Genomic DNA, 70,992 nt, shown 5'->3' with positions numbered 1-70,992 from the left:
ACACTCACAACACACACACTGCAGTGACACACATTCTCACAGCACACACACTGCGGGACACACATTCTCACAGCACACACACTGCAGTGACACACATTCTCACAGCACACACACTGCAGTGACACACATTCTCACAGCACACACACTGCAGTGACACACATTCTCACAGCACACACACTGCAGTGACACGCTCTCACACTCACAACACACACACTGCAGTGACACACATTCTCACAGCACACACACTGCGGGACACACATTCTCACAGCACACACACTGCAGTGACACACTCTCACACTCACAACACACACACTGCAGTGACACCCATTCTCACAGCACACACACTGCGGGACACACATTCTCACAGCACACACACTGCGGGACACACATTCTCACAGCACACACACTGCAGTGACAAATATTCTCACAGCACACACACTGCAGTGACACACATTCTCACAGCACACACACTGCAGTGACACACATTCTCACAGCACACACACTGCAGTGACACGCTCTCACACTCACAACACACACACTGCAGTGACACACATTCTCACAGCACACACACTGCGGGACACACATTCTCACAGCACACACACTGCGGGACACACATTCTCACAGCACACACACTGCAGTGACACACATTCTCACAGCACACACACTGCAGTGACACACATTCTCACAGCACACACACTGCAGTGACACACATTCTCACAGCACACACACTGCAGTGACACGCTCTCACACTCACAACACACACACTGCAGTGACACACATTCTCACAGCACACACACTGCGGGACACACATTCTCACAGCACACACACTGCAGTGACAAATATTCTCACAGCACACACACTGCAGTGACACACATTCTCACAGCACACACACTACAGTGACACACATTCTCACAGCACACACACTGCAGTGACACACATTCTCACAGCACACACACTGCAGTGACACGCTCTCACACTCACAACACACACACTGCAGTGACACACATTCTCACAGCACACACACTGCAGTGACACACATTCTCACAGCAGCATTATCCAAACATATCTGTGTACAACAGGGAGCTATTGCTTGGGAAGTGGTGATGTTGCATTCGCCTCCTCTGAATTCACCCATGGAAAACACACCCAGCACTGCTGTTACGCTGGACTCTCTAACCCCTACACCAAAGCCTGACGAGCCATACTTAAAACCTTCAAGAAACAAGGGGATAGTAATAGATACATTACATTATACAGGTTTAAACCTGGGCAGTGATTTTCAAAGGGCAGAATTTAACTGTGCTTTTATGTCTGTAGTACAGTTCAAGGCACTTTAAAATTCAGTTAATGACTGGTATATGAAACTAATAAATCATTTGTGTGCATTTGTAAATATTTAAAGAGAAATCATTCTTCAGCAAGCTGTAAAAAGATTTTTACAGATCCAGTTTAGTCTTATTTAATTTAGATATTTAGTTTAGACAGAAAAAACTATACAAGAAATGTGTGTGTGTGTGTGTGTGTATTTCCAGTCTCACTATAGTTTACTGCAGTGACGTTAAGCTGTTCCTTCTGTTCTAGCTCTAGAACATACTGCTGTGTTTCTCACTCTTCTAACAGGCCCTGGAGAAACGTGCACACTGGTGTCTCTCACCAGCAGCATCCCCAGCGTATGAACCTGATTCTGACGGACTGACTAACAAGCAGCAAAAGAAACACATTTTAAAAACAGAGGACCGATCTGTTTTAATGAGGCTATGAATTGCTTTCATGATAAACCGCCTTCAGCACACGCATGTCTGCCACTCTGAGCAGCACTGTGGTAGATCGAGAGGAAGCTTGCCATTGGTTCTGGATGAATCTGTGCCTTTCCTGGTTCCAAACTGTCTGGGCAGACCCTGAATGTATTTGGTTTGTCTCCAAATTAAGAAACAACTGAGCAGTTCTTGCTCAGAAGGGACAGTATTTGTTGGGTTTTCATCTCCCTACACTAACCTCTAGGGTGTTTGATGTTGTAGAACTGCCAGTGTGAGAGCACACACACACACACACACACACACACACACACACACACACACACACACACACACACAAACCCCTAAGCGCTGATTCAGCCACTGTCACACCATGTTCCTCCAAGCATGTACCAGCGGGCTCTTCTGCTCCACAGACAACATCACTTGCTTCGTTTCCAGCAACTGCGCTCGTCAGACGTTCCATGTGCTCGCCGCTTGTCTGGGGGTGGACGGTTTCCATGCCGACCGCTCCGTCTGTCTGTAGTCAACCCAGTAGGCGGGGTCACCCGAAAAACCTGCAGGCCTCAGCTTCCAAGTCGCTGTCTGCCACTCCGTAGGCTGAGGTGTGGACACGCAAATTATTTAGACCTGCTCTGGCAACACTGTCAAATTATTTAGACCTGCTCTGGCAACACTGTAATAAGGCAACATGCTGTAATAAGTGTGTAATGATCTTGCGACACCCATCGCTTTATGTGATCTCAATAAATTGTCCTTCTCAGACAGGGTGGCAAAGATCCCCGAGAGGCCCACGTCCCAAATGAAAAATACCAAATCTATATTAGAATCCTCACTCTGCGCTTCGTGATTCGCTCATTCAGTTTGGAGATGCCGTTGGGGTATGAAGGAAATCAGGCCGATGTCCAATGTTGGACGGGCTGTAGGAAAAGAGTGAGAGGAACAGTGGGAGAATATGGCACAAAGAGGTAGACGTCAGTGAAACGTACATGTACCATTTACATTAACCAGTTTTCATTTCACATTACACTTCTCATGTAGTTAATAATTTGGTACGAACATCGCAGAATCACAGGAGGTCTGGGTGGCACCTGGACAGGTCTAGAGCAGGGACACACATAACTCTGCACGTAAAGACACATCTCTAAAAATACTAACACTATACTAGTAAAGTTTCAGTACTATTGTCAACACGTCCATCAGCAGATACTGCGGTTCAGCCTGTGTGACACAGGAAGAGCTAATGTATCATTCACCTCTCGGCTCGTCTAGGTTATCTGACTGCATCTTCACTGATACCGTTCACATTTTCTGCTATTGATGTTTGTGTTTCAAACCCATTAACCCTTTCATTTTTTAAAATTTTTGCTAAAGTCTTGCTGAGAGATCTGCTATATAGCAGGTGTGCATCTGAACTTGTCTTGCATGGTCTACAGCTGCCCCACCCAACATTGTTCAACGTTTCATTCAGGTCCCAAGCTGCTACAAAACGCCATTTCCCCCCACCTGATGGTGAATAAGATGTATTAAAATGAAATCTGCAGTATAGGACTGCATGGGCTGAAATATCCTCAAGTGCGTATTGAAATGATTCGAATTGGAAGCTATATAATATGTCTACGCGGAATGAAGCAGGATTGTACGGCCACTTCAGCACTGCGCTCGAGCACTGACTCACTTCTGTGGGTGAGTATACCTCCTCTCTCGATTAATCAGGTCTGGAAATAGTCCTGACGGGCGAGCGACCCTGACAAGAGCAATTTAGTCTCTGCCCCTCAACAGTGATCAATTTTCAGTGGCGGATGAAAAAAAATAAACGATATGGATACAATTCAATGAAGCTGGCATTCATCAGAATTCAATACTCGGTCTCTCCGGACTTCCACAGAACATAACTCTTGCCTTCACAATAACAGACCGAAGATTTTATGCTCTTTCTCTCTCTTTAAAAAAAACCCTCCCCTCTGCCGTTTTGTATAAGTAATATTTAGCCATAATCTGCGATGTCTGCAAGGTTCACAGATATAAATAGCATAAATGCCGGGTGTTGTTATTAGAGACAACTTATTTATCCCACGCAAATTTGTGCGTGGAACAAAAGATCCGCCGCACGGACGAGTCATCTTCTGGAAGAGAGAGACACGCAGTGATTATCTCCGTCTGCGAAACTGCGCTATTAAGATAATGGGGCTGTGGGATGTTGGTTAGATCGTTAGCACGAGGACCAAGAACAGCCCGTGCACTCGAGACCACAGTACTGCTGTACGTAGTCTTGGGTAGTATGTTTTCAAAATGCACTGTATTGTAATGTTGACTTTCTTTTGCATATCCATTGGGCGCCATTTTATCTTCAAATACTCCTGCTCTAGGAGTACTTTAGGCCTCAGTACCGGGCCGTTCAGGTAATGCACGAGGCTCCTTGGCCTCTTTCCTTTAATCATCTTGCTGTAACACACAAGTTCAAACAATATATACTGCAAAAAAATTAAGGGAACACTTAAACAACACAGTAAATCCAAGACAACCACACTTATGTGAAATGAACTTGTTCAGTTAGGAATCAACACAGATTGTGAATCAGTTTCACCTGCTGTTGTGCAAATGGAACAGACAACAGGTATAAATTAGGCAATTAGCAAGACACCCCGTATAAAGGAGTGATTCTTCTGCAGGTCGTGACCACAGATCTTTTCTCTGTTCTCATCCTTTCTGGCTGATGTTTTGGTCACTTTGGCATTTTGTCAGTTCTCTCACCATAGAGGTATCATGAGGCAGTGTCTACAACCCACAGAAGTGGCTCAGGTAGTGCAGCTCATCCAGGATGGCACATCAATGCGAGCTGTGGCAAGAAGGTTTGCTGTGTCTGTCAGCACAGTGTCCAGAGCATGGAGCAGATACCAGGAGACAGGCCAGTACACCAGGAGACGTGGAGGGGGCCGTATGAGGGCAACAACCCTTTAGCAGGACCACTAGCTCCTCCTTTGTGCAAGGAGGAACAGGAGGAGCAGTGCCAGAGCCCTGGAAAATGACCTCCAGCAGGCCACTAATATCCATGTTTCTGCTCAAACTGTCAGAAACAGACTCCTTGAGGTTGGTATAAGGGCCCGACGTCCACAAATTGACACCATGCAGGGTGATTGGCATTTGTCAAGGAACACCAAGATTGGCAGATGGCACCCTGTGCTCTTCACGGATGAGAGCAGGTTCATACTGAGCATGTAACAGATATGACAGAGTCTGGAGACGCCGTGGAGAGCGATCTGCTGCCTGCAACATCCTCCAGCATGACCGGTTTGGCAGTGGGTCAGTAATGGTGTGGGAAGGCATTTCTTTGGCGGGCCCCACAGACCTCCATGTGCTAGCCAGAGGTACCCTGACTGCCATTAGGTACCAGGATGAGATCCTCAGACCCATTGTGAGACCATATGCTGGTGCAGTGGGCCCTGGGTTCCTCCTAATGCGGGACAATGCTAGACCTCATGTGGCTGGAGTGTGTCAGCAGTTCCTGCATGATGAAGGAATTGATGCTACGGACTGACCTGTCTGTTCCTCAGACCTGATTCCAATTAAGCACATCTGGGACATCATCCACCAACGCCATGCTTTAATCCAGGTCTGGGAGAAGATTCCTCAGGAGAACATCTGTCGCCTCATCAGGAGCATGCCCAGGCGTTGTAGGGAGGTCATACAGACACGTGGAGGCCACACACACTACTGAGCTTCATTTGAACTTGTCTTGAGGATCAGCCTGTCATTTGATTTTTCACTTTGATTTTGAGTATGATTCCAAATCCAGACTTCCATGGGATAATACTATTGATTTACATTGATCTTTTTAATGTTACTTTGTTCTCATCGCATTCCACTATGTAATAAATAAAGATTTTCAACTGTAATGTTTTATTAATTGAGATCTAGGATGTGTTATTTTAGTGTTCCCTTTCTTTTTTGAGCAGTGTATATACAAATTACAATGAAATAAATGTAATCGATTTGAAAAAAATTTTGGGTGAGTTGAATTGATTTCAGCCTTGGTTCTGGAAACCAGCTTTAAAATCGTCCCCCCTTCCTAGACAATTCCGCATGAATAGATGGACGTGCCCTCTCCAGAAAGGCCACGGCAATTAAGAAGCTGTTCAGAAAAGTGCAGGTGATGGGGCGATGGTTAATACTGTTGAGATGCATGAAGTCCCCTAACCACAAGTAGATAATCAGACCGACGTAGCAGTCAGGCGAGAGAGCCCGATAATGAAAAGCTATTTCATGTTATATTATAGTTTCATTTACCAAGCCTGGTGCAATCGGCTCATCTGGGCGTTTGTAAAGAGGCTTTTGAAAGGATCCCGCTGAAGTCTAGATTTAATGCTCCACTGGACGACCCGATGCTGCAGAGGACTCGTCCGAACGTTGCACGTTAGAGTATTTCACGATTGTTCAAATGGGACAGGACAATGACGGAGGCTCCCACGATAATACTGTCAGTCACGCTGGCTGATAAGTCCGTGCGTTCAGATTCACAGTCTTCATGTCCTCTTAACACACCTCTTTCCAGAGGTGGATTTCCGGCTCCGACGATTATCTGAATTGCGCTATTCAGATAAAGCGAGGGCGAGGGCGAGGGACCGTTTTTAGCCGCGGTGCTCCGTGGCCCCGCTGCGTCCGTGACCCGCCGCTCATCACACTCCCGTGTTTTTCCTGCTCCGTCTGATTACCTCTGATTGGTAATTGCACAGCGGTGACTCCACGGTGACTCAGACCTGCGGGTACTGCTTGACTGTTGTCGGCGGGCCGAACCCCAGTGGAGGCGATGTGAGGGACTTATAGCCAGACAGAACAGAACTGGGGTGACGACGTCCAGCGACGGCTGACTGCACGCTGAATCCACAGTGGAGGGGAGACAAGTTGTGGGGAGGTAAATGACCATGCTGTAAAAGAAAGAAAGAAACTGTAGAATTTAAGTGTGTGTGTGGGTGTGTGTGTGTACGCGCAAACATCTCACATAAACTAGACTATAAAACTGACAGCTGTCCTGAAAAGTTCAAATTCATCATTTTTTTAAAATTATAGACTACTGTTTAGTGTTACTGTAAGCGTATGTCAGGTGATGTTAATTGAACTGTTCTTTATCTCAGCAGTTACAGGTCATCTGCTACCTTCTCTTTAAGCCAACCCAATGCATCCTTTTATAATTAGTACATTGTTTCATCATCATTCCTGACATGTATATATTAAATCACTTGTCTTTGTTCTGGAAGGTTGATGCACTGGCTGCTTTGTAGCCACAGGGAACCTGCAGCTATTAAAACCTGCAGCTACTATTAAAACCCACAATTAAATGAGCTTTGAATAAGGCTGTAGTAGTGCAGAGCAGGTGGAGACATACAGTCAGGTGGAGACACACAGTCAGGTGGAGACATACAGTCAGGTGGAGACATACAGTCAGGTGGAGACATACAGCCAGGTGGAGACACACAGTCAGGTGGAGACACACAGCCAGGTGGAGACATACAGTCAGGTGGAGACATACAGTCAGGTGGAGACACACAGCCAGGTGGAGACATACAGCCAGGTGAAGACATACAGTCAGGTGGAGACACACAGTCAGGTGGAGACATACAGTCAGGTGGAGACACACAGCCAGGTGGAGACATACAGCCAGGTGGAGACATACAGTCAGATGGAGACATACAGCCAGGTAGAGACACACAGTCAGGTGGAGACACACAGCCAGGTGGAGACACACAGTCAGGTGGAGATACACAGTCAGGTGGAGACATACAGCCAGGTGGAGACACACAGTTAGGTGGAGACACACAGTCAGGTGGAGACATACAGCCAGGTGGAGACACACAGTCAGGTGGAGACATACAGCCAGGTGGAGACACACAGTCAGGTGGAGACACACAGTCAGGTGGAGACATACAGCCAGGTGGAGACACACAGTCAGGTGGAGACATACAGTCAGGTGGAGACACACAGTCAGGTGGAGACATACAGTCACTGCATCTCTCTAATTGTACTAGCACATCTTACAAAATGTGACATCTGTTTATAGACTTTGTTTCCAGGTTATGTCCCACTGCACACCCGTAGAGATGTTTGAAATCAGTGATGCCGCGTCTAAAAAGAACTTTGACTTTATTGATCAAAAATAAGTGGACACACACACACACACACACACACACACACACACACACACACACACACACACACACACACACACACTCTCTCTCTCTCTCCATCTGCTCGTTTACTCTGTCCTTCAGCTCTCTCCTGATTGGTCTCTGTTCTCTCTCCTGATTGGCCCCACTTACCCCAAAAGCTACTTTATCATCTTTCATTCTGTTTTGAATGTCTAAAACAGTGCCAGGACGACCCAGAAGTATCTGTGCGCTCATTGTATGCTGGCCAATAATTAGGTTTGCATCCCCAATAAATTGTCATTTGCTGTATGGTAAAGGTTTCTGATTCAATTGCCTTCACATCGAGTGGTCTAGGGTTGGAGGATCATCTGACTGTTGCTTTCAAGGGGAACCAGTGCATTGAGAATAGCAAGCTGTCCTGAACGAACAGCATGCATTAGCTAAGTGGCTCCGAGTTAAAGCAGGAGAGATACGCCAAATTAATACGTATGTAGAGAGAGAGAGCGAGTGCGTGAGAGACTCCCTCTCCTTTCATCCTCTCCATGTAAATGACCCATAACGAACCACCATTATGTTTTATCCTCTTGCTTCTCCACTGCTGGTTTCCAGAGAAGGTTTTCAGAGGAGCTCTGTTCATTAGTGCAGGAAAATAGAACGTCAGGCTGTGGTCCATCCCTGCAGTATTGTAATCAGACACGAAGAACAATACTCTCGTAATAATAATAATAATAACAACAATAATACTAAGAGAAATAATAAGAATAATACTCTTATAACATCCATCCCATTTTTGTTTCTCTGTCTGTATTGAAAGTGCACTTGTATAGAGGGAAAGTTGAGAGCCCTTAAAAGTGTACTTGGCTATTTAGAAATGACATTCATTATTCAGAAAGGACCAGGTACAAGTTCTCACACAAGGCTGTGGCCACTGATGCATCATGGACTGTAGGTGCTGAAGGTCTGGATACAGAACAAGATGGAGATCTGGACATGTTCAGCTCTGAGCGGAGGCTTTAGGGTTCTGATCTTCACTGAGCTTCTGTGGTATTGCTGCAAACATGGCCACACTTCTCTCACAGAGGCAGACTCTTACGATACTGATGTTAATGCACAGAGAACAGTGCTAAATGAAGCAGGTGGTAGTTGTTTGCTAACAGGATACTCAGATGAATTTCATTTTCATACGAGTATTTCTCAAACAAGTTCAAATGTTACAATGGTACAATTCTTGGTATGCTATAGTGAATCAAACTTTTAGTCACTAATCTATGTCAAATGTTGAAATTCCATCAGTCGTGTAACCACTAGCTGAGCCACTGCATGTATTTGCTTCTTGCGTGACATTTGAACTTGAATGATGTCGCGTTTCAAAAGGGCCTTAAACCTTGGAGGGCCCGCCACCTGTACTGAAGCGACATTTGATGACATTTCACTTGCACCATATTGTGGAGCAATAAACAATAACCAGGCGTCAGTCCATCAGACTGAGTCTCCTCCCAGGGAGCTGCTCTTGTGTTACATCGTTTAGCACATTTCTGTGACGCTATACATGGAAATCTGATTGCAATACTAATTAACCTCTTAATCCATGCTAGTGAAAGTCGAAGATTTTTCTTAAGAGAATTTCAGCAGTAGGATAAGATGTTAATGGTCTGTATCAGGTCACTAACACCATCTATTACTGTAATATTATTGTGTTGCTATTTGAAAGAAATATGTGGCGTCAGAAATATTGTTATCCAACTATAAGGTAGGAAAACTATTCAATGAATAAAAAACAAACAACAACTACAAAAAACAACCAATGTATCAACTGAACATTACTTTTTGATCATTTTTGGACCTGATTAGATTTCAGTCAGGCAGCTAACTTTACCCAGAAGTGCATTGCTTTCAGTAACGTTTTGTGGCATTTTGGAACATTTTGGAGAGATAGAGAGAATCTGTAGCAGTCCCTGCTGAGATGAATGTGGAGTTATCAGACCATGGTGCAGAACGGAGGAATTGAGCAATCCATCATTCTGCAATATGTCAGGGGTTCCATCACTGTGTTCATTCAGCATCTTCAGACACTGCATGTAAGGAATGTAGGATTGAGGGTATAGCCATGATGTTCTGGGAATCTCTATGGGAACCCATTTGAAAATGAAGAGAAGAACGTAATTGCACTAGCAATTTGTGTGTGTGTGTGTGTGTGTGATTACATGGGTGTGTGTGTGTGTGTGACAGAGTGTGTGTGTGATTACATGTGAGTATGTGTGTGTGTGTGTGTCTGTGTGTGTGTGTGTGTGTGAGAGTTGGGGTTGGTATATAAGGTAGAAAGAGACTGGGGTACAAACTGAGTGCACACACTGCCCCTTGCAAAAGCTTTGGTCTCTAGTTTAATGTAGCTGACACTGGTAAGCGTCACATTGCTAAACAGCTCATATCACTCTGAATCCGCCTCAGCAAGGAACACAATGTGATGAACAAACAGTGATCATCTGCTTTGCATTACATAATAAATATACACTGAAAAAAATAAAGCACTGGCTCAATGTAATAAAATTGAATTAATCAATCACACAATTTTTTTTCATTGAATCAATCCAAAAAACTAAATTCATTTTTCAAGTTTTTTGGATTGAGTCAATGAAAAAAAATTCGTGTGATTGATTAATTCAATTTTATTACATTGAGCCAGTGCTTTATTTTTTTCAGTGTATCTTGGTACTGAAGTTGTCAGAATAAATGTGCACCACTATTGTTTTTTAATCACAAAAACAACAAACTGTAAGTGGCAACACAATGCCAGAATTTTTCAAGTTTTGTAGGAACATTTTGTCACCCAACCCCCCATGTTCACATATTGCTCTTGATGAGACGAGGTCTCTCTTTCTTTTAAGGTCTCAACTGAAGTAAAACCAAATATCAAAATCATGATGTCAGAACAGAATAACAATAAGGAATGCCAATAAGAGACAGAACAACCCTGATGTAGTGGGAGTCCTCTGAACACACGAGTCTACGTCCCTGTACACACACTGGTGCTGTGTGATGAATCCTCCCAGTGGCCGCATGCCCAGACAGCACCTGGATGGCATTTGCTACCTCAGGCAGGAGCACCAATCACCAGACAGCATCGGAGGTATAATGTCCAATCACCAGACAGCATCGGAGGTATAATGTCCAATCACCACACAGCACTGGCCTTCCAGCTCCTTCCATCTGCCCACTTGGCTCAGAGCAAAAGCAGCTCTATGAATGATGCACATCTGTGAAAAAGAACTCAGTGTTTCCAAAAGTGTGTTTATGCAAGCAGAAGATGGATGGATGGATGGATGGATGGATGGATGGATGGATGGATGGATGGATGGATGGATGGATGGATGGATGGATGATCAACAAAATGAAAAATAAAGAATGTTTATCATTTGTGGAGTCTGTTACTGGGAGCAGAAGCCCCAAAATTAATTTCATGGATATTTTGCGCCCATCACCACAAAACATTATATGATATATATATTTATAAATGTAGAAAGCTCTTACAGATCTCATTGCAAACACCTGAATCAGACAACAACTTCTCTGCAGTTATAATGTTCACCAAAAACAGAACACAACTGAACACAGAAACACAGAAACTGAAATACTGATTATACCTCCGATTCAGTCAGTTACTCATCTGAAGACAATGGCGCTTAATATAGGTGGAGTGTTGTAGGTGAGGCATGACTGAAACTGTGGTGAAGCTGTTTTGTAGTTGTGATGCAGCTGTGGTGAAGTTGTGGTGAAGCTGTGGTGAAGTTGTGATGCAGCTGTGGTGAAGCTGTGGTGCAGCTGTGGTGTAGCTGTTTGAAGCTGTGGTGAAGCTGTGTTGAAGCTGTGCTGAAGCTATTTAGAAGCTGTGTTGAAGCTGTGTTGAAGCTATTTAGAAGCTGTGTTGAAGCTGTGATGCAGCTGTGGTGAAGCTGTTGTGCAGCTGTGTTGAAGCTGTTCTGAAGTTGTGTTGCAGCTGTTTTGAAACTGGTGAAGCTGTTTAGAAGTTGTGATGCAGCTGTGTTGAAGCTGTGGTGAAGCTGTGTTGAAGCTGTGGTGCAGCTGTGGTGAAGCTGTGTTGAAGCTGTGGTGAAGCTGTGTTGAAGCTGTGGTCCTCAGCTGACAGTCTGTTCACATCTCCTGGTCTGCAGCAAGGCCTGCCGTTCCATCTGGCTCTGGACAGATCGATGTTTTCACACAGATGACCCGAATTCAACCGCATGTTCGCTTAACAACCAAAGAACCCATATCGATTCCCTCCAGTAGTTCCCTTGGGATTGTTGGATCTATTCCGTATGAGCTTAGTATGGCTTCAGTCAAACCACTGTGAGACTCACCATCCATTCAGAAGGAACGAGGGGTTTCCAATGCCCAGAGGTGGAGAAAGCACTGTGTGATCCACAATGTGAAGATGATTCCCACTGCGTCTGACACGCCCCGACCTCTCCCTCATGTCCCGACCTCTCCCTCCTGTCCCGACCTCTCCCTCCCTCCATCTGTGTGAAAACATCGATCTGATCCAGATGGAACGGCAGGCCTTGCTGCAGACCAGGAGATGTGAACAGACCCTCAGCTGAGGACCACAGCACCACAGCTTCAACTCAGCTTCAAAACAGCTTCAACACAGCTGCACCACAGCTTCAACACAGCTTCAACACAGCTTCAACTCAGCTTCAACAAAGCTTCATCACAGCTTCACCACAGTTTCTCCACAGCTTTACCACAGCTTCAACACAGCTCTTCTGCTCAGTGTAAGAGGGAAACACTTTTCACCATCTGTCAGAGTCAGAGTCATGGCCTGGTGGTTAGGGAACTGGTCTTGTGACCGGAGGGTCGTGGGTTCGATTCCCAGACCTGAGGCCATGACTGAGGTGGCCTTGAGCAAGGCACCTAACCCCAACTGCTCCCTGGGCGCTGGGCTAGGACTGCCCACCGCTCTGGGCACTTGTGATCCACATCCCCCTAGTAATCACTAGTGTGTTTGTGTTCTAACTGCACATATGGGTAAAAAGCGGAGGACAAATTTAGATTGCGGTGAAAAATCACAATTGACAAAATATGGCACATTTACAGAGCCGGCGTGCTGGTTTCAAAGTTGTCCACGTTTGAACCTCCTCCTCCACCATGACATTTTAACGACCTCGATCCCAGTTCAACAACAAAAACCACCTAGATTGGTCAATATAGTCCCAAAAGATATTATAAGGAATTTACGAGGTATGTGCTTATGAAAGCACATAAGCCCAGTTCAGACATACTTGTAACATCAACGTATTGCTTGTTTTCACTGATGGCACTTATTGTATTTGCCTCTAGGTTGAATCCAACACAAAGAGGCTAAAAGTGAAGATTCACTTTCGTTCTCCACAGTTAGGCAGGTACGCACTGCACAGACTGTTGTGCCCGAGCTGCGATATTGTGTTACAACAGACTGAGTGCCACTCAAGGTGTCCTGATAACTGGAGTTATTGAGGCATTATTGGGACTGATAACTGTGACACCTCTGACCTTTGCAAATGTGTATAAACTCTGGTTGTTAAAGCCTCTTCAGGCCTTCGTCAGACTTTATGTCCTTTGACATGATCCCACTTGAGCAGTGTAAATAATCACTGGGAGACACCGAGATAGCAAATCCACTTACGGTTCCGCCCCGTGCGACGTCTCCAGATGTTGCAACCGGATGACTTCGGAGCCAGGACAGCCTACTCTTCTCAACACTCATTTATTACAAGCGCATGAGGTCGTGACCTGTCCGTGCGCTGAGATTCTCACAGTGTCTCTGCTTGGGTATGTTAGCACGCCTCATGCCAAGCTCCTCACACAAGCGGCATGGTGTCCCCTCGGAAACTAACAATGTCCTCTCCCCAGACACCGAGACGACCTTTCGTTTGAACACACTGCTGCCTTATTCCCCTCTGATCTGCCCCAAGTTTGCCCGGTCATCGGCTTCTTTGTTCTGACTGATGCGTTATAAATAGAATGGTGAGGGATGGCTGGCTTTTTGTATGCATGTGTGTGTGTGTGTGTGTGTGTGTGTGTGTGTGTGTGTGTGTGTGTGTGTGTGTGTGTGTGTGTGTGTGCTACACAGGAGGAAGGTGCTGTAGAAGTATCCAGCATTCCTGTCAGTGAGGAGAGTAAAGGTTGACTGCAGGAATGACACTCTGTCCTCTCCAGACAGTTTTTCTCTCCAGCACGTCTTCTCTGGTCCGGAGCTCTGGACCAGGCTCACATTACTAGCATTCTCCAGGTGTTGTTGTTGCGCTCTCTGCTACTAGATTGATCTCACTGGGACACAGACAGCACAGCGGTGAGGAAATCCCTGCTGCGTCTCCCTGAGCCGGGTTCTGTCTGTCCTCCTCAGAGTTCTTCTCTCATCGTCTGACTTTCATAAGCCAACGCACATGCAGTACATGACCGGAGAACTCAGGAAGGAGTGCAGAACGTCCTCTGACCTCCTTCAGGCTGCAGCCGAGCGGTACAGACGCTTACGGTCAAGTGTGGGCTATTAAAAACACCTGAACACGCGGCCAAGTGGTCAGCTCCACCGTGGTTAACTGGCGCTAACTATACTGTTATGATTCATGAGCCTCCTGCTACAGTCCTGCTTCTCAGTGGTGCGGGGAGATGGAGGAGTCTTCTGAGTCTACCCCCCCCCCCCCCCCCCCCCCCCCCCGTGACCTCCGTCCTAACCCTGACCCAGGGAGAGAGGCTTCTGGTTCCAGTAGGCTTGGTCCTCACGGGCCTCCACCTGGATGTCTGATGCTTTGTGACAATGTCCGTTATTTAAAGAACAATACAAATAAATCTGATCAGTTTAATACTTGGGCTAAACTTTTAATCCTGTTTCAGGTTTTTCTTTGGAACATTTCTGCACTTTAATGTTATGTTTAAAAACTCGATAGTGGTTCTACCGGGAATGCTTATTGAATCAAGAAAAGGTATGCCAGGCCATAGTTTCTTGTTTGCTAGAGAACTGTCAAAAATGATTTGAGCTGGAATAGGTCATTGCTTTCTGCTAGTGTGGTTAGACAGAAGAACAGTAGGTCCAGTGTTCTGCTCGCAAAATGGTATTGATCTTTCTCCCACTGACACCAGTGCATTACAAGTACAATTACCTCTTGTACTTAGATCTATTCTAAGTGCATTTGTTTTTTGCTTAATGTGGCATAATTAAGTGATTACAGTGTGAATTATCAAGAAAACAAACTAAAGATAGCAAGGTCTTGGACGCAGAGAGGGAAACATCACAAAAAATGATATAGTGCACCTTTCCCACACCAATTCCATGTAAGTAAGCTTTACAGACAGTATACGGACACGTTTCATCCTAATCTGTTTAATGTCTAATCCTTCTTTTCAGCACTATACTGAGTTACTCATTGAAATGACCCCAAATACTGAAATTTTGTGATACTTATACTAAAATGACCCCATTTAGTCCTGCAGGGAACTTGTGCTCCCATGTTATAGGTAATAGCAGATACAGTACAGACCTACTCCAGACCTGCAGTAGACATACAGTAGACCTACTGTAGACCTACAATAGATCTACAGAGGACACTGTAGCTTGACCCTTTTAGCTACCGTATTCTTCCTGCCCTGCGCATGGCTGTTCTCTGGTGAGGGAGCTTGAGAAAGTGGTCAGCTGGCACCACTCTACCAACTCCATCCCGTGGGACGAGGGTGGGGCACGTGTGAAATCGCCCACGCTCCCCATGAGAGGACTGAGGTTCATGCAAGCTTCAGATTCAGCTTCAGAGTCATTTACATTTGTGGGATACAGTGCAGCCTAACATGAAGATTTTGCTTTGACCTATGACCTCCGCTGGGGATTCCCTACACAGCAGATAACCCATGAGACGATGTTAGTTTAGGCTCCTGTTTATTTTCTATTCAGAGTGATTACGCTGACAAAACCCTTGGTGCATTTAAGCCTGTGGAAGAGTCTGATCTGAAAATATAAGAAAACGTATGTTAGTCACAGGACACACTGTGCAGGATGCAGTGTGAAAAGAAATAAGAACACTGTTCTGTTCTCCGTCAAATAATTTCTCTTCTGCTCAGATACTGTAGATGATCAGGGGTGGGTTTCCCGAAACGTTCGTAGCGCTAAGTACTTCTTAACCTCGTACGTTTCATACGAGGTTACGAAGTACTTAGCGCTACGAATGTTTCGGGAAACCCACCCCAGTACTGTAAAAGCCTTTGAGCACCTTTAACAGGGCCATAACGCAGCTTTAAACTAGCATTCACTGAGCCTGTGAAATGCAGCTGTACCATTGCTCAAAGCCATATTGAACCATGTTACATCAGGGCTTACTGACTTCCACATCCGTTGAGCGAAATTGACAAAGGAACCAAAAATGTCCCTTCTTAATGATGAGAAGGGACAGAGAGACAGGGACAGCTGTGGCCAAATCCAGTCAATCAATGGAACAGAGCAGATCACCAGTGAACAGGCTGTTCATTTGACCACTTAGGACAGCTCTTCAAATGAAGATAGATTGTTCCGGAAGAAGCAGCGTGTGTCTGATGGGCCCTCCGAATGTTTTGGGTCTTTGATGGTTGTTATACAAAACCTGGATGAGATTTTCTCTTTTTGACTGCAACATTTATTTTTCCGTTTCTGGTCTTTATTCACACCTGTCCTTGAGAATGATTTTTCACTCAAAGAAAAAATGAAAGAGCTAAAGAACAAGAATGTGTGTTGTAGAAAGTATTCGGTGAAAAGCTAAAGAATTACACTCGGAGACAAACGAAAAGAAACTCCATTAATATGCTAAAACTGCTATGAAATGACAACACTGAGAGTGACCTCAGAGTAGTGTAAACCAGGATTGACAGAATACATTATGGATTTCAGTAGGCAATTTTGTGAAATGATAATGTTTTAGATGTCTATGAACTGAAGTGCCTATGAACATAAAAACCTTTCCTGTGCCTTTTTAAAATGAAAACACACAGATGAAGTCGCCTACATCGGTTTTAAAGAGAAATTCTGCCTGCTGTTTTACGTACTGAACTAGGCTAGGTTGAATATATGCCTGTAGTCACATTTGGTGTTAGCAACACATTAAATGTACTTTGAAAACAACTAGTTTTCAATATAAATATGGACTACTGTTTAATTAGTTTTAATGATAAGTTTGGAAACGCTTGTGTAGTACTGCTAATAAAAGGATATCTAGGCTGTTTTCTAGTCTTTATTTCCACATGAAATGACGTGACACGTTACTATAATCAAACATATTATAGGCACTTCGCTTCCAAACCTACATAACAGAGTAAACTATTAGGTCTTATTTGAATAAATTTATATATATATATATATATATATATATATATATATATATATATATATATATATATATATATATATATATATATATATATATATTTATTCACGGACTTTCACTAAATACGGATATGGGGCTGAATATTGTCACACATGTTCAAAAGGAGAGGCGACGCCTTCGTGAAGGCTTCGAGAGAGGAGATGAGCTCCACCTCAGACGCCGCGGGAGCTCCTCTCTCTAACTGCTCCATGTCAGTCAGGCACCTCCTACCTGCGTGCAGGACTGGGTTGATAAAAGCCCTCCTTCAGACCTTTACTCCTTCAGACCTCCTTCAGACCTTCTCCCAGCGCCGGAGTGCACGTTACTTCAACACCCAGCGCGGCATTGCAGACAGAAGACACAGGAATATTTACTGGAGAAGTACATGGTAAGACATCAAGACTCATCATTTATATGCGTAGCTATATGCGCGATCTGAGGAGTTATTTTTGTCGTATTTATTATTGATAGGAAAATATTTTAACGCGTAGCATATTGGTTAGATATCGATCGTGGAAACTGAATATATTTAAGAAATACTTTTGTGTTTTCGTGTGTAGTTGTCTAAGTCTGTAGATTTTGGTTATAGGTTTAACAGTGAGTGGTGTGGTAAATGACCTGGTGAACACGTGCAGAAATCAACAAAAAGCACAAATTAAATGTTAGTAAATTTTATTTTGTGTGCAAATGCTGCAGTTCCGCGATTAATTATTTTATCTTTTTATCTACCTCTTATAATAGCTATTAATATTCACAACAGCATAACAAAATAAACAAAGCAAGTTTCCACTAATTGTCCTTCAAGATCATATAAACAGAGACGTCATTACAGTCAGGACTTAGAATCACAGCTATGATATAATTACTCTTCTATACTATACTTCCATGCTATATATATATTTCTTTTTATTTATTCTGTAAAGCACTTTGAGTTGCATGTATGTATGAAAGGTGCTATACAAATAAAGATTATTATTATTATTATTATTATTATTATTATTATTATTATATACATATACAGGCAATATATACATATTATTGCCTGTGGTTTTGTCCACCACACACACACACACACACACACACACACACACACACATATATATGTATATATATATATATATATATATATATATATATATATATATATATATATATATATATATATATACTGTATATATACACACATACTCCCACATTCCTTATATCTGCCAATTTTCCTTCATTCCTTTTTTCCCTTCTCCACCAAGAATCTATTTTTCTTGCTCTGCACTGCACATCTCTAACAGTGCGAGATATCAAAGTGGGACTGAGAACTTTGAGGCGTCAGAAATCCCGGCACAGGCTTTAATTCACATGCAGCGCCTTCACACGTCCTTCTGGAGAAGGTGAGAGGGACAGTTTTTGACAGGAGCATTATTTCACACAGCATCTCCGCTCATTATCAACAGCCTAGCAAAGACGGAAACAAGACCAAATCACATCTTACGCAACGACACACTAAATCTGCATATCCTTCACCAGTTAACCATCTGTGAATATTTTCCAGCCTTCTGAGGAAGAAGAAACTATGTGAAACAAATTTTACAAAAATCTGCTCAAAGGGTGTTAGCTTTGTTGTGTTTAAGTGGTGGCACTAATGTTTTGTTTGAATCATATATCTAACCACCCTAATAAAGTATTTCTATGTATCCTCTTTGTATAACTAACGTGCTTTTAAGGTTTGTTTGAACTGGCTCTTTGTATCACACATTAACAGGTGTGGACATTTTAGCTGGTCTCAGATGTTAGAATTGCATCTTTTATCTAGAGGTGTCAATTCCAGGTTCAGAGATTAAAAGTCCTCACCAGGATTTTGCTCAGGCTTCCTGGATTGTGTTGATTCCACTAATTTTACTTGGATTGCTAATTAGAAAACCTAGCAAGCTTGAGCAAAATCCTGGTGAGAATTTTTAATCTCTGAACCTGGAATTGACACCACTATCCATATGTGTGTATACTCTGATGCAGTAATTACTCAAAAACAGTGAGATCTTTTCTCTGCTCTGAGATGGATCAGCATGTGGTGCAGCTTCACTAGGTCCTGCAGGGCTGCTGAGGGTGCAGCCTTCTACACGTTTGGTCTGGTTTCTCCAGGCAACAATTAAGCACAGAATACAACTAATTTAGGTTTTCAGTATTTTCATTTTCTCTCTTGGTAGTGGTGGTGGTGTGTGTGTGTTTGTGTGGTGGTGGTGGTGGTGGGGGGGTTGTCTTTTTATACATCTCTTTTTGGTCTAAAAGTTTGATGTTCTCAGAACAGGGTCTTGTAACTGCTCAACTTTAAAGCAAATCTGAAATTTGCTCTGACAGTCAAGGCAGTTATGTCTGACTCAGAGGTTGACAGCATGATTGCAGGAATTACATTCACCCAGACACTAGATTAGCTGTCACTTGTCAGATTTAAGGAGTGTCAAAGTGTACTCTCACCACTTCCATTTTGTACGGTCTAACGGATATTAGAAGAATAAGGATCGAGCTTTTGTCTGTCATGGAATAGTCTTGGTGAGGCCCACAAAGATGTCTGAACCTGAGTAGGGTTTGTTTTGAACAGCGTGAAGCTGCTTCGTCGTGCACCACACGAACGGTGCACAAGCGTGTGACCGATGGTGACCGTGAACACTGGCATTTTCTCAGGACTGCTCCGTTTGTTCTAAATCGATGATGGAGAGAAAGTGTTTGCCTTGTCAAAGCGAGACTCCTGTAAGACGGGTATGAATACGTCTGTGCGTTCCTCTGCTCCTGGGTGCTGAGGTGAGCGTGGTGGCACATGTCGATTCAAGGCCATGTCAGAAGTGTATGGCTTTGTAGCTCTCCTTTCTCCAAATGACCTCGGACCAGTTATCTGGGCTTTTCATGTGTGATGACATGTATCTATAAAATCACTCACTGCATTTAAAGGCCCTGAGGAGATTTATAAGAAGTGTGACTCCTTGTTCTTAAAAGTCACAAGAAACATGGCTGAAATGGATACCGAAGACTTGAAAAACTGCTCATTCATTTAATTTGAATTTGTATTAAATCAGTCAGGTCTCACATAATGTACCTTTATCATAAATCTTAGTTGACCTGTACACTGGCCCTCCTTGGTACTCGGCACTCATTTGAACTGTCTCTGTTTTACTGTGATGATCACAAGCTCCCAACATACACACAAACTTGTATTGCTATCTTTGTGGGGTATTTTCGCTCGGCCACTTCTCAGTGTAGGTAGGTATTTTGGCGTACACAGGTGAACCTACACAGCTGTATTACAGAATGTAAAAAAATCAGTAGCTTCATTTTCCTTGAGGGGTCCAGTCACTATTTCCCCACAGTGTTTACATTTAATTTTTGATAAAATTTTTTAATCATCATGGACATTTGGTTCTTAGAATATCAAAATTAATCTCTTCTACAATTACATCTAGGTTTATCAGAGCAAACGCAGTCACTGAAAAACATTCCTGTCTTTCTGCAGAGCAGTGGTCAACAGAGACTACTGTCTTCCTGAGGGGTTTCCTCTGCTGTCAGTATGCTACCAAAGATAACAGTCTCCATCAGTTCAGGGACTTTGTGTTCTATTTCAACAGTAAAGATAATCACACGTGAATGTTCCTCACATTTATTACCTGAGGTGACACCTGTCACCGTACCTTCACCTGACAGACCTTATGGATAGCCCATTGATTCTGTCTCAGCCTTAACGGCTGTTATGTGTAATGAACAGCGCGTTGTGCAGTCTGTTCTCCACACTGGGCAATACATCCTTACTCCTTCACACTGCACAGTTCTGCTGATACACAGCTTTTCAAAGTCAAAAACCTTGGTTGAAGAATAACACACCTCCTTTAGAGGAGGTGGAGATGATGATGATGATGGGGAAGATCTGACTGGTGGGTCTCCTGTTTCCTGAAGGTGTAGATATGACCTCTGGGCTGCGTGGCCCTGAATGGGGTCGACAGTCTCGGAGAGATTGCTGGCATTTGGTGGCATTATTCCTCACCATCTGAATGGGTCGTCATACACTGCAGCCTTTATCCACGGAAATGGTTGTTTACATCAGAATATTTAAGTTTTTATGTGGACATCTAAAGAGTTTGTGATTGCTAGTGCTTAGTAAAGGTACTGCAAAAACACAATGGAACATTCTTTCAGTAAGTTAGTATATGTTTGGAAATGCAAATAACTGCATTGAACAATGAAGCATATAGAGGCAAATTTGTGCTACACAAACAGATTCTTTCTTTTCTTTCCATTGATTATTTCTGATGTTTTATCATACACACACACACACACACACACAGTCTTTCTTTTATACATTTTAGATTCTGAAAGGATGCTAATTGTTATTTGTTACGTTATCGAACATTATTTTGGCAGCTAAAACCCCACTGTGACTTCGGTATTCCACACTTCAGCCCTTTGTGACATTACCAACAGCTCATTCTTTGCTCAGGGAATGAGAGCCCAAATCCTGAGCAATCATTGAGAAAAAAAAAACAAAACAAAACATACACAGCTTTGGGAGAAGAGAAGCTCTCGTTAACACCAGATTTTCCAACCTCTTATCCAGATGGGTCAGAGCAAGCAGATCACTGATAGCGCCCGACTAGGGACACAATTAGAGTTTCAGCCAGCATAGACCCGTAGGCCAAGACCACAGAGCAGGTCATACATCAGCCAGTCACGCTGACCCACCGTGCTGTCGGTGCAATGGGAAAGACTCTCATGTCCAAAGCTGCCAGCCCTCTTCGCTATGGGGAGTAGGCACTAGGACTTTATTAGAGACTTTAAGCTTAATAGGACTCGGAAGGAAAGGAAAGAAACAGCATGTTGCATTCAATAGATTTTCTATTGTACCAGCATTTCCAGGACAGGGGGATGTCTCAAAGTTCTAGATATGTCCTCTTCTGGATAACCTCTTCTGGAAAAGGTTACAGATCTGATGGGGAAAGTAAGAGTAGATTAGAGTTGGAGGAATTACATGAACCCTGTCACTTATCATGAAATCAGAGGCTGATGTACACCAACTATTGGGTGTGTTAGGCTAGGTTGGAATTTTAGCTCGACTTTTGCAGCTATCAGATATGCAGAGAGGGGAAGATTATAGCTTAAAGTAAAACTGCATCCATTCTAATGGTATGGGTTCGTGCTGCCTTTATTGAACATTTTTTTATAAAATATTTATGTGTTTGCAATTTTCAGGCCAGATAATTATTTTATAAAATTATCTTGAACACAATGAACACACACACAAATAATCTCAATCATTTCAACTTACAAAACAGTAAAATAAATGCGAAAAATGGTTTTACTTCAGGCAAAAAGAAATTCATAATAGTAGTTGGTGATGCATTTTGAATTGTTGATTTTGTTGATTGTTGAAACCATCAACTTTGACAGCTGTGGTTCATAAATCACTGGATGATCATCACCGCTAGAGTTTTTTTCATCACATGCAAGTATACTGCAGTAGTCAGATGTATGAAACCGTTTGCGGATAGAGCTGTAACAATACATCAGGGCCCAACAAAAATCTAACAGTGTGCGTGGAGGGGAAGTGCAATTATAGCTGTATTTCTTGATTATTCATTTTTATTATAGTTTTTAAGACATGCAAAGTACACAGTTTTGAATTGTGTCCCAGAAATATTTTCCAGTTATCATTTTATCATTCAAATGTTGCTGTAGATAGCTTAAGTAGGTCAAGTTGTAATATCCACTATTGTGAATAACAAGTGTTCTAACAGGAGAACAAACTGAATCTTCTATATATCCTCGTTATATGAGTGTTACATCTGATTGGTGTGTTTTCAGTGTTTGCTTTGTGCATTTATCATTTCAGTGACAGTCATAGTTGAAGTTACTGATTACTTGTTACCTGGGAGTGTTAAAAGGCCTGGCCACACCTCTCTCCGGGCCACCAGTCTCCATCTCCTGCAGCCATCACATTTTCTATCACACGTTTTCTATTCACGTTGCGTTTTTCGAGACGGGTTTGTATTGACTGCTTGTCGACTGCTCTCTCTTGGATGGAGTTGGTGGTGGGGGGTTCCTTCACACCGGTGAGTACTGTCGGGGGCTGGTTGTTCTCCAGTGAGGTGTGGGCTTTCACTGTCATTTTTATAGTTGCAGATGTTTGCATTAAAGGTGCCGTGTACCTGATACCTGCCTCAGGTGAACAGGCTGTAAAGTGCAGTATATGTAATGTTAGGTGAGTGTGCTAACTATTAGCCATTTTTGTAGTGGGTGTATGATTAGGCCTTTTGTGTGATTGTTGGGCTCTGTGTTCTGATCAGCTACTAGATTTAGTTGCGTTGTTTTTTTATTACTGGAAGGCTGCTGTCAGTTATTGGGTTGTTTGTCTTGGGAAAGTAATCCGTTGTGTGCTATTCTGGCAACATGATGGGTGTGGTGTAGGTCTGTTTTTGTCATTATGGTTTCATGGCTGTTCGCTAGAGAGAGTTTTGTTGTGCTGAGATTGGTGGACATTTTTGTGATGTTGGTGGGAATTTGTTTTTTTTGAGTTATTTGTAGGCTAATGTGGGCTACAACTATCTTTGTACATATTAGAATTGTGTGGTGTATTGGTGTGTATCTGCGTCTGTGATGACGTTTGAGGATTTCGTTAAGGGACCTTTTGAAGAGCTTCGGCTTTTTACTAATAAGCTTTTTCTATTCTTATGTGAAACACTTTTGATTGAACCTGCTAACCTGTGTCAACCTGATAGGCAGAGTCAAGTTGTTTCCTATCTCATTGTTTCCTATGAAATATTTGATTTATTTGCCATCTGACCCTAAAATAAAGCAACCTGTTACTATATACATGTTTTCCATATATGTATGTATATTCAGGATTCTTCAGGACATTCTGTCTGTGTAAGCTGTGGGTTCTGAATCTCTCATTAAAGCGTTTGGTGAAGGGCTTTTGTCTTTGTATAACATTTGTCTTTGGCCGGATTTGGTTTCTAGTGAGGTTGCACTTGTTCCCAGATTCCTATAGAAGGAGTGTAATTTAGTCTTGGTAATGATTTAACGGGAGTCTTGGCCACTTCTCAGGTGACTTCTACCCCTGAGGTGGTAAAAGTCCCAAATGCCCTTGAATAGGCATAACCCGATACCTTCCCTGTGTGAACTGTTACCTGTGCTATGTCTAAGACAGAGCAACACAAGACTAAGGGTTCGGATAATTACTCTGATATTATGCTTTCTGATACGAGTCTCCCAGCGTTCCTGGCTGAGATGATGCGTTCGAGCAACCCTTTTAAGCCTGGAGGTGTTGCCCATTATGGGTGTGTTCTGCGGTCTTCCTTTGTGTCTGCACAGTTATTATCTTGGCAATTTCTGATTGCTGGCACTTGTGGGGCAGCGTTTAAAGGCATGGCCACGCCCCTCTCTCTCTCTCTCTCGAGGACTCCGCCTTCTCCATCTCCTACTACTGCACTGTCTCCAGCCTCTACAATTTCCATTATACTCACGGTAATAAATGCGTCTTTGGGTTTGTATCTTTACTTGTTAGAGTCCCACTTGTGTTGCTTCCCTAGAGCCGTGAATGTAATAATGGAGGAATTTAGAGACACTGTGTAGTTCTTCGGTGACTTGACTTCACCCCCTTTTGGTTCATATTAAAAACCCTAATTATCTTCCAAGGTAAAAAGAAGGAAATATATTCGTAATATCTTTTCATAGTCTTGTCTAGGAGTTAAACAGATTTTTGCTTGAGGCGGTAATAAGTGGCAGGGTAAGGTGCAGACCAAGCTAGACCTCTCTACAACTGGCTTTATGTTTTCAGTCAATATTACTCAGTAATGAGATCAACTTTATGGAGTCTGTGCCTATTTTAGAATAGATAGTGTACAAGTTCTAACATGTTCATGCTGTGGCATTAGCATCTCCTAACAACATATGCAGTGACTCATTTGCAAGGTGAAAACAGCTGAAAATTGTTAGCCATTACATTTTATATGGAGATCAAACGCGAGTCTATAAAAATTGTGAGAGAATCTCAGAGGTTTGGTGCCACATATCAAGTGAAATGATGGTGTGGTTGCTGCAGGGTGTGGCCTCAATGACCGACAAAATGGAGAAAGGTTTGAAAGACTGATGTTTCTCTCTGGCTGTGCTGATAAACACAAAAATACATTGAGCTGCACTTCACATTTAGCGTCTTTTACCTGACTATGTTTTGTTTTGCTACCGCATACGTGCTGGTTTTCACTTCATGATTTGTTCACATTGATTGTGTCTCCAACCCAGTTGATATGCTACCATGCCCCCAATCTATTAGCTACATCTACTATGTAGGAACCTGTCAGGTAGAGCTATGGAGCAGGTGGGCGGAAGGAGGTAATCACGCCGTCTATGTTAAAAATAGCAATAATTTTAGTTAAACCTGCCATAAAAAAATAAATATATAAATGATCAGAAGCAAGACCACTTCACTAACGTATGTAACGTCAGAAAGTGCTATGCAGAGCTTTTTTAAACCAGACCCTGGACGGTGAGCTTAGAGGTGCATTGTGTATGCGTCATGTGTTATGTGGAAGATGAATTATTCATGTAAACTGTGACAAAATGGCTTAAGTTGAATAAGAGTGAAATTGTACAGCCATTATGCCCATGGAAATTGGTGTACAGTCTCAGCCAACTGAAATGAGTTCTGTTAGAGATTTTGTAGATTTTGTAATGCAAATTCCATGCTTCCTCTCCTCAGATTGATTTAGTCATGTTTAGTAGCATTTAGTCACGATGACATCATGCCCTTGCTTTGGAATTTAAGAGTTAATATTTGAAATAGTTTTAAGCAAGAAAATACATTGACAGCAGAGAAGGAGTTCTTCATAGATCTTCATTGTCTGCTTTGCAAAATGCTCCTAAATTGAGAGAATTTGGTATCAAAAGCTATTAGAGTGTGAGAGAGAGGGAGAGAGACAGAGTGATAGAGATAGATACAGAAAGAGAATTTGAAAAGGAGAGAATAGAAATAAATAGAAATAAAAAAATAGAGAGAATAGAAAGATGAAAGGAAAGGATGAAAGGAGGAAAGGAAAGATGAGGAGTTGAGCAGAACAGTCTCCATGTCCTGTGAGGGCCTCATTCAGAATCGTCTCCATGTCCTGTGAGGGCCTCATTCAGAATCGTCTCCATGTCCTGTGAGGGCCTCATTCAGAATCGTCTCCATATCCTGTGAGGGCTTCATTCAGAACAGTCTCCATGTCCTGTGAGGGCCTCATTCAGAACAGTCTCCATGTCCTGTGAGGGCTTCATTCAGAACATTCTCCATGTCCTGTGAGGGCCTCATTCAGAACCGTCTCCATGTCCTGTGAGGGCTTAATTCAGAACCGTCTCCATATCCTGTGAGGGCTTCATTCTCTTTCCGTTTAATGTCCTGGCACAATGCTGAGCCCATGCTACAGATTTCTAGCCAGTTAATAACATTGTTCCCTCATTAATAATCTCGTTCCCTCGTTAATAACCTTGTTTTCTCTTTATTAATGTTGTTCCCCCGTTAATAGCCTTGCTCTCTCATTCCTGAACAGCATCCTTTGTGAGCGAGACTTCACGTGTCACAGATCCCCGTTTAGCTGCGAGCGCTAATCTTTGTGTTCTCGCTCTATTACAGATATCACCGAGCAGCGCTGTTCTCTCACGTGTCAAGGGAGAAATAAAAATGAGACGTCGTGAGAACTGAGAGAGAAGCAGGCCTGAGCTGAACTGCGTGTTGGTGGTATTTTTGGCTCCGAGCGCGGAGTGTGTGAGAATGCCGATGGAGGGCCCAAGCCTTAACAACACCACCCAGCTGCCATACTCACTCTGGCACAGTACCGAAGTGTGTCCCACCTCCATCAGCGGCACCACCTTCCTCATCGTGGCCTACAGCGCCATGCTGGCGGTGGGCCTGGTCGGCAACGCCTGCCTGGTTCTGGTCATCCTGCGTCAGAAGGAGATGCGCAACGTGACCGACGTCTTCATCGCCAGCCTGTCGTGCTCCGACATCCTCATGTGCTTGGTGTGTCTGCCCTCCACCATCACCTACACCCTGATGGACAGGTGGATCCTCGGCGAGGCCTTCTGCAAGTTCTCGCCGTTCGTGCAGTGCCTGTCCGTCACCGTGTCCATCTCCACCATGGTCCTCATTGCCCTGGAGAGGCACCAGCTCATCATCCACCCCACGGGCTGGAAGCCGGCCGTCGGCCACTCCTACCTGGCGGTGGGCGTCACCTGGGCGGTGGCGTGCTTCATCTCTGTGCCCTTCTTCTCCTTCAGTGTCCTGGCGAAGCTGGAAGACCTCCCCCTGCCCGACGACCCCTCCGCCGCCCACCTGGTGTGCATGGAGAGGTGGCCGTTGGCTGGGTACCGCCTGGCCTACACCACCTCGCTGCTGGTGTTCCAGTATTGCCTCCCGCTGCTCCTCATCGCCGCCTGCTACTTCCGTATCTTCCTGCGCCTGAGCCGACGGAGAGACATGATCGAGAGGACGCGGGACGCCCAGCAGCGCAAGGCGCAACACGCCCACCGCGTCAACGTCATGCTGGCCACCATCGTGGCGGTGTTCGCCGTCTGCTGGCTGCCGTTGACCGTCTTTAACGCCATCTTCGACTGGCACCACCAGGCTCTCCCGCTGTGCCACGACGTCGTCTTCTCGGCGTGCCACCTCGCCGCCATGGTCTCCACGTTCGTCAACCCCATCATCTACGGCTTCCTCAACAGCAACTTCCAGAAGGAGCTGAAGGGCCTGTTGTACCAGTGCCGCTGCTGGGGGGCGCCAGAGAGCTACGAGAGCTTCCCCCTGTCCACCGTCAGCACGGATGCTACCAAGTGCTCTGTCCTCAGCAACGGCTCTGTCAGTGTCTTGCAGCAGCGGGACAAAGAGAGTTTGTAAATAAATCTATGACAAGCGTTCATTAGATTGAGATGCAGTCGCTAGGTTCATGACCGTGTTTATGTAAACTGACTCGTAATTGAATGATTCAAAGCAGTTTCATGTCATTTGAATGGCGGCCTTCACAGAAGCACTCACTATGACCCACACGTAGTCATCAGATTAATGCTCTCCTATTGGCCTGCTTGACTGACTGGCCAATCAGTGGTGGGAACTGGTGGCACGCGTGGAGGGAGGAAGATGAGCTTGTGGTGAAGAGGGAAAGTATTTGTTCACTATACGCCTCCTCGTGGTTTGTGACCTTCGTGTGAAGAAGGTGTTTTCCTTTATCAGAATACCAAACTCCATTTGGCCCCTGGTGGACTGAGGAAGATGAAGACCATCTGCATGTTCCTTGCTAGCGGTCTCGTGTGACACACTGACCTGTCCTGTAGATATACTGATGTACTGTATATGCTGGAACTAGCGGCATATATAAATATATATATAAAATGTCCTTCATAAATGAGTTTGTGTAAATACTAATCCCTGTCTACATTTGTATTTTAGAGTATTTTGATATTCTGTGCTAATCCTAGACAAAATAATGATTATGTCCTATTGTTTTTGGATGCCAAAATAAGAGTTCTGTCATGGTTTTGTCAGTAATAAGAAATGAGTTCGATCTTAAAAGACCTGACGTGTTCAAATATGTTTTTCCTGAAGAAATGTTGAAGGATAGACACACGTGTGAAGTATTTTCAGGTATCGAAAAGCAAGGCCAAGGAAATGACATTTTTACTTAAGGGTTTAAAATAGGACTACAAACAAGGACTGCCCAGTAATGTTGAATGTAAAAATGTAACGTACACTGCAATGAAGTCATTGCTTCCGCTTGGTAGGACTCCGGTGAGCTGCACAATTATGGTCTCACTTGTGCTTTTTGTCAAAGTCACCTGGGACACTTACGCATATTTAGAGAGCTCAAATAAAGCTAGATTTTATATAAGACTGACCTGCTTCTTTGTCAAAGTATGTGCATGTAATTGCCACAGTATAGATACCAAAACACTAGAGTCCTGTGCTAGAGTTCTGTGTTAGCGTCCTGTGTTAGCATCCTGTGTTAGAGTCCTGTGTTAGAGTCCTGTGTTAAAATCCAATGCTAGAATATGTAGGGGCTTTTTTTTTTTTACAATTTTGAATACGTTTTTTGCATAACTGTTTCTATTCCATATGCAGTAGCATAACTTGGCTGTCAGTTCTATGAGATTTATTGAATGTAATGGGAAGTTTTCAGTTACACTGGAGCTGTATGTAAATCCATATGGATGTTGGAAGGTGGAACAGGTCTTTTTATCATGTGAGACACTCCCTCATATCACTTAATTCATTCTGAATTCTATATTCATAGGTCATTTAGCAGTCGTGAAATGGTAGCAGCTGCAGACTGACCTGATCCTATTTCACCTCCACATAATGTGTAGGTCTCGTTCACCAGAGGTGATATGTCATTTAAATTCTTCAGTTTGTGCCAAATGGCTTTAAAGTATAGTGACCTCTCTTAGTCCACTAACAAGGACTGTTTTTATTTCACAATTCATAATAAATGTAATATGAATGTTTACCTCACGGAGAGTATTTTATTTCAAGCTGACATTTTGTTTGACAGATGTTTGTATGAAATGAAAATGTACCTGAACATCTGTTGGGACACTCTTTGGTGCGTTTTAAAGACTTCGTAACGTAAGAGTGCTCTCAGCTCAGCGATGTCTCCTCACACACGTAATGGCTACATCAGCTGAGCTGCATTATTATTTTACTCTTCTAGAATTTGATCTTAGAAGGACTGTTTAATGAAAGAATTTCAGAGAAACTGTCCCATCACCAAATTCCTCAGCTTTTGTTAGTGGGCTCAGACTTAACTATGTGTGTGTGTGTGTGTGTGTGTGTGTGTGCATGAACACTTATAGCCTCATGTCAGCTCTAGGCACATTGCAAACTAGAAAGACATAAAAATGCACACTAAATATACACTAACACAAAAACACATTTGTACAACAAAGTCTGTGTTTATCATGTGTTCATCATATGTCAATATTGTGTTTATTATGTGTTTAGCATGTCTTTTTCTGTGTTTATCATGCCATTTCCATGATCGTGTATCATGGACATTCTAAGAATTCCAAGATTATTCATGTACTACTTAGTGAGTTTTCATACAAGCCACGTGAAAGTAAGAGATTTATAGCTCATAACCATAGAAACGGATGCAGAGTTTGCACAAACATAGATCTGTTTATGTAATGGTGTGTATGCTGTTCTCACTTTTGTGTGCATTTATTGACTCGTATTCGACATCAGAATAAAACCAGTACTTTGTTTAGATCTCCTATTAATCGGGTTTATCTTTGTGTGTCCACTTGTGGTAAAAATTTGGATTTCTGCATGCTGAGTCAACACATTTAGTAACACATTTCACAGCATGACACTGGGTATGATACACGGAGTTGTTGACACTTCGTTTAGGCTAAAATGGTTGCCTATTGACAGAAATTGATTTTTTAAATCACTTTGTCAAACAAGACGGTTAGGAAGGGTTTATTGTGCAGGTCTCATTGTTTAAACTATTAAACATTCCTGTTGTAACAAAAGACAAATTTTACAGTATTGTGTTTTGTGTCAATGGTTTTGATTTTTGAATGTGTTGTGAACATTAAAATGATTTAATCGCTGACTGTGGTTTCTACATGTGCTTACACCTCGCTGAAGCACCAGCTGCCTCTACTGCTGGTTCTGAGGGTGGAGTACTGTGGTACCTCCATTGCTGGGTTCTGAGGGCGGAGTACTGTGGTACCTCCATTGCTGGGTTCTGAGGGCGGAGTACTGTGGTACCTCCACTGCTGGTTCTGAGGGTGGAGTACTGTGGTACCTCCACTGCTGGTTCTGAGGGCGGAATATTGTGGTACCTACACTGCTGGTTCTGAGGGTGGAGTACTGTGGTACCTACACTGCTGGGTTCTGAGGGTGGAGTACTGTGGTACCTCCACTGCTGGGTTCTGAGGGCGGAGTACTGTGGTACCTCCACTGATGGGTTCTGAGGGTGGAGTACTGTGGTACCTCCACTGCTGGTTCTGAGGGTGGAGTACTGTGGTACCTCCACTGCTGGTTCTGAGGGTGGAGTACTGTGGTACCTCCACTGCTGGGTTCTGAGGGCGGAGTACTGTGGTACCTCCACTGATGGGTTCTGAGGGTGGAGTACTGTGGTACCTCCACTGATGGGTTCTGAGGGTGGAGTACTGTGGTACCTCCACTGCTGGTTCTGAGGGTGGAGTACTGTGGTACCTCCACTGCTGGTTCTGAGGGTGGAGTACTGTGGTACCTCCACTGATGGGTTCTGAGGGTGGAGTACTGTGGTACCTCCACTGCTGGGTTCTGAGGGTGGAGTACTGTGTTAGGGTTAGGTCACAGAAACACCCTGTGCTTCTCACTGTCCGTCACTGTACATGAAGGCGTGTCTTTATTGAATGGAAATTACTCGATATAAGAAACACATGAGTGTTCTGTAGTGACCATGACATACACCCAGTGCTCAATTTGTATATTTCCCATCAGCCTTGGTGGGTGGGGTGGGGCAATAGATGTTGCTGCCTCTGTGTCTCACAGCTTGTACCATACTGTGTGGCTAGGTTGTTTGGGATATCACTTCTCTCCGGGGCTTCTGCAGGTTCTACAGCCTTACTTAAGACAGGAGGGCATGAAGCACGTGTTGCAATCACGCCATTAAAGGTGCAGTGTTTTGCATCCTCTTGTTCACAAAGCCTGACGTAACAATGCCAGACTGACTGAAGTTCTCTTTATAATACAGCCCCCTTAATCTCGACACGACGGTACATTTCAAGAGATCAGGGATCTCACACTACAACTGCTAACTCAGAGTCATTCTCTGCAGGAGCAGCAAACAGAGGAAACAGAGTGGCCGTCATTCTGTAGGTGTGGAATAATTACAGCCAAGAATGATGGAGTGTGCAAGAGAGAGAGAGAGAGAGAGAGAGAGAGAGAGAGAGAGAGAGAGTCAGGAAGGAAAGAGTGGGTTGAGATGACACACAGCTTGCTGTGTTAGTCCTGATTTGTGAAGCACCTGCTGGGATTCAGATCTGCTGTAAGCTGCAGGAGCTGCACATGTCCGCCACATCAATCACGCATTTCCAACCTGGCAAAGGGGAAAATGAGTAACACCTCCTCTGCACACACACACACACACACACACACACACACACACAAACACACCTTTATGTCCATGCATAAGAAAACACCTGCACACACACACATGCAAACAAACATGTGTACACAAACATATAGGTGTTTACCCTTCTTCTTGACAAGGGCGTTTGCATCATTGCAATGCAATTCCTGAGATAACACACACACACACACACACACACTCTGCAAACCTCTGCTAAGGCTCACAGCAGTAATCTGATGGATTCAAGAGATAAAACTGAGATATATCGACGTGGAGATGGTTGAGTTAGTGACGTTTCATGTTGTACTGCCCCTCATCTCTTCCTTTCTCTCTGTTTCTGTCTCCTCTTCGTCCCTATTACATCCCCTTTGGGACTTTAGGTGTCTGTATTATTCATACTTGTCACATTCCCCTCTGCCGTTCTGTTACAGTCATACGCTGATTCACAGATGGCAGGATTCAGTATAACTCAAACACGTGATATAAATGATGTGAAGTGCACACCGTGCTATGATGATGGAAAACGGAACGCACTGGAATTGGTTGTTTATGTGCAGTTATTTACAGCCTCTTTACACTTTTTCTTGTCATTGGGCTTCAATTTTAGTATCATCACTCAGGTCCCTCGAGCGTAACAACACGGTGCTTCCTGTCGAAACGGAGCGAGGGGTCATTTTCTGGACGAATATGCCGCGACTTTCCGGCACGTCTACACCTGCCAGTCAGCTCTCACTTCTGCTCTGATGTTGTGGTTCATGTAAAAAAGACATGTAACGCATATTTGTGTTGATGTTTTGTCTGAAGCTAGATCACCGGCCTCGATGCGACAGCGTTTACGGTGACATCAGAGAAGTGATGCTACGTTTTCTTTAAATGCCTCGGTGAGATGCTCCATATCTCCTCAGGCAGGAACACAGATGTGGTGTGTGACGTGTCCTTCCAGTAAGATGGCAGTGTTTGGAGTTTCAGTGAGAGTTACCTCAATACACCAGGCCAAGACCTAAACTCAGCAGATAGTCCAGTCATCTTCCATCTCTTTAGTTTATGAAGATGGTTCAGCATTACTGGGTGTTACATCAGTATACAGCAGTGGTCCCCCAGAGAAGTACCCAGAGAAACAGTCTCGTTTACTCTTTTATAGGTGTTGGTTCTAATATGATACTGAACACACAGCTATTTCACAGTGCTGTCTGGGCATTGTAGAAAATCACGAGTTTTATAGTTTTAAAAAAGTGTTAGACCCTGTGAGAATATGAGATCTGCTCAGTACAGCTCGTTGACATGTTAAGAGGTGTATTGACTAATAACATAATTACAGAAAAACACTTGAAACCTTCATTCTTCTTGTGGGATGTACTATAAAGAGATTTAAAACTCAAGTTTTATTTTCGTGAATCCGAAATGGTAGAACATTTTAATTTTTTGGGTTATACCTGCCAGGTTGACAAAATCCTAAAAAACTATTGAGGAGATTTTTCATGTTTAAACTTTGGCTGCAACAAGCCTGTTATGGGATTTTGTTCTAGAGCCTTTGTGTTTGCCAGTATTATTTGAAGCAGCATGAAATATTCATAAGGGTACTTGCTGTAACCCAGCGTGGGGAGACACTTTATGCTCTCTTACTATATAAAATACAGTTGTGATCAAATTTATTCAACCCCCACTGAAATAAAGTGTTTTGGCCAGTTTGACATTGATTTTGATAATTTCAGTCATCTTATTTACAATTATATCAAAGAGGCACTTATAAATTAGACAAACATAACATAATATTTATGATGGAATAACCACAAATGTCTTTACTGTGCTCACATCATTATCAGTTTTATTCAACCCCCTAGTGACATTATTTTTTAGTACTTAGTACAACATCCTTTTCCAGTTATGACAGCTTTCAAGCGTGAAGCATAGCTTGACACAAGTGTCTTGCAGCGACCTATGGGTATCTTAGCCCATTCTTCATGGGCAAAAGCCTCCAGTTCAGTCACATTCTTAGGCTTGCGCACTGCAACTGCCTTCTTTAGGTCCCACCAGAGGTTCTCAATTGGATTTAAGTCTGGTGATTGCGATGGCCACTCTAGAATGTTCCAGCCTTTCATGTTCAACCATGCTCTAGTGGACTTGGATGTGTGCTTCGGATCATTGTCCTGTTGGAAGGTCCAACGTCTCCCAAGCCGCAGGTTTGTGACTGACTCCATCACATTTTCCTCCAAGATCTCCTGGTACTGAAGGGAATTCATGGTACCCTGCACACGTTGAAGCTTTCCTGTACCATTAGAAGCAAAACAGCCCCAAAGCATAATTGACCCCCCGCCATGCTTCACAGTAGGCAAGGTGTTCTTTTGTTCATAAGCCTGGTTCTTCCTTCTCCAAACATAGCGCTGGTCCATTGTCCCAAACAGTTCTAATTTAGTTTCATCTGACCACAGTACACTGTTCCAAAACCTTTGTGGCTTGTCCACATGACTTTTGGCATACTGCAGTCGACTTTTCTTGTTCTTTGGAGTCAGCAAGGGGGTGCGTCTGGGCGTTCTGGCATGGAGGTCTTCGTTATGCAGTGCGCGCCTTATTGTCTGAGCTGAAACTTCAGTGCCCACATCTGACAGGTCTTTTTTCAGTTCCTTAGCAGTCACGCGGGGATTTTTCTCCACATTACGCTTCAGGTAGCGCACAGCAGTCGCGGTCAGGATCTTCTTTCTGCCACGACCAGGTAACGTTTCCACTGTGCCCTTTAACTTGAACTTGCGAATGATACTTCCGATAGTGTCTCTTGGAATATTTAACAACTTCGCAATCTTTTTATATCCATTGCCATTCTTGTGAAGAGCAATAACCTCTTCTCTTGTCTTCTGGGACCATTCTCTTGCCTTCACCATGCTTGGAAACACACCAGTAGATGTCTAGAAGGAGCTGAGTATCACAGTCCTTTTAAATCTGCCTAATTGGTGCTTATCATGCTTGATTGCTGCTCGTTGACATCCACAGATGTTTTCAATACCTGATGGAAAACACTGGAATGAACCTCTGTTCTTAGGAGTGGTAGTCGTAAAGGGGTTGAATAATTGTGTCAATGAAGAAATCACAAAAAGGCCATTTAATACTTTATGACAAAAAAAATTGATGCTATCTTAGTTGCATTTAGTTCTTTAACAAGTCCTTGTAAGATTTCATTATGAACACAATTACAAATGTGCACTGAATTCCATAAAACCCTTCGCAGCATTGGGGGTTGAATAAATTTGATCACAACTGTACATCAATGAGATGAAATCGGCTTTGTTTGAAAAACAGGCCCTCCAAACTAAAACAAATAAAGCATAATGTGGAGTAATGAGATAATTAGCTTCAAGTCTCTAAGTGCAACTTGATTTAAAAAGCACACTGGCTGTCTGAAACACAAGAAATCCCACAATCCCATCGGGAAGAGTTTATGTAATGGAGTTAATCTAAACACGCAGGGCCATATTTTGATACTTTATCACCAGAATATTTCCAGCCCATATGTAATTTTTAACTCAGTAAAGTTTATCTCAGCAGGGGAAAACTCCCAATTACCAGGTTCTTGGCTTTTCAGTTATGCTGGCCTTTCAACCCCTACTTTCAACCCCTAACCCCTACTCCAACACCTGTAACCCCTACTCCAACTCCTGTAACCCTTACTCCAACACCTGTAACCCCTACTCCAACTCCTGTAACCTTTACTCCAACACCTGTAACCCCTACTCCAACTCCTGTAACCCCTACTCCAACTCCTGTAACCCTTACTCCAACTCCTGTAACCCCTACTCCAACTCCTGTAACCCTTACTCCAACTCCTGTAACCCCTACTCCAACACCTGTAACCCCTACTCCAACTCCTGTAACCCTTACTCCAACTCCTGTAACCCCTACTTCAACACCTGTAACCCCTACTCCAACTCCTGTAACCCCTACTCCAACACCTGTAACCCTTACTCCAACACCTGTAATCTCTACTCCAACATCTGGAACCCTTACTCCAACTCCTGTAACCCCTACTGCCCCAGGTGGTGCTACTGTACTCAGTGACATTTTGTTTCTCCCAAAACTGTTAAGCAGTAAAATGATAAATTGCTGTTGTAAAATGGCTGACAAAAGTACTAACAATTTAAAACGAACTTTTAAACATACATAACAAAGATCTGGAGGTTGAGCAGCAGCTCACAGCTGGTGGAGATCAAGTGGATATGAAGAGGAGGCATTTATAGAATCACACTGTATAAATATTATTCTCCATGTCCTTAAAATGTCCTGGCAACCAGCTCTCTCATTGCTGATTGGCAGGCCCATGGCAACAAACGTTTGAGGAGGAGGAGAGGAGGAGAGAGGCATTGAGATTGTTCATCACCTTTACAGACAACTTCACACCAATAACCTTTACAGCCACCTTTACAGATGTCAACTTTACAGCCACCTTTACACCTATCACCCTTAGAGTCACTTTTACAGCTGTCATCTTTACAGCAATCACCTTTACAGCTATCGGCTATAAACTTTATTCCCAAATTTGCAGCCACCTTTACAGCTATCACAACCTCCTTTGCCAATTATGCAGGCCCTTTTTGCCACATTATGCAAAATACAAGTGACAAGTTAGTGCAATTACCAGAAGCAGCCCGGATGATCGATGTTCCAGAACGTTCTGAGTGGAGTTCACTGTTGAGTTCACCTGCTGGGTTATCTGTCACACACTTATATGAGGACTATGGCATGGATGGAGGGCCCTGGTTTAAATGCCACGGACGCGTCAATATTTCATCCTAAATATATTTGAAAATGATGGCTTGTGGCCTTGCTGGCTGAGATTCACATTCCAGCGTGGGCCCTGATGAATAGCGGCAGCACCACAGCGTGTGTGATAGCTCACATCTCCTGCTTTATGGACAGGCATCTGCAGGGCTCCCCTCGCAGACATCTACAAGAACACAGACACATACAGGGTGTTTGATTTGTGGCAGCTGTTTGCATTCTCCACAGGCTGATTTCCAATTCATTTGTTGGGCAGGAGAGAACTCGACAACTCACGACAGAGGATATCACACACAGACCATTTCGGTTATTTCCAGTGACATTTCCAGAGTTCTAATCATTCTTACTGCACTCACTTGCTTCAAGCTGGAGTTATAAAAAGACTGTAAGGGGCCCTTCAAATGGCCTTTATGCCAACAGTAGTGTTTTCTCAAAGGTGGAAACATAAATACAGTTAAAGACACTTCATGTGTATATGAAGTGACCACTATTACGTATTGACCAGGATGAGTGGCCTTATATATTCCTCTTTTAGTTCTGACAGAAAGGAGATGCTTCTCTATCCAGGTTCTCTGTGCTGCTGGTGGTAAGGTGCTCGGTGAACAGTCAGATGAAAGTTCTCAGGACCACCAGCACTGAACACTGATGTCAAGAACTCAGGTATGAGAGAAGAGACATTGTGAAGACCTGACAGGAAAGACATGTTTGGATAAGACGAGGTTAATGAGTCTTTTCTATAGTTCCTGGTTTTAAAATTTCATGCTGAAGTTTAACTATAGCACAATGTTTTATATATTAAAATAAAATATTTTTTATATTTTTGGAAATAATAGGACTAAACATCTCAGCGTTACATGTTCATACCTAGTGATAATTGCTTACATATTACAGCATAAGTCTGGCCTTTCAGTGAGTTCTGTACATACATTTCTGGGAGCAGTGTTAATTAGTCACATTATGTTTCTCCCATTTTTTTAAGGTGAGACATTTGTTAAATATAGCTTTGTATAATTTATGAATTTGCTATAAAGTCATAATGTAGTGTTCTTCAAAGTCTATGTTAATATATACATTTTTAATGTATCGTGAACCAATGCTTCGCTCTTGGGTTTTCCTTGGGTCTTTATTTTCGTATTTTCTCTCTCTTTCCCCTCTCTGGACGTGTTTGCTCAGTTCTTTCTCTCTTAGAAATTGCATTTACTATTTTCTATCTTGTTGTAGGTCTATTTGAGGAAGTTTCTTTTTTAGCACAAGTGTGGCTGTTATGTGCACGGACCTATACGCTGTATGCTCTGCCAGACCCGTCAGTACTGATGCACCAGCGGAATCAGACCAGACCCGTAGTTGGATCTGAATCCAAACCGCAACCGCGTCCCATCACGCCAGGTGGGCCTTTTCCTTCCTCAGGTTTTGACTTAAATGGCGCCTGTGCCTAGAAATGGGTAGTTAACGCTATTAGCTTGTTAATTTCTTCACGTTTGTGTAATGAGCTGGGAAATGTGCCGATAACAACGATCGAGTCTGCTTCAAAAGTGTACCTTTTGGGCTCTTTGTGCTAAAACACCTTTCTCCTTGTCTTCGGTACTCGGAGCGAGCCACCCGTGGTGCCGTGTGAAAGACCCTCGAAACTGAAGGCTGTTGCCCTGTTTGATGGAGATTAGCAAAGTGCTCCATAGGACTGAAACGCCTTAAACGCCCACTACGACACCCGCTGTGGAACCTGTACGGAATATGCAGACATTAAAATCTACAAAGTCATACAGTATGCCGTCAAGTGTATTTGGGACGCTACCTCTTACTACCCGTAGCCTACATCTCCACAACTACAGTTTCTGTAAGAAAATGCAATTAATGCGTTATATAAATAAACTTGCTGGTTCTGTGAGTCCATATCAGTCTAGTCAAAGACGTGTTGCTGTTGACTACAGCGGTTCAAGGGAACATTGAGTTCCCTCCTGTTCCTGGCCTCCCAGCCCGTGTTGATATGGCCAGCTTTCACATGTCTGGGCAGTATGTTGTCTTTGGGCTGGAAAGCCATGGTGGTTGCATTAAAAAAATCTCACTCTCTCTGTCTGTCTCTCTCTCTACCTGTCTGTCTCTCACTGTCTCGCTCATTCTCTCTGTATCTCTGTCTCTGTCTCTCTCACACCCTCATTCTCTGTCTTGTTCTGTCTTTCTTGGTCGCTGTCTCTCTCTCTCTCTCTCTCTCTCATTCTCTCTGTCTCCTCCCCCACCCCACTTTCTCTCGCTCTGACTGACTGTCTGGTTGTGTTTGTGTCATTTTTTAATATAATAACTGAAAGCCAAATAGACTCCATCCACTCAGACTAGGGACTGTTATTTAAATAAGGTCGTGATTCTCTCTTTCTCTCGCTGTCTGAACCAGCCTCACAGAGGCTAATTAAAAGTAGAACAAACTCCATGTTTGAGAGCTGTGTCTCGACTTAAATAACAAGTTGTTTTGGTATTTTCTGCCTGTATATCACCTCACAGTGTTTCATCAAATAAACTCAGCCTCTCTCCCTCTCTCATTCACTCTCTCCACTTCTCTCTCAAAAGCTTTAAATAATAAACATGAATAATGGTTTTCTCTCGCTAAAGGCCAACGTAGGCCTAAATTAAAGGCATTTGGTCTGAAGTCCGTTCTAATGCAAGATTTAATTACGTGTTTTTTTTTAATGATTAGGTTTTGGCATTCATGTTAAGAAAAAATGCTATAGATTTTGGTAGTTGAGAATGAAATGTACTCATTTTAATTTCTTTACTTTTCAGGATTAGTTATAGCATAAAGGGAGTCCTTCTGATGAAGCAGAAAGGACTATGTTTAAATAAAAGTGTGAAGGTATTTAATAAGGCCCTGCAGACCCTGCAGGCAATGTTCTCCACAGTCATGGGAAAACGTTTCAAAGGGATGTAAAAACCGTTATCTCGGCTTTGGTTTTGTAGGGTCTGAAGTGGCTTCACCTTGGTGGTTTTGATAATAGGCTTCCTGGTTTATACCATTTCCAATATCACTCCTGAAAGAGTTTACACTCCTCTCCTTAGCCTTGTAAGGTTGGAGTCAGGAACATTGTTGCCATGGTATGCCTTTCCACTTTGGCAGACAGTGTAGCATTTTGGGGTATGTGTATTTTTTAATCTAAATGTTTAGATAGGGCAAAGAGCCGGATTTATAGAAGTGGATTTATAGACCGAGCCAGGACCATTTCATTGTTTGTCTGAGAGGATGACTACGTCTGTGGGGATGGGTCTGTCAGGATGGGTCTGTCAGGGTGCCAGGATTTCACATATCCACTGGTTTCATAATGGTTTTAGGCTGTTCTGAAGAGTACTATAAGAAAAATAATAGCCCAAAGCCCATTCCTGTTTTAGGAAATAAAAATAGCTAAACGTTTAGCTAATAGCTAAGTCAAACTCCATTCTGAACAGTGTCCTGGTGTGCTCGTTAGCTTTAAACAGTAGCATGCAATAAAATATTATTTGTCCTTATGAAAAATGTGATCCCCATTGATGAATTCATTACTTGTGGGTTTTTATTTATGTTTCACTATGCTCTTACATGCAGAGTTTAAATCAACACTGGAGGATCTACTGCATAAGAGAAGTCGTTTGAGGTCAGCCATAAAGCACACAACATGCTAATGAGCCCTGTCTCCCTGACTCTGGGTCAGGCACATAAAGTGAAGACCGTTTGTCTGTGGCCTGCCTTATCTAATTTATTCTTCAAGGAGATAATACTCAGTCCACATTACCCAAACATGGAGACATGGACAATAGTGAAGTGTCCCACATCTGGTGGGTAAATTGTCAACAGTGGACACAGAGAGGCGATTATCGGCACTGTGTGTTTGCAGAATATGTGAGCAGTTACAGACCGACATTCTGGAAAATAACTTACCAAAGATAAGATTGACGTCTTCATGTAAGACTCACCCAGCTGTAAACAGGATATTGTCTTTCACAGCCTGATTGCTAAAGCCTTTCATTAATATTCCTATAGCTGTCATATTACTGTTTAACTCCCTCTTCCAGGTATATAAGTGCAAACATATTTGTTTGACATTTAATTAGTCTATTAGGTTTGGCTTATATGGGGCACGTTATAAATGTCCAAATAGGTGTATAACTGTATGCAGAAGTAGGTCACTGTAAAAGAGCCTTAACATTGCATGATTTCATAAGACCACTATGATTATGATGGTAATATATCAAGATGCATTCAGCACAATGGGTAAGACAGTATCAGCGTTATGGCATATGCAGATATTAATAAGCCTGAGCATAGGGTAGGTTAGGGTAGGAATAAAGAATAAATAATAATAAAGTCTATTTCTGTGTTGCTGGCGTTCACTAACGAATACCAATGTTTTCCATTACGATTACATCGGGAGTCTTGTATGCAGCAGTCTAAGGTTGCTAGAACTAAATAAGGAACAGTTGTTTGTTTTTATTTATCTAAAATCCCTGACAGTGTTAATTTAATTTCTTACTGCAAACTCCTTATCACCCATTACCAGCTGGGTTAATTTGCCTATTTGTTAAAATGACTGATAGCCCATATTGACTAATCAGCACAAGTTTTTAGAGATAAGAATTATAGCCCTCACGAGAACCCTAGCCTAATTGTAAACTTCAAAATGATTTATGGAGCTTTTAAAAATTTAGCCTATGCACCATAGCGTACGAAATGCACTACTTAGTAAGCAAAGGTATTACATTCAACTTAATAAGGCCCAGTCCCAAAAATGGGAGGTCTGTTTCAAGATAAGCGTCAACGTGTTTTCCTCATACGCCATCTAGTGGAAGAGAAAAGTCAATGTCAATTTATGTCAATGCTTATCGATTGACTTCATTGGAAAATTTTTGGAAAGTTGTTTTCAAAATATGATTACCTTTATTAATTTTTTTTATTGCTAACGAAAATGTTAGCTATCATACAAAATACATTTTGTGAACATACACCCAGAATGATTAATTAATGATATAAACACCAATTTAACTATCTAATGTTAACGTGGCACGTTAATATAAATCCTTTTCTATTCCATTGCTTCTCAAATTTAATATATTAGTGCAGCATACAGGCAAGAGCAACTCTCTGAACAAAGTCACCTCCCTGAGATAATTATTCCCCTTACAAATTCCTCCCGAATGAAGTTATACCACAATTGTGTTTGATTGGCTTGTACCACGGTCCTCTTTGTGTAACGCTGCCTGTGATTGGTCTACCGTTTAGGACGGGTAATATTGCGCGTACTCTGATTGGCTGGCCCTGTCGTAGTCCCGATACCTTGTAAACTGGCTAAGTGGGTTAGTTTTATTTTTTATTTATTTTTTTATTTTTGTCTCCGCTTATCGTGTTGAGTTCGATGCGGAGATCGCAGAGATAGTAAATTATTTTTTCATAAACCACAATACTGTATAATAATTGTAGCTTAAACAAAGAATGCGAAGGGTTACACTTTTTATCAATGGGTCCTGCAGAAACGGCAAGGTGAGTGAGAAACCGTTGGTCGGGGCGCGTGAGAGACCGTTGGCCGGGGCGCGCGCGACCACAGCGTAGCGGCCGTGTCTTGTTCTAACATGGCCGTCGTGTCACCGTGTTGGTGTGAGCGGTGTCGCTGCCCCGTCTCTCCCCGCCCTGGGTGCTCGGCGCCGCCGCCTAGCCACACGCTCACCCTCGGGACCGCCCGAGGACGAGGCCTGTGGCGCGGCGTGTAGGTTAGCTCAAGTTAACGGGACTTTTAGCGGGTGTCACCGAGTCCCCGCGGCGGTGAGCGGTGGTCGGCCGTGATGTGGTGATGTCGCCGGTCTCCTCCAGGCGGGATAACGGACTCGTTAACGGACTCGTTCCTCCCCGCAGGTTGTAGCGGTGTACGGGACTCTGTCGGACCTCCTATCCGTCGCCAGCAATAAACTGGGAATCAGGGCGACGTGTTTATTCAATGGGAGAGGTGGGCTGATTGACGACATAGCCCTCATTAGGTAAGAGTGTGTGTGTGTGTGTGTGTGTGTGTGTGTGTGTGTGTGTGTGTGTGTGTGTGTGTGTGTGTGTGTGTGTGTGTCTGTCTGTCTGTCTGTGTGTGTCTGCCTGCCTGTTTGTGTGTGTGTGTGTGTGTGTGTGTGTGTGTGTGATTTCTCGGTAAACACGGGGTGGTCTTGGCACTGCATGCGTAGCCCTTCCACATCTGAAGATGGAATAAGTGATGGTGCAGTATGGTAGGCTGATGAATTAAACCCAGAGGTGTGTGTGTGTGTGTGCAGCCTCTTGGGGTTTCTTGCAAAAGGACAAACTTGGGGCAGTAATTTTGGTCTTGTTTAGAAAGGTGACCTCACCTAAACTGCCCGTTTATTGGTAGTAAACACTGATCGCGTTCCCTGTGTTTTACAGGGATGATGATGTGTTATACGTGTTTTACAGGGATGATGATGTGTTATACGTGTCGGAGGGAGATGCCTTTCTTGGTAAATTCTTGCCTGATTTTCACATTCCTTTGACACCATATTGTTTTCAGCAATGCCCTTGAAACAAAGAATATGCTCTAATGTAAGTGTGTGTGTTTGTGTTTCAGATCCTCAGAGTGAGGCTGCGGATGACCTCTCTGGCTCCCACTCCGATTGGCTGACTCTGAACGTAGGTGGACGGCTCTTCACAACCACGCGGTACGTAGTGTTTGTGGTGGTGGGTTGATGTTTACATAAACCACAAATTCTCTGTAATGAGTAATAAGAGACACAAGAAAGCTCCGGTGCAGTTTAATGTTCATAAAACACACAGCTGGCCATAACAGATATGTGGATGCTGGTTAAATGCAGAATGATGTGTCAAGTTGAAGTGTAATGTAACGCCCAAGCTTCGGAGTGGTTAGTCCTGTTTTTATTTCTATGGCCGAGTATGAATTGCAAACGAAAGGCTAAGAATGTGGACGTGTCTAAGGACGCGTCCGTGTGACTGACGTTGCCGTGGTGAGTTCAGTGCGAGCTTTTTATAGATCTGTTAATTGTTCTGACATTAATCATCACCGTTTCCTTTGGCCTGTCTGGCTGTTAATTGCGGCATTTTAATTTCCAAGTCAAAGTACATTTATGGAATTCGGCAGGCGCCGAAGTTGCTTGTATATCAGTTGGTACTGTGTCCGCTCGCTGGGAATTGAACCCCTGACCCTGGTGTTTCCAGCACCGTGCGTAACAACTGAGGTCGCCAGCCTGCTGCTGTAATGCTGATTGAATTTATTTCTTTCAGCACCCGGTTACTTGATTTCCTTTCAAATATGTGTTATTAAAGTCCTGTTGACTTCCCAGACAGAAATTTGAAGATGTAATGTGATCAGTGGTGCAGTGTAGGTACCAAGTGTAACCTTAAATCCGGACATTGGGTTTGTTTCTACCTCCTATTTATTTATTTTTACTTGAATCCAGCTCACCGTAGAAAACTTCAAAACTCTTCTCCCAGTGTCTAATCGTTACCCTGAGCTGCCACTCCGAGCTGACTGTGACTGTCACCGTGTGGGCAAAGTCCAGAACTGACCACACAGGCTGGACTCAGGCTGGTTGATCATTGGTGATGAGGTTGCTGTGGTGATTTAATTTTGCTCTCATTAGGAGTACCCTCGTGAGCAAGGAGTCTGACAGCATGCTGGCACACATGTTCGGAGAGAAGGGTAAGACCCCCCCCCCCCCCCCCCTTTCATACCCCTCACCCCCCACTCCCTCCCCCCTCCCCCCCTCACCCTCTCACCCCCCGCACTGCTTGCAAGTTTGTCTTTGTTGTCTTATTTCCTGAAACAATCCATTAGTTTTGGAAAGATGTGATCTTGAGATCTCACGTTCCTCTTCCTCTCTCCTTCGTAGATGTATGGGGTAACAAACGAGACCAGAGTGGGGCCTACCTCATCGACCGCAGTCCCGAGTACTTTGAGCCCATTCTGAACTACCTTCGGCACGGGCAACTCATCGTCAATGAAGGAGTTAACTTACTGGGTGGGTGTGGCCCACATACTGGGCGGGGTGGGTGTGGCACTTCTATTTTCAGACCAAATCCTTAAGTAAAAAAAATAAGCTTGCGGGTATGCCTTTAGTGGTGGTGCCTTTAGTGGTGGCCATAAGTAAAAATAATTCACTTTGTGTAAGCAAATCAAAGTAGAAATGGCAGATTAATATTAGCAGGTCGTAAGAGGGAACCTCTCTCATAACTCTGTAACACGGGGTAATATCAAAACCTTTACACTGAACACGTGCTCTGCTGCCCTCCAGGGGTCCTGGAAGAAGCTCGGTTCTTTGGGATTGAGCAGCTTGCTGAACAGCTGGAGGTGGCCATTAAGGTAAAGGCCTTCACCGTGGTCGACGTAGCTGCTGTCCAGGTTGCCCTGTGTGGCTGTGCGGTTAGATGGCTGCTTTGCTGCCCCACAGAGCTCACACCCTCCTGAGGACCACTCTCCCATCTCACGCAAGGAGTTTGTACGGTTCCTGCTCGCCACACCCACCAAGTCGGAGTTACGCTGTCAGGTACACACAGTTTTGGGTGTCTTAAACCCCAGAGGGGTTTGCTGTGTTCGAGTGTTTTTGTTTGTTTGTTTGTTTGTTTGTAATCTCCTCCTCCCCTCTCACCGTCTCAGGGTCTGAATTTCAGCGGCGCTGACCTGTCTCGTCTGGACCTGCGCTACATCAACTTCAAGATGGCCAACCTGAGCCGCTGCAACCTCACCTACGCAAACCTGTGCTGCTCCAACCTGGAGAGAGCCGACCTCTCCGGGGCCAACCTGGACGTAGGTGCCGCTCGGCTCCGCCCACATCTCCTAACCCCTCCCTCTGCCCCGCCCCCGGTGCCACGCCGCCCAGCTGCGTGCAGACACCCGGGCTGCTCTGTCGGGTGACGGCGTGGTTCTGCTGTGGTTTCGTTGCAGGGTGCTAACCTTCAGGGCGTTAAGATGCTGTGTTGCAATGCTGAGGGGGCCTCACTCAAGGGCTGCAATTTTGAGGACCCATCAGGACTCAAGGCCAACCTGGAGGGTACATGCATATTTCTGCTCACATGATGGAAGAGTGTCGGACCAAACCTTATCCCAGGTCTGGGAATGAAGATGTGTGTGTGTGTGTGTGTGGGGGTAGGTGCCAATCTTAAGGGGGTGGATATGGAGGGGAGCCAGATGACTGGCATTAATCTGCGTGTGGCTACGCTGAAGAACGCCAAGCTGAAGAACTGCACCCTCCGTGGGGCCACCCTCGCCGGCACTGATCTGGAGGTGAGAGGCCCCTGGCAGAACGCACTGGCAGGTCCTTTAATGCATGACCTTGGTGGTAGTAGCAGCCTGCTCCAGCAGGGGCCGCCCACGAGCTCGGGGCCTTTACACTGGTTTGGAACTATTTTCATTTTCATAATCTGTGTGTCTTCTTCTCTTATTAGAACTGTGACCTGTCGGGCTGTGATTTACAGGAAGCGAACCTGCGCGGCTCGAACGTGAAGGGAGCCATCTTTGAAGAGATGCTAACTCCACTGCACATGTCCCAGAGTGTGAGATAACCAACCACAGCACTCTGCGCCCTCACGTCCTTAGCAGCCAGCCTATCACAATATGCCCTTATGAACGTTCCATGACACGCCCCTTCGGAATCATATGCAATACTGGCACTTTGCCCGGCCCCCTCCCTAACTCTGCCCACCTAGCTTTACTGTTTTGCACTTCGGCACATGCAGGGTCTTTGATTGGCTAAAGCCTCTTGTAGTGTTTTTGACAAACTCTGCATTTTTGCCACTTGTCATGCCAAATATAGTTTTTTGCATCTATACATTTTTCTTGTGTATACAGGATTTAATCCATGGGAGTTTTCTAGACATGCATTATGTCTAGGCTTGGACTAATATATGAAGTCAGTCCTGACTGTAGAAAAGGCTCAATATGTATCAGTGAAGCAGTGTCACATTGATCTCCAGCTGCTCACTGCAGGGGACTTTTATTTAGTTTTTAGTGAATGTATATATATATTTTTTTTCCATCAGTTATTGAAGTCTACCATTTTAGGGAGACGAGTACAACCAAATATCTGTTACATTTTAGTTGGAGGAAGAACATGGAGGCTGTGTGTGTGTGTGTGTGTGTGTGTGTGTGTGTGTGTGTGTGTGTGTGTGTGTGTGTGTGTGTGTGTGTGTGTGTGTGTGTGTGTGTGTGTGTGTGTGTGTGTGTGTGTGTGTGTGTGTGTGTGTGTGTGTGTGTGTGTGAGCGAGCGTGCGTGCGTGCGTGCGTGTGTGTTCGGCAGGGCACTAGCCATTCCCTGGAGACGGAGTCGGGGGTAGCTGGAGTTGTCTGCACTGGCTGCTTTATCCTAGCAGGGAGGCACTCTCTCTCTCTCTCTCACTCTCTCCATCCTCTCTCCTTCTTTCTCTATTTTGGTCTCTCTCTTTCTCTCTCTTCCTGTCTCTCTGCCTTTTTTTGGTAATTACTAGACATTAGTGAGTGTGTGGGGGGGTCGGAGCTCTTCACTGTTAGCCTGGGTGGAGATCAGATGGATCCTTCCACACACGGATGCTCCTCTTGGTGACGTGTAGAACACTTCAGGCTAAAATTGAAGCCATTCTAGATCAGGAACTAAACTGGATCTGGATCTATACTATATCTTGCATGCTATCGAAGGCAGAGTTATTGTTATCCACGTGACATGCGCAGACAGCACGACAGAAGGTAGCTTAACCGTCATATTTGAAGATCAGGCATATGCAATGAATGAATGTGCAGTGTAAACCGTTTTCAGTGTCCTGTTGTTTGAAGTGGCTACAGCAGCAGTTTGGGTTCAGCAGTGATGTTGTCGGGTTTGCCTGGTTCTGGCTGATCTACCTCCTACACGTCACCGTGCCCTTGTTCGTCCCGCCGGGGCCTTCAAGACCTGCACACGAAGGTCCCGCTCGAACGACGGGTCCTTAACCAAATTTCTGTGGCGTTCTTGAGTTCTGCATTCTGTATGCAGCCAAACAACTTGTCTGTATGTTCATATGCAGAACGTATAATCTCTGGCGAGCGTGTTTGGGCTGCTCATTGGTATATATGACCCTAGTCCTTAACCGTATTAGTTTTATTATCTGTTTTAGTTCAGCTGTTAGTTGTAGCGTTTAGCGTCCTTGTTCACTTCATGCCAAAAAGATCTCTGCGTCAAGCTTAGCGTTGCGTGCTTCACACGTCTCGTCCCTGTGGGTGCGTCATATATAGAACTGTGCTCAGCTGATTTCTTATGCTTTTAAAAATATTTATTATTGCTTGATCACGACTGGATTTGAGTTGTTGCCAGTCGACGGCAGCATTGGTTTCCATGGCAATGAGGTAGCCCACATGACTGGGTCTCACCTCGGCTTGCTGTTCGTCTGACGGGCAGGCCAGTCTGGTGGAGAAGCACATTCATCCAGCGTCTAGTCAATCGTTACATCACCACCCCCCACCCGCCGTGTGTCACGTGTACCGTTAACGTCCGCCGACGTGGATTTTGTTGCTGCAAAGATCAGACAGCTTGACCATTTCAGTCAGAATAGATTTCTGCTAATGGCTTGACCATTTCAGTCTGATAACGACTTAAAGTTAATGGGATACAATATGCAGTTCGTTGTCTTATCTCTGTAAGCGTAGGTACTCCTGTTCAATGAAGGCAATCAGAATAGACATTAGCACTTTAAGAGTGTGAGTCTCCGTGTGTGTCGGCCCCTTGAGGAAAGGCCGTCTGCTATTTATGTGCATATGTTATCAGGCTGTATTTCTGTAAGGTGAAAGAGAGGACAGCTTCTCTCCTCTCCTCTCTCTCTTGCACTCTATAAATGGACTGTTACAAGCTGACTCCGCTGTCCTGTGGTTCTTTGTGCTTTTTGTTCTGTTTAATTAACATGGGTCTGGGCAGTGTACGATTTCAACTAGACTACCATTCAAAATTCAGGATCACCCCAAAACATTTTATGTTTGCATGACGGCTCACACTTTTATTTTGTCAGACGACTCGAATATAAAGGCAGGGTGATGGTGACGGGCAAGTGAACCCTCATGAAGCACTGAGACTTTCCTAACTATTGTGCCGAAAAAGATTAGAAGCTTCAAGGCTTCAGTGACGGTGACATCTGGTGGACAACTGAAACCATAGCAACCGCTAAAGAAAGTTCAGAAAAATCTGAGTGGTGATTCAAGTGTTTTGTTCATTTATACCAAATAATGATTATATTGTCATTAAATGTTGGTTAAGGCTGATGTGTAATGATACATCTTGTATAACTGGTATGGCACCAAACCACTCAAATCTCTCAAACCCGTCAAACTGTCGTTGGCTCAGAACGCATCGAAATGCTTTGAGCCAATGCCACACACTGAAAGACTGAGCCAATGAAAAGCCTCGAAATATTTTGAATTGGTCGTGTGACATTGGTGTTTCATGAATACAAGCTCTGGCACTGTTTCATATCACTCCACTTCAGTAAGAGTGACAAGCCTCTGTGTCATTTGCCCATCACTACAGGGTCATACTATTTTCATAGAGATATGTCATTGTGTCATTCAAACTTTGCTTTCATCAGAAGATCTGCCATTTGTAGCAGTTACGGCCATCGGGCCTTCTAGCCGTAGTTTAAGTTGTAACTGAGCTTAATTTAATGTGGAGGCCTGGTCTGCCTGCCTTACAGAATCACCCCACATGGCTAGACGGCCATTCGTACATGAGCCATGGCGAAGCTCCTCCCACAGCAGTGTGACACTCGTTCACTCCCAACAGTTCAGTGTGTTTTGGGTTGCTCTCCTGTTGTAGGACGAAATCAGCTGCGGTCACGCGGAGAGCCTGGCCCGACGTTGGGGAAGGAAGTGATGGCACCCCACTGTACACGTCTCCCACTGAACCGGCCCCACAGCATCACGTCTCCGCTCCGCTCCACGTGGGGTATCGCACACCTCCCCCCGTGAGACGACCCTTTTCCCCAGCAACAGACCACGCTGCTTCTGTGCAGTCACGTTCCTCCTGTCCTGGTTCCAAACGGGTCGACCTGACCCGTGACGGGAGGAGTTCACACTGATGTATGAGATATTCAGCATTTGGGCATTTCCTTGTATGGAATAGCCTTCATTTCTTGTAACAAAAATAGACTGAAATGAAATGAAATGTGCCATATTTTGTCAATTGTGATTTTTTACACCCCAATCGAAATTTGTCCTCCGCTTTTAAGAGGCATCAGTGCTGGGTGGTTTTAAATCAGAAGTTCACAAATGTCTTGGCAAAGGGTCAGCGTGGCCACAGGTTTTTGACCCAGGTGTGCAGGTGCAAAAACGGAATCAACCTGCAGCCACAACGGGCCTTTGCGGATAAATTTCCGCAAAAATCTCTGTTTTTGATGCATAAAAGCAGTTGTCCTTCTCGTACACTTTTTTAGAATGGAGGTAAAGATCGCCCTCTTGTGGATGATGGTGTGCGTTGCAGTGCTACACTTGCAGCGCCAGCACCGGTCCTACGGTCTGAGTCCAGGAGGCAAACGTGCACCGCACAGCCCGGATGACACATTTCAGGAGGCAAAGCCTGTTGTGTATTTTCAAGCAAACTTGCATTATTATTCATCTATATTGTGCCAAACCGTAGTGGGCAAACCCTGCTTAGCACGTTATATTATGCTTCCTTTAAACATGTGAATGTTGGTTCTTAGACTGTTCAAGATATACCCAGGACTGATGCATCTACCTATCTGTATAATCATGAGGACGCTTTCCTTCGGAATAACCTGTTACAGCTGAAATAACTGATGGTGTGTGCTGAATCAAAGTTTTATTATTATTTGGTGTCAGGAAAAAATAAGCTAACGATTTTAAAAAATCAGCCTTACAATGTATAAATTCTGCAGATTCATTGATTTCATTTCTTTCCCCTCTCCTGTTAACAGGCTAATCTCGCTGACGGAGAAAGCCAGTGAGAATCACGTCTTTTATAGTCAATAAACCTTTGTGCCTTTAGTTCGTCTGGGTCTTTTGATTATCAAAATTACACCCATTTCACCGACCATGTTGCTTGACCAAAACATTTTGTTTGAAATTACATAATGAAAAAGAAATCGCGGTTTTATGTAGACCTTCAACATGTGTGCCTATAATTTAGTTGAAGGTACCCCCCCCCCCCCAAAAAAGGTAAGACTTTTATTTTGAAACGCCACATTCCCGGTACAGTCATGCTGTTTACTTGTGAGTTTATTTACATCGGTCCGCTGTTACAATGTATAGTTAGTTAGTTAGAGTTGCTGCTTACTGAGATCAGTCATTTAATGTCCTTTGTAAGTGCAAATATAACTTTACAGCAGCAGTATACGAGGGTTTTAACGTTAGCTAATGTAGATTCACATGTAGTTAGCTGTGCTAGCTAGTTAGCGCTATGTGACTGTCACCGTGACTGCTGTGTGTGTGTGTGTGTGTGTATGTGTGTGTGTGTGTGTGACTCAACGTCAAACTAAGGTAACAAAAAACTAGATAAGCCAACTAAAATTGTCCCGGTTTCAGTCTGTTAGTAAACCCACGTAGGCCTACTGACGAGTCAATACTCTTAATACTGACAGTATTATAATTCAGTATTTCATTTTCTCAGAAGCAGAGTTTTGAGACGAGGCCGCCAGCCGGAGTGTGTTCTCATGCCGCTGTGCAGCTAGCGGTCTTCACCTCGGCATGGACTCGCAGGGGCAGCAGTGCTCCTGTGGGGGGCGCTGTTCAGCTCCCAGCGTCCACCAAACCCTCGACGAGATGGACTTCGAGAGAGGTGACGTCTGCCTCCTGTTGTCACACACCTGTTGACCTGCTGCGCTAACTTCATTAATAAGCTCCTTATTTACAGGTATATGGTCAGCAGCTCTGGACGCAGACCTGGAAAGGGTCCAGTTATTGTTAAAAAGAGGAACCGATCCAAACATCAGGGACCAGACTGGCTACACTGCATTGGTCAGTAGTAACCCGGTTATCTATCCAATTTCAACTTACACAAGATGATAAATCGCTAAAGACAGTTTGGACCGCCGCGCTCATAGTCACACCCCCGGGACGCTTGGCTTTTGTGTGGCAGCACTACGCAAGCCGTGCGGGTCACCTGCCCGTGTGTGAGCTCCTCCTGACCCATGGTGCCTGCCCCAACACCCAGACCCACGGCGGGGCCACGCCCCTGCACAGGGCCGCCTACTGCGGCCGCCGGGCCGTGACCCAGCTTCTGGTGAACCGGGGAGCTGACCCCAGCCTGACGGACGATGATGGGTCAACTCCGCTGCATAAGGTTGGAAAAAAAACCACCCAGAACATCCTCTCAGTTCCTCTCAGTTCTTAATGTGAGTGTGTGTGTGTGTGCGTGTGTGCGTGCAGGCTGCTGAGCGGGGTCATCTGGAGGTGTGTGAGGTGATCGTGAGGAGCTGCCCTGCCTTGAGAACCCAGAAGGATAAAAGGTCCCGCTTACCTGTAGATCTGTGTCCAGACGGCAGTGCTCTGCTGGAGTTACTGACGCCTGCCCTGTGACCTGCTCTGCTAGACAGAGAGGGTGACTGACCTGTATGAGCAACAAGGACTCACCAGAGGTCTGCTGCTTCAGACTGGACACCATCTCAGTGCGTCCACACCTCCACCTCTCTGAAGCTTCTTCCTATCTACTAACACTAATAAGTTTGTTGGAGAATAAAACAAAACCGTTCACTGGCTGGAAGTGAATGTTTTCCTAATTGGTCAGAGTGTAGTTGTTTCACAGCAGCGAATATGATCTGAATCGGCCAATCTTATGGAGTCGTCATACTGGGAAGCTGCCACTAGATGGCACCATTGACCTTTCTTTTGTGGCTCCAGATATTCTCGATTCTGCATTTTTCAGCGTAAAAAAAGCATGCAATTTTTATTTTAATGTATTTTTATTTAAATAATAAAAAAACAAATTTGTTGTTGAATGAATTATACATGAAATCTATATAGTATATAGATATATATAATACAGGCCTATATATTAATCACAGTTCTGGTACTTTAAGCAAACCTTGTAGTAGATTTAAAAGTGTAACAGAAATGACAAATAAGAGCACAGAGCCCTTACTACTAAGACTACTCAGCAGTCCAGTAGTCTGAGTACAACATCCTTTTAGCTTAATGAATTTGTTGTGTATACATGTGACTCAAACAACCTTACCAGTTTTCTCTGTTAATGTTATTTTGATTGAGTTTCCGAAGTGTAACAGAGTGAATGGAAATGGATTGGTGGTATCAGTCTGCTGGACCGTACGAGTCGTGGGATTGGTGGGACCAGTCGGCTGGACCAATGGCAATCGCCATTGATTTCCAATCACGTTCTGATCGCACGTTCTTGATACCCATGATTCCTAGTGTGTCTTTCTCTACACTTTCTCCCACAATCGATGGAGTGGTGGGACGGAGGTGTCATGGAGGAGCTGAACATTCCTAAAGACAAACGTGAGAATGTAATTCTTCTGTGCTCCCTCTCCGGGTAGCTAAGAGCAGGTCGGCCCGGGGCCTCACACCAGGCATCTGTTCGGTGGAAAGTGCTCCACTGGTCATACGATCTGAGTCACAAATAAATAAAGTTTATGCTTGCCTTAGGACAGCCAAAGCGGACTCTGGGGCTTTGGCAGTGCTACCGAGCCAGAATGTTTTGTTCAAATGTTTTGCTGATCGTCTAATCACCAAGTCCTTCACGAGTTGGCTAACGTGTGTTATCGCGTATTCGGGTCAAACGACAGCTGCACCGAGGATCTGTGCCTTGAACTCCTCGGTATGACGTCTGAGACAGTGAAACTGAGCGTGCTCTGGGTTTCTGCACCAATGCTGCGCGCTGAGAACGGCAGTTGGAATGTGGGAACGGAGGACACGGCCCGCGTGCTGGACGGTTCTGGACGGTGATGGATGTGGGTCTGAAATGAATCCCTCCCTCCACCAGTTAAAGTGCCAAGGACTCTAAAGGAATGGCTATTTGAGTGTGAAGTTGCTGATCTATGCCCAAGCTATTAGGTCTGGGTGAATCTCCTGAGGTGTGTGTGTGTGTGTGTGTGTGTGTGTGTGTGTGTGTGTGGTAGATGTTCCTGGCTGAAAGTGCACACTACCAGTCACTCAGCCGCCTGCTTCTGTAGAAACAGCCCACAGCCGATTCTGGGAATTCTAAACATCAGTTTATCGTGGGATGTATCAGCTCACACCACTAGACACAAGCATCATAAGTAATCATCATGTTTGCAAACTGACAAACTTTCTCAATCAGCTGCTTTGAGGCACTGAACGTGAGATGTTCGTCCTCTCTCCTTATATGTAGCGCTCGTGGGAAGGTGTGATATTAACTGGGTGCTCCCATTCCTATAACCTCTACACCTGCCTTCCAGCTCACCGTAACGTGTTAATCCTCTCATAATTGCCGTCGTTTACTGGTCACAAAGAAAGCCGTCCGAGACCGACTGAGAAACTCCTCCCTCCTCCATGTCCTCCTACTCTGCATTATTTAGGGGTTATTTTTGAGATGCCACCACCACCACCACACATTAAAACAGCCAGACCAGTCCAGGAACAGGAGGTGTTATTAAAAAGAAAACCAACCATCCCTCTGTGTTTTCCTTCCTGCAGTTGAGGAGTTATTTTAACTGCTTTCTCTCACCTTCAACCGCACACGTCGCTCACCCCATTTACGCATCTTCACCGGATACATCGGAGTAAAACACTAACATCTCTCAGACTTGATTATATGTGTCACATTAGATTATAGAGCATGCTCTATATTTGTATATGGCTCTAAGGTCCAGACTCGGAGTTGGCTGAGGTCCAGTCCGTATATATAATTATTTTCGGTGAGCTAACCTGTCTTGCCTCCTCGGCCCAGTGTGCCAGGTCAAAGGTTGCTGTACTGTGATGTTCCTGCATAATACAAACCTGGAACATTCCTTCACATTGTTGTTTTATATTTTAGTCTTCAGAAGAAGCTGATTATGCAAAAACAGGATGGAGAACCATAATGTTACTCAAGAAAAGTATCTCAGAATAATTATTTTCTTTCCTGGATTATAATTTGATCAACCGTGTCTGAAAGGCAAATACACTAGCATGTACACTAGCATATGGTGTCTGGTCAACATCGATCATCCGTCATGTCGTGCGGCAGAAACTTTGGAGCCACTGTGCTCCTTTAAGGGCGACGGGCCATGGGATGGCCGTAGTTCCGACCGATGCCAGGCTGGTGTAGACGGGCGGATGTGGGGTGCAGCGGTCGGAGGCCAGCTGGAGCTGTGCTGACATCCAGACCACATGATGTAGACGGGTGAGTTGCTGGAACCGCTGACATAGGGCCATACAGACAGCTGGAGACGAGAGAGACCGAGAGAGACGGAGATGGAAAGGTTGAGAGAGGGATGGAAAGAGTGAGAGAGAGAGCAAGAGAGAGATGGAGAGAGCGTGAGAGAGAGAGGGGAAGAGTAAAAAATAGTTATGCAGATTTAACAGCAGAGAAGGATGTTTGTGTGTTAGGAAAGGAGGAAAGTACATAATGTATATATCTTCAGCTTTTGCCATCAGCTAGCGCTTAAACAGACTTCCTCCTCACAGAGCTGTACCTTTAGCTAATGATATTACAGGTGGGTCATGAGAAGCACAGGCACCAGACTTATTTCCTGTGTGTGTGTGTGTGTGTATGTGTGTGAGCACCTTCCTGCCTATATGCCCTCATATCCCTGCAGTCTAATGGGCAACAGTGGTCTTGCTGATGCATTTCAGATGGTACCAGCGGTGCTGGAGCAGAAATATGGCCGTGTGCCTGATTTGAGGCATGGCTCGATTTAGTGAGCAGTTTAAACAAGCACTCTGAAAGACTCTCTGTTGCTGCCTTTGCCAGAGAGACACTAATATAAACCCTCTGAAAGGAAATAAGGGCCAACTCAAAAGGGCCCATTTATATTGTATATATCCCCCAGAATGCTTTTGTGTATGTTTGTTGTGTTTGTGTGTGTGTGTGTGTGTGTGTGTGTGTGTGTGTGTGTGTGTGTGTGTGTGTGTTTGAGGGAGAAAGAGAGAGAGAGTGGGAGGGAGAGAGAGAGAGAAGGAGAAAATGAAAGAGGGAGAGGAAGAATGAGAGAGAGGGAGAGAGGGAGAATCTTGGTCTTTGAAGTGGTAAATACGTTTGGTGAAGCTTGAGTTTAAAGAACCTCAGTAAAGACTTATGCCCAAAGGAATGAAGGTTTCCTTGCCATTAAATAAAAAAGCCAAAATGTTGACCTTTTTTCATTTTTTAAAGGTCTTAAATGTTTCTCCGCAGCTTTGGAATAAAAATGAAAAATTGTGGCTTGCCACACCAAAAGACTTTGTTTTCCATTAACAGTCCTCTGACTCTCCACGTCAGACAGCCACCTTCATTTCAGTCAAACATTTCATTTATTGTAATTGTGCTTAACATCCAGCACTTTTACAGATGAATACTCCTTTGAATATTTTATTGTGTGTGACATCAATGAATACATTTGCGAACCATATCGCTTATTTTGGACTAAAGTCTGGGTTTCTTCAGCAGGTACCTCAGGCCTGAGTGAACGGTCCAGACGACCACTCACTTCTTCTCATGGTCCTCTGAGAAATGTCTGACACACCCATGTGAGGGGGCGTGTCTCCACACCAGCGCTGTGTTCTTCTGCACCATGGGCACTTTTACGAGCTGCACGGCAGGCAAGTCAACGGGGCTGAGGCCAGTGTGAGACTGAAACTCGACCGTCATGAGAACAGATAAACATATTCGGCGGTTAGCTCTGCACGGCCTGTTGATTTAAACATGTGCTAAGGCACTGGGGTCAGTCACCGCTCTGCCCTTCAGAATCTGTCTTGGTCAGGAACACAGACAGGAAAACACCACAAAAACAGAGGCTTGAATTCTCTTGGGTTAAGTGAGATTTATTTGGAAAACCAGTGTAACTCTCTACAATCCACTTCCTTCATAACCTTCTGGGTTCCACCCGAGAACTGGGGAGATGAAGGTGTGGGTTGGAGTCGGTGTGGTGTAGTGTGGTGGGGGGGGGGGGGGGGGGGGGGGCACGGGGCGTGTCCTGGGAGACGCTCGCGGTCACGCACTCGGCAGGATGTTCGCGCGAGCACGGGGTCAGCACCGCCGCCAGATCGCACGGCCAGACTCGGGGCCAGGAGGGGTTCTGGTTTGGGCTGAGGGAGACTCACAGTAACTTCACACTTCAGAGTGGAGGAAACATTTATGTGGCTGCTTGTATTTATCAAGCGCTTATTTTGAACTAAATAATAATAATAATAATAATAATAATAATAATGGTAGTAGTAGTAGTAGTAATAATAATAATAATAATAATAATAATAATAATAATAATAATAATGGTAGTAGTAGTAGTAGTAGTAATAATAAATAGTAAAATATTAAATACCCTAGTGCTTCTAATTAACACTGAGATGCTCTTTCAGCTGTGTTTTTGTAAGTCTGTAACCTAATACATGCCCAGTGTAAAACAAATAACCCAGAGGTTATTGAATTATAGTTTTCTATAGTTTTCTGTTTCTCAAAACGCAAAGTGCATGTGAAGTCATTCTCACTCTCATCTGTGGGGTAATCACTCTCACTCTCAGCTGTGGGGTAGTGACTCTCACTCTGGTGTGTGGGGTAGTGACTCTCACTCTCAGCTGTGAGGTATTACTCACTCATCTGTGGGGTAGTCACTCTCACTCTCAGCTGTGGGGTAGTGACTCTCACTCTGGTGTGTGGGGTAGTGACTCTCACTCTCAGCTGTGGGGTATCACTCACTCATCTGTGGGGTAGTCACACTCACTCTCGTCTGTGGGGTAGTGACTCTCACTCTGGTGTTTGGGGTAGTGACTCTCACTCTGGTGTGTGGGGTAGTGACTCACTCTCAGCTGTGGGGTATCACTCACTCATCTGTGGGGTAGTCACACTCACTCATCTGTGGGGTAGTGACTCTCACTCTGGTATATGGGGTAGTGACTCACTCTCAGCTGTGGGGTATCACTCACTCATCTGTGGGGTAGTCACACTCACTCTCATCTGTGGGGTAGTGACTCTCACTCTGGTGTATGGGGTAGTGACTCTCACTCTGGTGTGTGGGGTAGTGACTCTCACTCTGGTGTGTGGGGTAGTGACTCTCACTCTGGTGTGTGGGGTAGTCACTCTCACTCTGGTGTGTGGGGTAGTCACTCTCACTCTCATCTGTGGGGTAGTCACTCTCACTCTGGTGTGTGGGGTAGTGACTCTCACTCTGGTGTGTGGGGTAGTGACTCACTCTCATCTGTGGGGTAGTGACTCTCACTCTGGTGTGTGGGGTAGTGACTCTCACTCTGGTGTGTGGGGTAGTCACTCTCACTCTGGTGTGTGAGGTAGTGACTCTCACTCTGGTGTGTGGGGTAGTCACTCTCACTCTGGTGTGTGAGGTAGTCCCCTCCTCCCTCACTAGCTGGCTGGGTTGTGTGAAGCAGTCCTGCTCTGGTTGCAGAGTGAAAGCAGCCCTTCAAAGAGCTGCACATCAGATCTGAGTTTGGGACGAGCAGTCCTGCATTACCTAATGGCCCTGCGTAGGGCCTGGGGGAGGGACACTGGCCAGTAATCTAATCTGTGGGGACAACTTCATTGGCACCAGAAAGCCCAGAGAGTGCGGATGCAGTGGTGGGGGCTAATTCAATCGCCATTTTCCTGATTTAAAGCATCTCGCCAATCTGATTAATTAGGTGGTGCTTAGGCTCCAGGACAGGAGAGGGAAGGTGCCAGAAAGATCTCAGTCCAGGTACCAGACCCGGGTTCTGGTCCAGTGTCCGTGTGATGTTCTATTTACAGACATACTGTATACAATTATCATGTATATACTCAAATGAGAAAACTCAGAGGAACCAAAACCTAGCATCATCCTACAACCCTACATGGAGCGTCATTCAGTTAAACTTTTAAGGTCATTCCACTGTAGTCCCTGATTGCAAATGCAGAAAATGTATATATGTATATGTATGTCATTCCTGTGGGCTGTGGTGGTGACTGTTGGGGAGCAGGTCATGGGTACAGACTAGAATATGATGTCAGCAGGTCATGGGTACAGACTAGGGTATGATATCAGTAGGTCATGAGTACAGACTAGAGTATGATGTCAGTAGGTCATGGGTACAGACTAGGGTATGATATCAGTAGGTCATGGGTACAGACTAGAGTATGATGTCAGTAGGTCATGGGTACAGACTAGAGTATGATGTCAGCAGGTCATGGGTACAGACTAGGGTATGATGTCAGCAGGTCATGGGTACAGACTAGAGTATGATATCAGTAGGTCATGGGTACAGACTAGAGTATGATGTCAGCAGGTCATGGGTACAGACTAGAGTATGATGTCAGCAGGTCGAGGGTACAGACTAGGGTATGATGTCAGCAGGTCATGGGTACAGACTAGAGTATGATGTCAGCAGGTCATGGGTACAGACTAGGGTATGATGTCAGCAGGTCATGGGTACAGACTAGAGTATGATATCAGTAGGTCATGGGTACAGACTAGAGTATGATGTCAGCAGGTCATGGGTACAGACTAGAGTATGATGTCAGCAGGTCATGGGTACAGACTAGGGTATGATGTCAGCAGGTCATGGGTACAGACTAGAGTATGATGTCAGCAAGTCATGGGTACAGACTAGAGTATGATATCAGTAGGTCATGGGTACAGACTAGGGTATGATATCAGTAGGTCATGGGTACAGACTAGAGTATGATGTCAGCAGGTCATGGGTACAGACTAGAGTATGATGTCAGCAGGTCATGGGTACAGACTAGGGTATGATGTCAGCAGGTCATGGGTACAGACTAGAGTATGATATCAGTAGGTCATGGGTACAGACTAGGGTATGATATCAGTAGGTCATGGGTACAGACTAGAGTATGATGTCAGCAGGTCATGGGTACAGACTAGAGTATGATGTCAGCAGGTCATGGGTACAGACTAGGGTATGATGTCAGTAGGTCATGGGTACAGACTAGGGTATGATGTCAGCAGGTCATGGGTACAGACTAGGGTATGATGTCAGCAGGTCATGGGTACAGACTAGGGTATGATATCAGTAGGTCATGGGTACAGACTAGGGTATGATGTCAGCAGGTCATGGGTACAGACTAGGGTATGATGTCAGTAGGTCATGGGTACATACTAGGGTATGATGTCAGTAGGTCATGGGTACAGACTAGGGTATGATGTCAGTAGGTCATGGGTACAGACTAGAGAATGGCGCTGTCATGCGGTGTTACACCGATGAGGTTTGGACATGTTGAGGCACATGAGGAATGTATCTGAGTGACAAGCGTTCACAGACTGTAGTGCATTAACCGGAGGAAAAGCCCCCATGCACGCCTCTGTTGGCCAGATGTGAGACGGATAAAGAGAAAAAGTGAGAGATGATAAGAGAAATAAGGGAGATGAGAGAGAAAAAAGAGTGAGAGCTTGAAAGCGAAACGCACGTCTGTTCAGAAGCCCAAACTTCACGTGAGTGAATTCTGCGTCTGCCCTTCTATAGCGATCATGTGACACGTTTTCAGCTGCTATATGTAATGCAGTTACCCTGAAATCTTTATGTTGCTCTTTGTGGCACAAAATAGCATTCTGGATCTGGACTCCTGTGCACACACACAGAACACGTACTGCTTCAGGGCTTTTTTATGTAGGTCTGATCAGGGTCATCACTACAGATAAATGGAGCACCTGCCCCAGTAAAATGCTCCTTTGTAATCATGTAAAAAAATTAAATACAAATCCATAATACTCTTTGTTTTAACCCCAGTTGTTGAACTACACAACACAAACATTTGCACTACATGAATTTGCTACACGCACTACATTTCCCATAATGCCCTGATTAGCCACACAGACGACAGAATAATAATTTTGCATACATTTGAAAAAGCTAGCCACATATAACCATTAAACCTACCAAATCATATTAGACTACTAAAGCAAAGGTATGACTAAGCCAAGCTTTTATAATGAGAACTGTAACCAGCAAACTGTTAATTTTATAAACATATTTAGCTGGCAGGAAGTGATGATGCGAAAGCAAAATCAGAGAGTTCGTGTAGTTTTGCCTCAAAGGAATATATATATATATATACACACAAAATATCCTTCCTCATGACAGAAGAAAGAAAAAGAAGAAAAAGAGCAGGCTGAGCTGTAAGAACAGAAGCAGATGCAGATCTGGTTGAGAGAGAGAGAGAGAGAGAGAGAGAGAGAGAGAGAGAGAGAGAGAGAGAGAGAAACAAAATAAAAGAGCAACAGAACAGGGCAAAGGCTCTGGATCTGATTATCCTGCTAGTACCCTTATTGAAGGCAGGTCCTTCTCCAGTAGGTCTGATTATCCTGCTAGTACACTTATTGAAGGCAGGTCCTTCTCCAGTAGGTCTGATTATCCTGCTAGTACCCTTATTGAAGGCAGGTCCTTCTCCAGTAGGTCTGATTATCCTGCTAGTACACTTATTGAAGGCAGGTCCTTCTCCAATAGGTCTGATTATCCTGCTAGTACCCTTAATGAAGGCAGATCATTCTCCAGTAGGTCTGATTATCCTGCTAATACACTTATTGAAGGCAGGTCCTTCTCCAGTAGGTCTGATTATACTGCTAGTACACTTATTGAAGGCAGGTCCTTCTCCAGTAGGTCTGATTATCCTGCTAGTACACTTATTGAAGGCAGGTCCTTCTCCAGTAGGTCTGATTATCCTGCTAGTACCCTTATTGAAGGCAGGTCCTTCTCCAGTAGGTCTGATTATCCTGCTAGTACACTTATTGAAGGCAGGTCCTTCTCCAGTAGGTCTGATTATCCTGCTAGTACACTTATTGAAGGCAGGTCCTTCTCCAGTAGGTCTGATTATCCTGCTAGTACACTTATTGAAGGCAGGTCCTTCTCCAGTAGGTCTGATTATCCTGCTAGTACCCTTATTGAAGGCAGGTCCTTCTCCAGTAGGTCTGATTATCCTGCTAGTACACTTATTGAAGGCAGGTCCTTCTCCAGTAGGTCTGATTATCCTGCTAGTACACTTATTGAAGGCAGGTCCTTCTCCAGTAGGTCTGATTATCCTGCTAGTACACTTATTGAAGGCAGGTCCTTCTCCAGTAGGTCTGATTATCCTGCTAGTACACTTATTGAAGGCAGGTCCTTCTCCAGTAGGTCTGATTATCCTGCTAGTACCCTTATTGAAGGCAGGTCCTTCTCCAGTAGGTCTGATTATCCTGCTAGTACACTTATTGAAGGCAGGTCCTTCTCCAGTAGGTCTGATTATCCTGCTAGTACACTTATTGAAGGCAGGTCCTTCTCCAGTAGGTCTGATTATCCTGCTAGTACACTTATTGAAGGCAGGTCCTTCTCCAGTAGGTCTGATTATCCTGCTAGTACACTTACTGAAGGCAGGTCCTTCTCCAGTAGGTCTGATTATCCTGCTAGTACCCTTATTGAAGGCAGGTCCTTCTCCAGTAGGTCTGATTATCCTGCTAGTACACTTATTGAAGGCAGGTCCTTCTCCAATAGGTCTGATTATCCTGCTAGTACCCTTAATGAAGGCAGATCATTCTCCAGTAGGTCTGATTATCCTGCTAGTACACTTATTGAAGGCAGGTCCTTCTCCAGTAGGTCTGATTATCCTGCTAGTACACTTACTGAAGGCAGGTCCTTCTCCAGTAGGTCTGATTATCCTGCTAGTACACTTATTGAAGGCAGGTCCTTCTCCAGTAGGTCTGATTATCCTGCTAGTATACTTACTGAAGGCAGGTCCTTCTCCAGTAGGTCTGATTATCCTGCTAGTACCCTTATTGAAGGCAGGTCCTTCTCCAGTAGGTCTGATTATCCTGCTAGTACACTTATTGAAGGCAGGTCCTTCTCCAATAGGTCTGATTATCCTGCTAGTACCCTTAATGAAGGCAGATCATTCTCCAGTAGGTCTTATTATCCTGCTAGTACCCTTAATGAAGGCAGGTCCTTCTCCAGTAGGTCTGATTATATTGCTTCTGTCCCTTCAGGTTGGACTCTTCACAGCCTCGCCCACATTCTTGGGTTGGTTTTCTCCTTTGGCATCAGAAACTATTATTCACGCAAACCCTCACATTGTTGCTCAAATGGCAGAGGATAAAGGGAAGAAAGAAGAGTGGGACAATGGAAAGACGAGGCCGATGATGAACAGATAGTAAAGAAGAATACACATATTGAGTATGTATCTATGATATTATGCACTGTCCGTATGTTCTGCATGATCATATATTACTTAAATATTGTCTGTACTGTCATGGCCCTCCGGGTTGCTGTCTTTACTCTGTAGCTATTCTAGCTGTCTGCTAGAGATTGACTGTGGAAAATAAACTCTGAATCTTGGATACTAAAGGACTAAATTTAAAAACGCTAATATAAATAGGAAAAATCAACGAGTCAATTGAAAATGCTGGAACATAAAATGGCCAGTTGGGAGTCTTGATTTTAAAAGCTGTTCCAGTTGTTGTGTGTTTACTACTGATGAAAGCTACTTCCACACTAAGTTAAAGATTCTGTAGTGATCAAATCAAATACTTATGTGGACAAGAGAAGCAGGAGTTGTCCAGTTCATTCCCTTTATCGCTTCTAGGGTCAGAGGAGGTTTCACTCTTTTGCCAGGACCACAAAGCAAAATGTATCAACCAGACTACTAATTATGTTTTTTAATCAGACAAACGAGTATGGAGGGATTCGTTTTCACAAATATTAAAGCTGATTTCTTTGTTACCATAAACTACCCCCTGTAAACTAACCCCCATAAACTAACCCCTGTAAACGAACCCCCATAAACTACCCCCCCCCCTAAACTAACCCCCTTAAACTAACCTACGTGTAACGTTTGCGACGGGCAGGCATGACGCAAATGCAGAGTATAGTTGTATTTAAAGGGTTTTAATGAAAAGAGAGACAAACACGACTAAGGACACGGAAGACAGAGGGAGCTAAGTAAACTAACGGGGAGAGAGCATGAACTAAACGGAAACGTTAAACAACTGGGAACAAGCATACGTAAGAACACACAACTAACAAACTGTAAACACATAGGCAACAATGAACACCGGGGCAACTAGACACAAGAAACGCTAAAGCACAACAGTAGGGTAACCCAAACAGACCGCACGATAAAATCATATAGAAATACCACGAGGGAACATACACTCAGAACACAGGCGTAAAACACTGGGAACAACTAACAAACAGACAGGGAGCGAAGTCAAAGGGAGAACATGGATAGCGGGAGGAACAGGTCTTAGGAAGAAACGAGATATAGAAGGAGCGAGGGATTACCGTGCAGGGAATGACCGACACCGGGGTAAAACACGAGGGGGTTTTTATACACGGAAACACGACGGTAGAACAAGACTCAGGTGTACGAGACTGACGACGGGGCGTGACAGACAGAGGGAGGAACGAATGGGAGCGGGGAGCTAGGTGGGACCAGGGAGGAGGGAGGGGCTGGACGTGACACTACGGAAACTTATCCCCTTAAACTAACACCCGTAAACTAACCCTCTTAAACTAACCCCCTTAAACTAAGCCCCTTAAACTAACCCCCGTAAACGAACCCCCTTAAACCCTGTAAACTAACCCCCTTAAACTAACCCCCGGAAACTAACCCTCTTAAACTAAGCCCCTTAAACTAAGCCCCTTAAACTAACCCCCTTAAACTAACCCTCTTAAACTAACCCCAGTAAACTAACCCCCTTGTGGAACACATACCAGCACCTCAGACGTGCTTTCCAGTCCCGGGTGGCTGTTTAATTGCTAACAGTAAAAAAAGAGCACAGAGAATGCACAATAAATGTACCGTGAGAAACCATGAGGAACGTGCTAGTTTGTAGTAATAAAGCTATTATTGTATACACAGTAAAATAATGATCCACTTCGAAATTTGTTGGCCTATGGTCAGAATATACACACATCTAACTGTTGCAAAAAAAATGCCTTTATTTGGTAGAAAATAGTTTTTCTTTCTTAAAAAGTATTGCTCCATGCTGCGTAAAACACGTCTGTAGTAAACCTTTCTCATGATGCTTATCCATGTCTTGAAGTCGTTAGAGTGATGTTTGCAGAATGCCATACACTAGTCTGGGAGTCATTAACAGAGGCCGAAGGGGCGTTTCTGCAGAAAGCAGTCTGATCTAAATCTCCGCGCTAGTCTGGCTGCGTTACCGTTAGCAGGTTGAGCCTGATTCCCAGGATAACGATGTCGAAAGCGAGTCACAGCCCGTTAACGCCGTGCTCTGTCACTGAGCGATGTCTACAGGGAGCGTTGCGTACCAACGGATATTCGAGCCACGCTGCAGGAGACGGCGCTTACCATAGTAGTGTATTTAGTGTGCTTACCATAGTAGTGTATTTAGTGTGAGTGCCTGCATGTGTGTGCGTGCTGATGCAAAGTGTGTTACTGCGTAAGATACTGTAATCTTAAAGCTTTCTATCTCAGACATTTGCTGGGAGAGGTGAATTAAAAGATTTAAACAGTCTTATCTGTATTCTTAAAATAAACAATATCCATGAAAGTAAACACTAGCAGTGGATTGGTGGGGTGACATATAAATCACAACCAGCGTGAAACGCACCCTATATTAACATTTTTCTCATTCCTCTTGCCTCTGTGTTTACTAGGCTGTGGGTTTGTGCCAGCACCATGGCAACAAAGAAATTCTTCACCCTGAGCTTTTACCACGTGATGGAGTTCCTTCTTCATCTGTTCCCACAGTCACTTAGGCTGCCCACTGACAATGTTCTCTGAAGGTTATAGAGCCTATGGAAAAGACCATATCTCAGGCTTCCCATTGCAGAGAGCCTCTCTCTGTTGAAAACAGCTGCCTGGGGCGATGGTATTAAGTGTCCCCTATCATTTTCCTGCTGCTAAGCATGTAGACAGTGGGCCACACCCAGGGCCGTGAGTAGGATGTGATGTCACAATGCCTGTCCCGGCCTGTAGGAGCTGTGTCTGTGGTCGCCGGACGAACACGATCTCCGCTTGTGTGCGTGCTTTGGGACGTTCGTTGATGTCAGGTTGTCGTTCTCGATACATAACGAGAACTGCAAGTTCAGACCCCTGGTGTAATGAGAGGAAGGTCTTTGGACAGCTTGTTCAACTCAGGACCAGCGAGACATACTTTCGAACTTACCAGGACGAGGCAGTCCACCATTGGTTATAGTAAAAACAAGGAATTCGAGTAGGTTTTTTGACGATGTTAGAGCCTAATTAAGGTCTAATGGTCTCTCACATATTACATCAACATTAGCCCTCTCATTGAACTGTTACTGCACTGCACTGTTGTACAATGGCTAAAATGGCGTTCTCAGTCTAGATCTTCAAGACCATACCTAAAAAAAAAGTATTTTAAAGGTTAAGTAAGAACCCCATTACTGCGACCAAAGATCACCCACTAGAGCTTCTCCAAAGCAGCATGGCACACTTACCATAGCCGTTATTCTGAATAAGCAAAGATGCAAGTTCCCAGCAAAACAAAAAACCAAAACATATGTATTTTAGGATATCTGCACAGGTACCTTGTTAGGGGGAGGGGAAGGTGGGAGGAGCTAGAGAGAGAAATGGAGAGATAGAAAGAGCAGTTAGCCACTTATGCAGGGTATGCAAATGAGCATGCAAATCACAGTCCAATAGCCTTATTGTTGTGGAGCGGCGTTCCGGGCCTGCCGACCACTGTCTGTTTGCACTGCTGACGGAGGGCGGGATTCTCTCCTTTCTTTCACCAGTGATGAGTGAGCACCGGTGACGCCCGGGGAATGTGCTTAATGCTGAAAAAGAAAGGTGGGTCTCCAGTTGTGGCAACCGGAGTTATTATGAGGCAAAGCAGAGTCAACAGACCGATTAAGAAGAGAGGGCAGTAAAAGAGATGTGGACACTGTTGCTTAGTGACAGGTGTTCGTCATTGAAAAGGCACCGGCAACTATCCCATAATAATGTAATGGGGAAAGAGCAAAATGAAGGTTTGGGGGAAATGGATTGGTTTAAAACCATAATCTGTTAAGATTTTAAGAAGTTGATTGGTGTAAATCCATAATCTGTTAATTTTTTATATAAACAAATGAGCATATGAAATATTGTTGAAGTAATTTTGTGCATAAACATTAGGCATGTGTGTAACTATGGGTGTATGTCAACATTAGACAAGTGAAGTTTCAGTAACACAAAGCCTATTTTATTAGTTTATGTGGGCTCGTGATGTGCTGAACCGTGTGTGTGTGTTGTGAGTATGTTTGGGGTCACTTGTGCTCCATGTCTCACTAACACCCCCCACTGCAACTGTAAAAGTCTCTCTTCTCTCGCTTGTGTCTTTGTCTTTTTCTAGAAATATCCACACAGCATCATTGTGCCACCCAGAACGCTCTCAGTCTCTCCCTCTCTTTCTCTCTCTCTCTCACACACACACACACACACACACACGCACGCTGCACCTGGTGTGACCACTGTAATAACTACTCCCATTCTCTGTGTGCTGGTTGAGGGCAGTTAGTTTGAGATTATGTACTTCAGATCATTACTCAGCTGGGCTGTCTCTGTGCTGGCTTCCTGCCTGGTTTATGTTCCACTTATAAAGACCGTCTTCCTCTGCCAGCACATGGATCTACTCTCTACACTCAAGACATTTGCATCGGAGTCATGGGTCGGACCTCAGGAACCCTACAACCATTGAGTTAAAATGCAAAATGATTCTCCTCTCACTAAAATGTGACTGACGACCCGACTAAAGGAAGTGACATCTACATGACCTCTGAGTCATAGACAACAGCAGTGGACCGAAAGTTGGGTCATACCTGAGGTTGATTTAAACCCATGCGTCAAAGCACACAGAAACTGTGTTATTCTACCAGTGGTGCGTTAGCTTCTGTTGCAGAGGACAGTGGTGACACTTAACACTACTGACATTTCAATTAAATATTCTAAAATTATACAATCAGATGGTTAAAGAGGACGTCGCTTGACCTCACGATGCTTTACAATCCTTCCTTAGTTGTCATAACAATAAGACCAAGAGTCGTTGGTTTACGCTGATCTGGGGTTCGGTGAGCTGCATCAATCTGAGCATGATCTGAGCATGATCGTCGATATGATGTGAAATAAAAGTCCTCCAGTGGATGGCTAGTTCTTTTAATTGGATCTTCTTTGATGTTGCCTAAATCGACAGTTACAATCTAAATTTGTAATTAATGCAGTTATATGTAATAAATACATATATTACAAATAGTTGTAATAAATACAGTTGTAAATCCTTTATGGTCTGTGTTTCTCCAGTAAAGTCACGTGGAGTGGGTTGAATCAATGAGGTAATGATAACTCGTCCCTAAAAATATGTTTCGTATTATCAGGGTGACATCCCATCCCATAAATCCTGCTGGGTTCGTCCAAAACTCCTTCCACCACACATCTTCACAGACTAGGAGTCTGCCAGAGTGAGCAGAAATATCTGAAGCACTTTGCGGGCTTTCCCAAAAGCCGGGACATGTGTGGATGTTTCTTTAAGACGACCCTAAATCCATCCTCGGTCTTCTCGTGACAGCCAAGGAGGTATGAAGATTCTGCTGATGAAAAACATCACTCACCACAAAATCAAATCAAAGCTGGAGCGTTGCTGACTCCTGCGTCACAGAGCCGTACGAGAGGTCCAGGAACAGATGGCAGCTTTGGATTCTAACACATATGGATGATAATATGGTAACCAGATGGGCTGCTGCAGATTCATAAAGCTTTTATGTGATCTGTAGTGTTAATCAACATAGGCAGATTGTATGTGACATTGGACCCAGAATTTCACTTTGATACAGGAATTATACTTTGCCAGGAGTTACTCCGCCAAGCGGCACGAAAGCCATTTGAAACTTTGCAACTGGATGTAGACTTTTTCCAGAGTTTAACTGGAAGCCCCTCTAGATTTCCAATTGCCCCAGTGCCCCCACTAACCCCCAGTTCATTCTGAGCTCCACCCCTCCCCCGCCCACACCCTTCCTCCAGCCTGTGTCTCATTAGTCTCTGTAGGGCTGGTTCACACTTCATTGCTGCCTCTGTTCATTCCTGTATTTGCTGATAAGCCCCCTTTAGTAGGTCAATGGGACCCTTTCTGATCCGGCTGCTCGCTTGCTTAAAGAATAAGACTCCGGCTAATTAACAATTAGTTCGATTTATACCTAGACTCTGTCATTCTGAATAGTAAGGTCCAGAAAGCACTTCCTCTTTTCAGAAAACGTACCTTTCAGCCTTGTCAGGCTTCTGGAATTACGAACGGGTGATTGCATTTACCTCACATTTTACTATAATGTGTTTTGAATTTCCAAACAATTATCTAAAAACATGTTCTATAGCTGCGAAGGAACAAAAACACCACCAGATTGAACAATGGGTGCCTGAGTGGAAAATGAGTTTGCGTTTCTGAGAAAGCTGGGTCCTGGGGCGGTGTTGATGTGCGGAGAGTGTTACTCAGCTAGGATAATGTCCACCTGGGCTTTACTGGTTTACACTGTTGTTTGCTGAGAAAATGAGGTCAACTGAGGTTTAATCGGACAGAAAGTGTTCTGGTGTCATGAAAAGAATGAAAAACAGACCAGTAACACAAAAGTGAAACATTTTGGCTTTTGACTTGTTTTTCTATGAACATATCTATCTCAGGTGTGGTTTTCACACATACTTTTTTATTACACCTTATATTTTCAGCATTAAACAAACTGCTTTGCCTAAAAGCAGTAAACCCAAGTACGGTATATTATTCTCATTTCAATGCATACATTTGTGAGAGACCCATGTTGACCAAAACCCAGTTCAGAAACTGGAGTATAGGTTTATGGAAACTACCGTAGCTCTCAACACACACACACACACACACACACACACACACACACACACACACACACACACACACACACACACACACACACACCAAGCTCCTTGCAGTATTTGTTATGGGTCTTTCAGGGCCCACAATAATAGCACATGAAATATTAGTTTCAACAGATGGCTAGCTTTCTAATCCCCTCAAATGAGTAAAAACACATCTGAAAATGAACTCACCACAAATTTCTAACAAATCATAGCTCCAAGAATTCATTTTGTTTTCAAAATACAACATTTCTTTTTCATTTCACAGTCTGTGTCTCTCAGGAAACATTGCCCTATATACTATAGTGAATCCGCAAAAAAAACAAAACAACCAGCAGCAGTTTGTCTCGGTCCAGCGAGGCCCTCCTGCGCGCGCCACCATTGCGCGTGCCCTTGATCTAGAGCCAAAACGTCGCAGTTATGCTGCCGTGCGTTCGCTTCATCTTCCAGCAGAGGACCGCAAAACCAATCAAATATCTGAGGAGCTACAGTCCACTACAGCACAGAACTCCGCCGTCTCATTCTCTGAAGATATGCACAAGTCTCATTTCATCAGCCCCACTAATAACAACCAAAGCCATTATTACTATGGGCATGGACATAATTTTGATTTCAAAAGTGGGGGGGACATGGATTCGTCGCTATTTAAATATTTGGTTTTTAACCGTAAAAACTGGAGGGGACCAAAACCGGCTTTTGAAAAAGTGGGGGGGACATGTCCCCCCCGTTCCCCCCCAAAATAACGTCCGTGACTATGGGGGCAGTTCTCATCTTGTAAATCTGAATGTTAATACAGAAACAGTTCGGTCTGAACAACAATCATAACAAGCACATCAGTGGTGGAATCCGAAATATAGGCAGAATGTAAGATATATTTATTTGGATGAGGCAGTTATTATTTGTATTATTTTCCTTATTGTAGTGTCCTGGTATGTCTTGAAAAGCGCTTAACAATTGATTCTTTTTATTATTAGTATTTGTTTGTTTGCTAATTTGAGAATACATTTTA

At 44.2% G+C, this 70,992-nt stretch overlaps 3 protein-coding genes and 2 long non-coding RNA genes across 11 annotated transcripts; 4 read left to right on the top strand and 1 right to left on the bottom strand.

Annotated features, from left to right (window-relative positions):
* Positions 1 to 17,396: 17,396 nt before the first annotated feature.
* On the top strand, positions 17,397 to 30,861 carry npy8br (neuropeptide Y receptor Y8b). 3 transcript variants are annotated; one of them, XM_076990336.1, is made up of 3 exons: positions 17,397 to 17,638; positions 18,498 to 18,635; positions 26,891 to 30,861. In XM_076990336.1, exon 3 carries the CDS (start codon positions 27,029 to 27,031, stop codon positions 28,148 to 28,150), a length of 1,122 nt encoding a protein of 373 aa, XP_076846451.1. In that variant the 5' UTR covers positions 17,397 to 17,638; positions 18,498 to 18,635; positions 26,891 to 27,028; the 3' UTR covers positions 28,151 to 30,861. The 3 variants fall into 3 exon arrangements, with proteins under 3 accessions (XP_076846451.1, XP_076846450.1, XP_076846452.1); XM_076990335.1 differs by lacking the exon at positions 18,498 to 18,635; XM_076990337.1 differs by lacking the exons at positions 17,397 to 17,638; positions 18,498 to 18,635 and adding an exon at positions 23,204 to 23,333.
* Positions 30,862 to 36,809: 5,948 nt separating this feature from the next.
* Positions 36,810 to 39,086, bottom strand: LOC143491402 (uncharacterized). Its single transcript, XR_013125190.1, has 4 exons — positions 38,932 to 39,086; positions 38,678 to 38,859; positions 38,416 to 38,571; positions 36,810 to 37,305 (listed from the first exon to the last, which is right to left on the bottom strand). It is a non-coding gene; the product is annotated as an uncharacterized LOC143491402 (long non-coding RNA).
* Positions 37,403 to 39,465, top strand: LOC143491401 (uncharacterized). The gene is made up of 4 exons (XR_013125189.1): positions 37,403 to 37,524; positions 37,675 to 37,799; positions 38,361 to 38,525; positions 38,731 to 39,465. It is a non-coding gene; the product is annotated as an uncharacterized LOC143491401 (long non-coding RNA).
* Positions 39,466 to 42,431: 2,966 nt separating this feature from the next.
* Positions 42,432 to 48,952, top strand: kctd9a (potassium channel tetramerization domain containing 9a). 3 transcript variants are annotated; one of them, XM_076990226.1, is made up of 12 exons: positions 42,432 to 42,633; positions 43,003 to 43,124; positions 43,531 to 43,604; positions 43,712 to 43,802; positions 44,742 to 44,800; positions 44,991 to 45,119; positions 45,393 to 45,460; positions 45,549 to 45,644; positions 45,755 to 45,904; positions 46,043 to 46,148; positions 46,248 to 46,381; positions 46,543 to 48,952. In XM_076990226.1, exons 1-12 carry the CDS (start codon positions 42,586 to 42,588, stop codon positions 46,657 to 46,659), a joined length of 1,194 nt encoding a protein of 397 aa, XP_076846341.1. In that variant the 5' UTR covers positions 42,432 to 42,585; the 3' UTR covers positions 46,660 to 48,952. The 3 variants fall into 3 exon arrangements, with proteins under 3 accessions (XP_076846341.1, XP_076846342.1, XP_076846343.1); XM_076990227.1 differs by having other exon boundaries at positions 42,434 to 42,633; positions 43,561 to 43,604; XM_076990228.1 differs by lacking the exon at positions 42,432 to 42,633 and adding an exon at positions 42,713 to 42,912.
* A 2,311-nt stretch (positions 48,953 to 51,263) lies between these two features.
* Positions 51,264 to 52,810, top strand: ankrd39 (ankyrin repeat domain 39). Of its 3 annotated transcripts, none has more exons than XM_076990229.1 (5): positions 51,264 to 51,316; positions 51,714 to 51,881; positions 51,957 to 52,060; positions 52,182 to 52,385; positions 52,472 to 52,810. In XM_076990229.1, exons 2-5 carry the CDS (start codon positions 51,791 to 51,793, stop codon positions 52,619 to 52,621), a joined length of 549 nt encoding a protein of 182 aa, XP_076846344.1. In that variant the 5' UTR covers positions 51,264 to 51,316; positions 51,714 to 51,790; the 3' UTR covers positions 52,622 to 52,810. The 3 variants fall into 3 exon arrangements, with proteins under 3 accessions (XP_076846344.1, XP_076846345.1, XP_076846346.1); XM_076990230.1 differs by having other exon boundaries at positions 51,310 to 51,405; XM_076990231.1 differs by lacking the exon at positions 51,264 to 51,316 and adding an exon at positions 51,427 to 51,583.
* Positions 52,811 to 70,992: the final 18,182 nt, after the last annotated feature.

Source organism: Brachyhypopomus gauderio, unplaced genomic scaffold, assembly GCF_052324685.1.
Source record: "Brachyhypopomus gauderio isolate BG-103 unplaced genomic scaffold, BGAUD_0.2 sc74, whole genome shotgun sequence".
NCBI classification, from domain to species: Eukaryota; Metazoa; Chordata; class Actinopteri; order Gymnotiformes; family Hypopomidae; genus Brachyhypopomus; species Brachyhypopomus gauderio.
Note: the sequence above shows the minus strand (reverse complement) of the source record. Positions and strands in the feature narration are given on the sequence as shown.

What these genes read in the sequence shown, in the direction of transcription:
- npy8br (XM_076990335.1), top strand. Translation starts at nt 27,029, where the DNA reads ATGCCGATGGAGGGCCCAAGCCTTAACAACACCACCCAGCTGCCATAC.
- kctd9a (XM_076990226.1), top strand. Translation starts at nt 42,586, where the DNA reads ATGCGAAGGGTTACACTTTTTATCAATGGGTCCTGCAGAAACGGCAAG. An exon ending in GGAGGGAGATGCCTTTCTTG is followed by an intron (nt 43,605 to 43,711) that starts GTAAATTCTTGC and finishes TTTGTGTTTCAG; the next exon opens with ATCCTCAGAGTGAGGCTGCG. An exon ending in AGCTGGAGGTGGCCATTAAG is followed by an intron (nt 45,461 to 45,548) that starts GTAAAGGCCTTC and finishes GCTGCCCCACAG; the next exon opens with AGCTCACACCCTCCTGAGGA.
- ankrd39 (XM_076990229.1), top strand. Translation starts at nt 51,791, where the DNA reads ATGGACTCGCAGGGGCAGCAGTGCTCCTGTGGGGGGCGCTGTTCAGCT. An exon ending in AGACTGGCTACACTGCATTG is followed by an intron (nt 52,061 to 52,181) that starts GTCAGTAGTAAC and finishes TTTGTGTGGCAG; the next exon opens with CACTACGCAAGCCGTGCGGG. An exon ending in GGTCAACTCCGCTGCATAAG is followed by an intron (nt 52,386 to 52,471) that starts GTTGGAAAAAAA and finishes GTGTGCGTGCAG; the next exon opens with GCTGCTGAGCGGGGTCATCT.